A 72,089-nucleotide genomic window follows, 5' to 3' on the forward strand; every position below is an offset into this window, starting at 1 on the left:
ACAAGAAGGTGCTAAGAAGATGACACTTAGGAACCTATTTAGATAATATGTGACAAAAGGAAAATTAACATGGAAGGAAAAAGAAAAGAAAAAAACAACAGAAATATACCCAATTGAACTATACTAATTACTATATTAAATGTGATTGGATTAAAATTTATAATTAAAAACAGAGATTATCAGAATGAATAATAAAACTGAAGTGTATGTTGCCAATATGAATATACACTTCAAATAGAGAGTCACAAAGACTTTAAAAGTAAAAAAAAGAAAGAAAAAATATACCATCCAAACACAAATCATAAGAAAGCTAGTGTAATTGTACTTCTATCAGACAAAGTAGGCTTCAAACAAGAAATATTGTCCACAATAAAGAGAGATATTTTATAATGATAAAGTATTGAATGTATCAACTGACACGGCAATTCTGAACATAATACAGAGTTAATTCTGAACATAATAACCTAATAACACCTAACAAACTGACAAAACTAAATGGAGAAGGAGATAAATTCACAATCATCACTAGAAACTTTAACAGGCAACTCTTAGAAATGGATAGAACAAATACATTTTTAAAACTCAACAGCAAAATAAGATTTGAACAGCACTCTCAACCAGTGACCTAATAGACTTTTATAGAACACTACATCTGACAGCTGCAGAAAACACATTCTTTTCAAGCACACATGGAATGTTAAACAAAAATCCAGTATGCTAGTCTATTAAAAACCCTCAGTAAGTTTTAAAGGATTGAAATCCCAGAGTATTTTATCTGACCCCAACAGGATTATATGAGAAATCAATAATAAAAAAGATGAATAAATTCCTCCAAATATTTGGATATCAAACAATATATTTCTAAAGGACCAATTGGTCTAAGAAGAAATCACAAAAGAAGTTAGAAAATATTTTTAAATAGGACAATAAAAAACAGAAATATTGAAATTTGTAAAGTGTACCTAAGAGAGTGTCTAAAAGTAAATTTATAGCTTTAAATGCTTATATTAGAAAAACAATAGGATGGATGGTTGGGGAAACCAGGTGGTGGGTATTAGAGAGGGCACGGATTGCATGGAGCACTGGGTGTGGTGAAAAAACAATGAATACTGTTATGCTGAAAAGAAATAAAAAATTAAAAAAAAAACCAATAAAAGTCTAAAATTAATTGCACTTTAAAATTATAGAAGAAGGGGCACCTGGATGGCTCAGTCGATTAGGCATCCAACTCTTCACTTTGGCTCAGGGTTGTAAGATCGAGCCCCACCTAAGGCTCTGTCCTCAGTGGAGAATCTGCTTAGGAGTCTCTTTCTCCCTTGGCCTCCCCAATCCCCCACTTGCACTCTTTCTCTTTCTCTCAAAAAAAATTACAGCAAAAGAAAATGAAATTAAGACCCAAATAAGTGGAAAGAAGGAAATAATAAATATAAGAACAGAAAGCAATGAAGTAATCTTAAATAATAAGAATATTAACAACTTTGAAAGAATCAAAAGTTGTTTTTTCTAAAATATCAATAGGATTGATAAACCTCTATCAAAACTAATAAATTTTTTAAAAATGCCAAAATCAAGAGTGAAAGAGGGAGTATCACCACAGATCCTTAGAAAGAAAATAAGAAAATTCTATGAACAGCTCTATGCCAAGAATTTTGATAACATAGATGAAGTGGAAAAATCCTTTGAGAAATATTATTTCCAAAATGGATACAAGAAGATATATGATGTGAATAAAAGTATCTATGTTAAAGAAATTGAATTCGTAATTAAAAATTTCCTCAAAGAAAATTCCTCACTCAGACACCTGGCTCAGGTTAAATTCTATCAAATATTTAAAAGAAAAAAAAATTACACAAAACTTTTTTGAAAATAAGGGGGAAGGGATGCATCCCAATGTGGCCAGAATAAACTTATAACTGAAATTTGAAAATGACACTATAAGAAAAGAAATAGACCAATATTCCTCATGAACACACATACCTACACAAAACCTTAACAAAATTCAACAATATATTAAAAAGATAATACATTATAAGCAAATAGCATTCATCTGAGGAATACAATATTGGTTTAATATTTAAACATCTATCAACTGAAATCACTGTATTAAACTAAATGAAAAACTCACCCAATAATTTCAATAAGTATAGAAAAAGCATTTGACAAAACCCAGCAAACTCAGCAAACCAGAAACAGAAGAAAACTTCCTTAATATGATAAAGGACATTTATGAAAAACCTGGAGAATTAGTGAACAATTTCCACCAAGGCAAACCTCAAGCTAAGGATATTTCCTTTCACTAATCCTAGCCAACACTGTATTGATTCTAAGAAAAATTTAAACTGTCTTTATTTCAGACAACAGGATTTTGTATGAAGAGAATCCTATGGAATTTAGCAAAAAATGGAAACAACCCCTTAAGCCTAAACCAAAAATCTATTAAATGTAATAAATGATTATGTGATTTCAACAAGGTCACAAGATTTGAGATTGATACACACACACACACACACAAAACTACTTCTATATACTAGCGATAAATAGAAATAAACATTTCAAAATGTTGGCAAAAATATGTGACATACTTAGGAATATATTTAATTTAATATGTGCAAGATCCATACTTTAAAAAATACAAAATACTAATGAGAAAATTAAACACCAAAAAAAAGGAGAAGTGAGCTAGATTCCTGTGTCAGAAGACTGAATATTGCTAAGATCCCAATTCTTCCCATATTCATCTATAGATTCAATTCAGTTCCAATCACATACCCAGCAAGTCTTTTTTTTTTTAATAAGGTGGAACTAAAATTGATATTGAAAATATAAAGGGCCTTCAATAACTAAAACAACATTCAAAAAGAAGAATGAAATTGGAGAATTTTCACTATATGATAAAAAGTTCATACAAAGTTATAACTGAGAAAATGTGGTTTTCCTGTAAGGAGAGATAACAGATTTATGGAACGATACAGAGAGTACAGAAATAGATTATACATTTATGGTCAAAATGTTTTTTACAAAGATGTCAATGAAATTTAATAGTAAAATAATTTTCCCCAGTGAAAGGTGCTAGATACACTTGATATTCATATTTTTTTATACTATATACAAAAATTAACTGGGAAAGGATTATAGACCTAATGCTAAAATCAAAGCCTATAAAGAAAACAACTGGAGAGTATCTTTGTGAATTTAGGGAAAGAAAATATTTATAAGCGGAAGGCAAAAAGGGGAAAAAAAAAACCCTGATAAACGAAACTTAACAAAATTCAAAAAATACTGTTACAGAAATGAAAAAGTAAGCCACAGGCTGGATACAATTTTTTCAGTGCATACAGCTGACAAATCACTTACATAGGAGAGTATTTTTTTAAAACTACAAATCAATAAAGTAAAAAGATAATACTCAATAAAAATGGGCAAAAGTTTTGAACAGACACTTCAAAGAAGAGAACATATGAATTCCCAATAGATTTATGAAAATACAGGAACTACATAAGGGAAATGCAAATCAAAGCCACAAAAAGATATCATTATACATCCATTAGGGTGGCTAAAAGTAAAAGTACCAAATGTCAGGAAAAATGAAGGGCGGTGGAATTATAGAGAACTTGGCACTCAGAGAGGTTAAATATTTGCTCAAGATCACACAGCTAGTTAGTGTAATCAAAATAACTATACTCCCAACACCATGTGAAGCCATTATGTATAGATGCCTCTCATTGGTAAAATTACCCATGGTTTTCAAAGTAAAAGTGAGTAGACCACCAGTGCATATACTCCTCAGTAGAAACATCCTTTTGAGTTTCCCGCAATCCGTTTAAAGCTTCCTTCGAGAGATATTCGAACCAGATTTAGATCAGAGAGGAAAGAGTGAGTAACTAATGGTATTTACCTGAGCCCATAAGCCTCCAGGGCTGGCTCATGACTGAGAAAGGGTTTCATGGCAAGAACCCACATTTCAGTTTCTTACAGCAGCTTTTCTGTAGAGGTTTTAAGATCAGACAGGGGACTGCAAGGCATCATTGAATTGAACCTGGCTCTGTTCCGCAAAGTGAACACAACCGTTCATTTGCATTTAATTTAAAAAGTAATTGTATTGGGCTTTTTAAAACGATGTAAGGATCATTTATATTTTCAAGATGTAAGCAAAATGCTGCTCTTCAAACTGTAATTTTGTTTTTGTTAGGGTTTTTTCTTTGGTGTTTTTTGTTTGTTTGTTTGTTTGTTTGTTTTTACTCCTGTGAAATCTTAGAAAATCTAGAGATCATGCTTGCAGCCCAAATTTCCTTCAGAGATAGGGTTTGCAGTTGAACGTGTTGTTTATATTTTAATACAAACTGATTTTCCTCATAGTAGAGAAAGCCCTCAGGGACTTGCGTGTTGGGGGCAGGGAACAGTGGCTATCAGGGTCCTGGAATTACCCAGTTTGCCCCTCCTTTGACTTCTGTTACACTGGCACCCAGACATTTGGGGCTAGTACCAAAAGACATTGGCACAATTAGAATTGCTGCTCCTAAGGTCTTCTCTTCATTCACCTGGGACCGTCTGAGGGCCATCTGGTAAGTTCTACTGGCTTCAGCCAGTCTGAGGGACCTTAGGAAGTCTGACAGCCCACGGAGTGCCCTAGTGAGTGTGGTCCAGGGAGCTGCCCAGGCGCCTCGATGCTCTACTCTCCAACTCTTTTGACCTGACTTTCCAGCCCCTCTGACTGGGAAGAACAGGCCAGGTAACACGGGCCAGGTAGCTCTTGACAAGGCTGTTGAAAATGCAAACTGAGAACTCTGGGGAGAAATAAAACTAGGAGTTTATGTATGTGGAAAGCACCATTTGGGGAAAATTTCATAAGATGTATTAATTGGACAACAGCTAGTTAGCTTTTTGGGAAAATGAATCAAAATTGAATGACCTCCATTGTACATTAGAATAAAAAAGCCTCTCTTTAGAATGCTAACATTGGCCTTTCTAATTCCTGCTTTTTAATGAAAATAAAAACATTCATATTTACCTTATATTTTTTTCTTCCACATCATGCCAGGATTTCTGAAGTGTGTTATAGAATTTGGTTTCCAAGGTCTGTTTTCACTGCATATGAACTGGCGTAAATGCCCTGGTGCCAACATGTCAGCAGCCTTTAGTGACCCTGCATGACACGAAGCTAGACTTCTCTATGTGGACCAGATGACACGGGGGACTCCTAAGAGCAGTCATTTGACTCCATAGCATTACTGTGACAATATGAGAGCACCAGGAGGCATTTTCAGAGGCATGTGGAAGGCTATAAGCCAGAATAATGTGTACTGGCAGAAATCCTCAGTAAATATTTATTAAGATCAATGGCTATATGCAATGTGCTGATGGTAGCTTTTTGTTCGGAGTTAAAATTAAGATGAATTGTGTAATTGATGTATTAGGACCTCCTCTCTGCTTTTAAAGCACAGGACAGTTGCTCCCCCACTTTCCCTCCCACCGCCCGCGCCATATGACTTACACATCTTGTTAGTTACCAGACATTGCATCATAACGCTTACACATTCATTCAACGTATGGCCAGTCTGTCGTGCTTTGGTGACAATGATGTGACCTACAGAAAGGTGTTGGATAAGGGCCCGGATCAGATTGTGGTGAGTCATTTGACCTCTACTTAGGTGGCCTGTTTTAAGGTGCTAACAGTTAGTTCATAATCACAGTCAACAACACTCAGTAAGGGTCAGCATTATGAAAAGCAGTGCCCTTCAGAGAGGGTTCTTTGGAGGTTGGAGCAGAGAAGGAGGGTCTGAAGGACCCACATTACTAGAAGATGTTTATAGAAGACAAGAATGTTGTTGGTCAGGGATAAAAGAGTAATTTTCTTTTATATATATGCGTTCAAAAATCAGTGGTTGCAAGATCTTATCTCAACCTGCATTATCTTAGATATTCTTAAGTATTATTTTGAGAATTTCAGGTATATTTTCCAGAATGCCTTCTTCCCTTAAACAGGTGTCTTCAGAGGAAAGAATAAAATTTGGGGTTTTAATTTATAGCCAGATATAAAGAAAACTTAACTGGAAGGATCTCTTAGGGTTAAGAACATAAACTATTTTGAATAATTCATGGAAAGCAAAGAAAATAATTTTTCTCCCATTTCTGCAACAAAAAGGAAGAAAGAATTGATATTGTCATATATTCTATAGTCTTTAACAGGTAAGCCAAAAACTCATTGGTAAGGGCTACCCCTCCAGCAGAGAATATGTCTCTGTTCCAGTCAAATTGGTAGTGTCAAAAAAGACATGTTCCCCTTCCAAAATCTGGTTTAGAGCAGCAATTCTCAAATCCTAGGTCTGGAATCACTAGTGATCCATTATGAGCCTTGTTCGTGCATCACACGCCATTGCAGTTCTAAAATAACTCATCTAAGGTACTCAACTTTTAAATAAATATTATAGACCAACCTGGACATCTCTTTAGAGGCTTCTCATCAAAATAATAGCAATTTGACCTCTAATTCTGGATCTAGCATCCCAAGGACAATGGTGGACTTATTTCTTGGCTGGTGGGTTGGTTGGTTTTATTTATGAAAGTAATAGTCCCTCTGCCAGATCTTATGTCAAAAGCTACTGCTATAAAGTAATATCTACAGCTTAAGGGTAAATGCTTTGAAACCTACTGTTTTTGTCTTTGCCTAAGCTAATGAATCCTTTCAGTTCAACCTGGCCAATTATTTTGTTTCCTCAGGTTGAGCTCAGGAATAATAACATAGTGGTTACTGGGTGTTTTTGTTTTTAAGTTTTATCTAACAATTGCTGCCTTTTCTTTGAACAAACAGCAACTTCAACTAAATTTCCTTTTCTTTCTTTCTTTCGTGGTAGCATTTCATTATAAGGGACATGAATTTCCACAAAGGATTTTTTCCTGAAACTTGACAGGGCATTTCTGACTCCTTCTTTTAAGACTTGGTTTAAAATACCGAATACCACTTGACCATGCACAGACGAATAAGTAACTTGGCTCTGAAAGTCTCATCAAAGAGACAATGCAGTTCTGGCAACCTCTGAAAGATGGCCTCATTTGTGCTCAGTAATAATCTTTGCTTCTCTTTGACTACTCCTAGAATACTGAAAAGGGTGTATCTTTCGAACGTACTATATGTCTTTCAAAAATAACAAGTTACAAAGCACTGATTTTTTAAAAAGATTTTACTTATTTATTTGACAGACAGAGATCACAAGTAGGCAGAGAGGCAGGGAGAGAGAGGGGGAAGCAGGTTTCCCATTGAGCAGAAAGCGTGATGCAGGGCTCCATCCAGGACCCTGGGATCATGACCTGAGCTGAAGGCAGAGGCTTAACCCACTGAGCCTCCCAGGCACCCTAAAGCACTCATTTTTTGAAAATTTTTTCTTAGGGAAGTTCCTTAAATGTTTTTGTTTGTTTGTTTTGTATTGCACTGACAAACTGATATCAAGTATATATAGATGTTTAGTATATTAATCAATGAGTCTTATAATCCTGTATTAATCCTTTGTGTTGATCTTTTTGTTTCCTCTAGGAAATACTGAACTATAAAATAAAGAAATGCCATCAGAAATCAAAGATACTGAAGTTTGGAAGGAGACGTTGGGAAGGGTTATGGGTGCCCTATTAAATACAGAACCAAAATTATGTGGTCCTGGTCTCTGAAGAATGCACTTTCTTTGTCAAACAGAGAAAAGGATGATCCACTGGATGATCCACGCACACAGCTGTGTCATTTCCTGTGGCTAAAGGGTAAGAGCTAAGTCTACACAGCAGCAGCAGTAAACCATATTAGCAGTCAGGAGTAATGAGGAAAACAAGACCAAATTCTGCGACCCAACTGGAGTACCCTTACCAAAGAGACTACACAGCTTAATGGAATGCCCCTGACAGGGCAGTCAAGGAAATAAAGATAAAGATTGTCTTCCAAGAGAACAAATTCTTCCCAGGTAACAAGTTCAATCCATTGAATTTTATGAACCTTTCCTTCATTTCTCTGTCTTCAAAAAAAAAAAAAAAAAAAAAAAAAAAAAAAAAAAAAAAAAAAAACAGAAACAAACAAACACAAACCTCCCATTTTGTTGCTGTTATGTAAGGCCAGCTGAGTGACTCTCACGAGAAGAGACCACCTCAGAGCAGAGCGAGCCTCTGCCTTTATTTACACGGTGAACCTCATGTATTTGAAGCTCTTGCCTAGGCACCATCTTAATTAAATTCTCAAAGAGAATGCCCATGATTCATATCCCTAGTTTCTGACATGACGTCTATGACGTCACCCTGCACGTGTTCTGGTTTCTCTGACATCCCTCTGCCCTGCTGCTCATGCCCGTGAGAGACCCGTGCTTTCTCCTCACGGTGCACTTGCTCCTTCAAACGCTTCTGCTGGAGTCTGAAGAGAGGCAGCAACTGTGAATAAACAATGAGGAGTATGCCTTACAATAGTGCCCCGGGAGCTGAGAGCTTCGGAAATACAATGAACCTGGAAAGGGGGGATGTCTGTAGCGGGTTTCTGACTGTCTGAAAGCATGATTATGGAAGCAGCCTTATTTCACAATGTGGAGGAGACAGAGGTTACCATCCTCTTGCAAGGATGAACCTAAGGGAAATAATTCAGTCTGTGTTTGCCCAAGGCCAGACAGTGCATTCGTAGAACCTGGACCAAAATCCAAATCTGACTTACAGTCCAGAATAAACACAGAGCTGCTGTTGTCTAACTTCTGATGCGACCCCTGGATGGCTCTTCTCTCGCACTTAGCCTTCTCTCCAGGCCTGGCACCAACACTTTTTTTGTGTGTCAGACGAAATGTAGTTTGGGGGTGGGGGAGGGGGGGCTTCCCCTAATAAATAAAGGGTTAATCACAAAGGAAAGAATTCTCAAGCTCAAACCTCTTAGGGCAGCTGAATGCTGAATACACATGGTTTATTAGCCAAGCCGTTTTGAAATGTTTGCTATTTTTTCTCTCTCTTGAACTTAGGGGTTAAGGAGGAAGGATAGAGTAATAGGAAGGCCAACAGGGAGAATAAGAAAAAGAAGGGCATTAAGTAATGTATGATCCCTTGATGGGCTTTCACATCTTCCAAACGAATGTTTTTCTTAAGGGAAAAACTTGCCTTGCCGTCCAAAAGTCTAGTCTCTTCTAGGACTTTAGATATCATTTCGATCTGAAAATCTCATTGAAGATGAGAAGTTACACCAGAGTTTAACAGTTAGTGAAGTAACAAGGGCAGAACTAAACTCGGAACAATTCATTCATTCATTATTCTTTCATTCATTCTTTCGAGTAATCATGTTACTACCCAGCTTTAAGCACTCCTATGTCTGACTCCATATTACCCTTAGAATAAAGTCCAGGGCACCTCGGGTGGCTCCATTGGTTAAGCGTCCAAGTTCAGCTCAGGTCATGATCTTGGGGTCATGAAATCAAGTCCCACAATGGGCTCTGAGCTCAGCGTGGAGTCTGCTTGAGATTCTCTCCCTCCCTCTCTTCCTCTCTCCCCACTCATGCTCACTCTCTCACTTTCTTTCTCTAAAATAAATAAAGTTTTAAAAAATAATAATAAGGGGCACCTAGGTGGCTCAGTGGGTTAAGCCTCTGCCTTCAGCTCAGGTCATGGTCTCAGGGTCCTGGGATCGAGCCCCACATCAGGCTCTCTGCTCAGTAAGGAGCCTGCTTCCCCCTTTCCTCTCTCTCTGCCTGCCTCTGCCTACTTATGATCTCTCTCTCTGTCAAATAAATAAATAAAATCTTTAAAAAATAGTAATAATAAAATCCAAATTCTATGATCACATAGCCAAGGCCCAGTTATTTAGTTCCTACCTGTTCCCTTCTGCTCTGCTACCCATTTTCTCTCCCCGTTGGGAGGACCCAATCCCTCTGGCTCTCCTTCTGTTCCTCAGACCTGCCCAACTCTTCCCCTGCATGGGACCTTTCCACTCTCTGTTCCTTTCCTTTCAGGAGAGCTTCTCGTGGCTGATTTGCTCTCATCGCTCTCATTTGCTCATCATTGAAGACTCAGCCTCCTCAGAGAGGCATTGCCAAGCCACTGAGTCTAATCCCTACCTACTACGGGTTATCGTGCCACCCTTTTTTTTCTCCATAGTGCTTAGCACATTCATTCTTATTTATGTACCTACCTCCTTATTGTCTCTCTCTGTTTTGAAATATGCACTCTGTGAGAGCAGCAAACGGAGCTGGCTTGTTTACTGTGACATCTACCATTCCTAGAAATGGGCCTGACATGTAGCAGGTGCTTAATAAATTTCTGTTGAACTAAATACTAAGTGAATTTTTTAAAATATTGACGATCTATGAGACACTGAGCACTAGAGATCCAGAGAAGGAAAGGAAAGGATTCTTGCTCTAATGAGACTCAGAGACTGGTATTCAGGGGGTTGGTTTTCTACTCTATTACACAGCCATTAAATTTCACTCAGCAACTGGCAGATTCCTGGAGATTCAGGTCACCTGATTTCCAAAAATAGTCATCTACTATGATTTCAGATTATTCACTGGTAAAGTGATTATACCTCTCACTTTGCCTGGGACAGACCCTGTTTACGACTGCTGTCCTGACATAATCATTAGTAGTACCTTTTTTGCTCTCAAAAGTGCCCAGTTTATATGACAAATTACCTACCTATTCACCGTCCGTCAAATACTAATAATTCATAATTAAGGCTAGTTAGAGTGGCTTATCCACATAGACAATGTCAATTCAGTAATGTGTAAGGTCACATCCTATCTCTAGAAAAGGGCAACTTATAAGTTAAAAATCTGAGAGAAGCGAAAGGTAGATCTAGTCTCCCAGTTCCAATTAGTGAGTCCATTAATGAGGCCAGTATTTCCCAAGATATGTTCAATAATTCTAAGAAGTGTAAATAAGAGTTACATGCAAAATAAAAAATAGAGCAGAGATTTTTTATTGTACCACAAACTATTCTGCAAAGTTCACTTGCACCCCCTCATCATCACTATTATGATTCCCATTTTACAGATGATCAAGCTGAGGCTCAGAGAGGGTGAAGAACTCGTCCAGGGTCACACAGATCCACTTCTTGTTGATCTTGACCCCAGCCATTGTTCCCACTGCTCTTCGAATGAAAGAACAAATAATTGGATAAAAGCTTCCTGTGCTTAAATAGGGCATGCCGGGTCAAACTATGCTATGTAGGCTACTTTTCCTTAGAACTTTTTTTGTGTCTATAACCGGTGCATCTTGAAGGGGTGAAAAGGACACAGTGTCTCCATCATTCATGGGGACACAGGACAGTTTTTTCTGAGGAGGACTGAAGTTCTGCTGAGAAAACTTTGGCCAACTCTGCTTTGGGAACTTGATTAGGGCCAGCTATCCCTTTATCTGGGGGTCAGCCCTACATGTGTGTAAACACCCACCCACACACTGGGTCTGAGGCAGGGTCTTGCTTTGCCGTGGGGGTGGGGGTGCCTCCAGTTTTTCTCTGCTCTGAATGGGAGACAAGACCATCCTTGGATGCATGAGGCTTCATGGTCTTACCATCCAATACTTAACATCTCTGCCTTTAACCCCCTTTCAGTGTCTTTTCATTTCCCATACTGAACATTCTGGGCTTTCTTTCTTTCTTTCTTTTTTATTTTTGTTTATTTATTTGAGAGAGAGTGAGAAAGAACGCAAGCGGGGATGGGAGGGGCAGAGGGAGAGAGTGAGAAGCAGACTCCTGGCTGAACAGGGAGCCCAGTACTAGGTTCCATCCCAGGATGCTGGGATCATGACCTGAGCCATAGACAGATGCTTAATTGACTGAATCACTCAGGTGCCCTGCACGTTCTGAGTTTTTACCTCACCTTCTCATTTATGAGCCTAGAAGTCTCCACAGAGGTACCTATAATATTTTTGACCAATGTCCTAACTACAGTTTAATAGCTGAAACCTTTCCATTTGAAGCACAGGAGACAAAGATGAGAAAAGAAGGACTTCTGATAGAGAAAAGAGAACACGTGCATAGTCATTCTTGCTCCTCTTTCAGATTTTGGGGGTGGGTGGGTAGGGGGATGGGTGAGAAAAATGAGGGGTGGAGGGAGCAGAGTTGTACCCGCACTTTCCAACTAAGTACCTTTGTGTTTTCTGGATACATCTTTGATTCTAGGGAAGGGGAGGCTACAGATAGAGGAAATCAGGGCAGAATCAGATATCCTGTACCTGTTCTCCTCATTGCAGCCGGGGCAATGGCTGCCTTGCCTGTTTGGGCTCCTACTGCAATAGAGCTGATTTTACAATGGCTTTTGCACTGAGTTATAAGCATCTCCTGCTTCTCTTTTTTCTCTGTTCCCACCTCTTCTACCCACTCTTCAAAACCTTTCTGCCTCCTCCTGAGTGACTGAAACTGACAGGTTTCAGAAGCCAGTGTGTTGCGGTGACCTAGACAAGCCAGTTCCCGCATCTGAAATAGCCTGGCTTAGCTATTGTTCCATGCCCTATATACGTGATACAAACCATTTCTTTCTTAAAAAAAAAAAAAAAAAATACAACCACTTAACCCTTCCTAACCCAAGAGAGCTTGCTGTTTTTTAAATGATGGTTTTAACTTGGATGAGAAATGCTTTTGCTTTTACAAATGTTCATGAGGCTTATGTACATCAGCCCCTATTGAAACGTTTTTAAAGGAATCCTAATAAAAATCCCCATGCACAGACATTCCGTTTCCCCACCTCCTGCTGGACTCGCACAGTCCCATCCATCAGCAAAAGCATGGTTGGGGTCTTCAAGTTGTCCCAGAGGCTTAGTCTGGAAATAGATACCGCACGGTCCCCCTAGAGGGCGCACTGTTTACATTTTCAGGGAGTAACGAGAGGGCGCTTGCTCCCAGGCTCCATAAAAGGGGAGGAGGCGGATCGGTTTCCTTCTCTCATTGAGAAAGAGGATTGGAAGGCCGGGCGTATAAAGCCTTGCGGAGAGCGTGAAACAAAGCAGTCGGATCGGAATTGGACTTGGGAAGCGCGGTGTGGAGTCAGGCGTAAAACTTGTTGGAGGGGAGTAACGAGCCTGCTCCTCCAGCCCCCCGTCTGCGCGGCGCTTCCAGAGTTCCCACCAGCTTCGGGTTGTATTTTTTTATATCTGCTTTTTATAGACAGAGAAGTATCTATTTTTCCTCTGAAGAGAAAATTCCTGTTCCAAGAGAAAATAAGGCAAGATCAATGAAGGAGAGAAGAGCCAGCCAGAAATTATCTAGTAAATCTATCATGGATCCTAATCAGAACGTGAAATGCAAGATAGTAGTAGTGGGAGACAGTCAGTGTGGGAAAACCGCGCTGCTGCACGTCTTCGCCAAGGACTGCTTCCCCGAGGTGCGTGCGGCCGGCCGGCCGGGGCTCGGACGCGGGAGGGGTCCGCCGGTGGGGATCCCCCCCCCCGGTCTGGGGTTGGGCTTCCCCTCGCATTGCCCCCCCCTTCACCCCATTTTCTGTTCCTAAGCAGTCTTTCTTACTACTTTCCCCCTGGTGAGACTGCCGGGAAAGGGAAAGTGAGCCGGAACGTTTCGGGGACGCGTCTGCACATTCCGCTGTTAGCCTCTGAAACTTGTTCGGTCCTGGGTGCGGAAGCGGAACCCGGGCGGGGAGGTTTGGATCCTCACGTCTTGGGGAGCAGGGCGGTGCGGGTGACGAGGCTGGGGTTTCAGAAAGGGGCCGCGTGTCTGGCGGGTGGGATTTTTTTATTATTATTATTATTTTTTAATCGGGGAGTGAGGAAGCGATTTTCAGAGGGTGTTGTGCCGGTGTCGTGCTCTGTGGATAACCTCTTTGCCCTCTTTCCTGTCTCTGCCCATTTTGTTTGTCCAGAATTATGTCCCTACAGTGTTTGAGAATTACACGGCCAGTTTTGAAATCGACACACAAAGAATAGAGTTGAGCCTGTGGGACACTTCGGGTAAGAGAGTCCTCGGACCGCGTGGCGCTTGGGGCGGGTTTCCAGCGGCACTGGGTGCGTGGCGGGTCTCGGGACCCCGCGCGGCACGCTCCCAAGCGCCCGACCGCGCGCCAGCCGCGCACTCTGCGCCCCTGGGTTAACTCTGCCTCTTCCCAGGGATTCCCGCGGTCCCTGCTGGGTGAACGTTTTGTCCCTTCTGGGCGGGGTGGGGGACGACGAGGGCTAGGGGGGAATGGGAGTGGGGAGAGAAGGGCGCTGTGTGCCCGCCGGGTGACCCCGCGGTGGAAGCGCTGGTAGCCAGGTGGCCGGGGAGCGGCTGGCTCGGGGGGGAGGGGAGGTCGTTCCCCAGGCGCTATATGGGCGGCCAAGGTGGCCCGATGGGGGTGGGGGGAGAATGCGTGCGGGCCTCAGGACTACCGGGCTCGCGGCAGGCGCCCCTGCAGGAGCTAACCTGACGACTGTCGGAGGCGCGGGGAGCGCGGCGGGAGTGGTGGGAGGTGGGGGAGAATCCCCGAAGCGACGCAGTTACGTGTGTATTCAGCTTTGGGGTGGGGGGAGCAACGTGAGCGCAGGCAGCCGCGGCGCTCCTGACGCCTACAGCCAGGAATGCGCTGGTGGCGCGGGCAGCACCCGGCGGAGCGGTCGCCGGCCCTCGTCTCCCGCCGCCCGCGCAGTCTCGGTGCGGATCCCCAGATCCTACACCCCTCGCCAGCCCCAGTGATCACGCCGCAGCGCGCACCCCCACCCCGGCCCTCGCAGTTCTTTCCTATTTCATCACCCTCTGCCCGCCTGCAAGGCCGCGGGCAGTGCTCTTCGCCTTTGACCTTTCTGTCCAGTTGAATTACTGGCATCGTGGTGAATTATTTTCAAGGGTCCGGGGTTCAAGGCCGGGTTATCGCTTTCTGTGCGCCCACCCACCTACGTAGTGGGCGGTGGTAGGAAGGACGGGTACCCCTGGGGAGGTCCTCAGCACGCGGCTATTAGGGATCTGGCCTGGGCCTGGGTTGGTGGGGGCGGGAGGCGCCACCTGGAATCTCGGGCTGGTACCCGCCCCCCGCACCGCAGTGCTCGGAGGATCGGAGGGGGAGAGGAGGAATCCCGTTTCACACAAGGGTGTCGCCTCTGGAGGAGGGGCCACCGGGGGAGGCCGGTTAAGGCCCCAGCGCTTGGGTCTGGGAGCTTAGCAGGGAGTCGGGCTGCTGCAGGTGGACCGAGCCAAATCCCGGGTGAAACTAGCGAGGAGGAGCGCGCAAGTGCCAACATGCAGCCGTTGCTGTCAAGCAGGGAGGCCCCCGAGGTGGACCTGCGCCCAGCTGGGAGTGGCCTCGTGGAAGTGCTTCTGGACTCTGCGAGCTTCCCACAGCCCTGGGTTTTAACTTCTGGAGCCCCCGGGGCGGGGAGGGGACACAACGGGATTAGAGAGCAAATGGAAGGCACCAGACTGACAGGGTCGCCAGAGGCAGTCCCTGCACAAAGGCAAAGGAGAAGTCTCGGCACGAGCGCCTCTCCATGGCCGGTGCCAGATGCGCGTAGTGTTGCGGTGGGAGGCGCTGAATTTGTTTCCACCTGAGTCAGGCTCTTCCTCAAGCTTGGACAAGGGTAACAGAACCAGAACCTCACAGGGTTTTGTACTGAGCTGTGCACGCACCGTCTCGCGACTACAGGCACCGTGTGGATAGACAGAATGGAAGTGTATTAATTAATTAATTAATTAATTAATTAATTTTTATTTTCAGTAGTTCCTATTACCAGAATTGTAGCCTAGTACTTAATGCGCTCTGATTCCCAGACATACCGTGATATTTGTTATGCCTGGCGTGCAGGACAGCTGATACAATACTAATAATTAGCGTCAGTACTTAACCCTCCCCCAGCCTGTTTGGACCTAATGTATAATAAGAATTACTTAGGCATGGGGTCTGTAATTCTGATGCAGTGTTGATAAAAACCCGTGTTTAGATCTTAGCTACTGGTAACCAGGAATTTCTCTGTGCAAATCCCTACCTTCCTGAGTCTCATTTCCTCATCTTGAGAAAAAGATAAAGAGCTAGACAGTGTGCAGGATCTCTCTTAGCTCTATGCTTCTTGGCCTTAGTATACCAGACAGGCAAGTTCTTTTGTTGACCAGGACCTCCATGGGCTTCAGCTCTGAGTCCCAGTGCATCTGGCATCCATCCTGGGGTTTTTCACCACCTACACAGCAAGCCAGGTTCTGAACCGGGCCACCCCTTCCTGGTGGATTTAGGAAGGAAACTCACTTGGGTAGGGAGGGGGCATGCCTGGCTTTATAGGAATGTTGGTCTTGCCTTCTGTGTCCTGCTTCATGAATCACAGGACCACCAGTGGAGAATTTAGATCAGGCAACCAAAGGGCTAAATTGACATTTTTAGAAGAGAAAAGGCACATTGTTTTTTCAAAGGCTAGAAAACAAACAGAATGTGGTCACTTTACAGTTGGAGGCTATGCTACATGTGTGCAAGTAAAAGCACTTAGATATTCTCAAATATTTAATCCAGGCCTGAGAGTGTGTAGTCCCTGCACACCTAACATCATGCTTTTCACACAGTAGTCATGGGGTAAAATCTGTTAAATGAAAAAATGAATAATCATATGCATAGTTTCCAAGGAGATAAGATTCTCTGACATTTATTACCACTGAATTACCTGTGCACAAAGAATGGCAACTTTATAAACACTGCCTTTCATCAGATTAAGGATAATCACCTGAAATGAAGTCTGTAGTTGAAATAATCACTGGTATTTTTATTTAATGAAACAAAACCTATGCATGTTTAACTAAGATATAAAGGTTTCAAAAAACCATGATTAAGAAAACATCACACTGCAGAATTATCCAGTAATGAAATCTTAGTCAGAATTTAGATCTATACAAATGGGTGGGAAAAAGGCATAAGGGGATTATTTAGAATCCTATTACGCTGTTTGTGAGGTGAAATGTTAGTTAAGCACTGTCACCAAGCACTTGTTAAATTCTGAGACTGGATTGTTTCCACCAAAAATGGTTTATCATCTATGAGTGAAAAACGTCTAGCAAGAACCATTGTATCAGCTATGATGCAGATATGATAATCATATTAATTACCGAACATTTTTCTACTTCTTAAGGTTTTCATAACAAATTTCTGAACAGCATTATATTTTGACAAATATTTGACATTTTCTTTGCCCACTAAGACACTTGTTTAGTTCAGGTTGTGAAAATAATTGCATATGCCTGATGGCCTCTTGATAGATTTATTTTTTCCAGGTGCTATCAGTCTCTCTAGAGAGAACATTCCACCCAAATTTGTTCTTTAAAGTCCTAGATGTCAGATTTTCCTTCCCTTCTAGAACTCTGTGAAAGTTAACGATTAATTAGAAAAATGAGGTATGCCTCACTTCTCTTAGGTAGGAAGAGAGCATAAATCTTGTCCTTTACATGGTATTCACATCCTGCCTAGCCTCCTAGCAGAGGGGCAAACATTTAAGAGATGCAAGTAGTTGTCTTTTTGTGGCTTCTGTACTTGGACAGCTTCTCATCAGGGGTCTCCTTTTCCTCCCAGCAGTCATGCAATTATGCATAGGCAGAATTGCTACTTTGGGTTTAGGAAAGAACATCAAGTGGAATTAGGACATGTGGGGCCTCTTTGCACCAAGAGAAGAGAATTCACTCCCCACTTTTTGAGGCACAGATCTTAACACTTTACACGCACCTCCCATCTTTCCACACCTACTATGAACAAGGCCCTCTGCTAGGCCTTAGAGAGCAGTATTAATTTATAGTCGCGCCCCTAAGAGTCATACAGCCCTGGTGGGGCAGAGTGGGGAGAAAGAAGCTCTTCCTGCCTAGTGTAGCTGATAATCAACTTATGTTGAGCTCATTTTGTCTGGTTCTTGTACCCAAGGGCTCTGTCCCATCTGGTTGCATTGTATTTTCCCTAGTGGGTAGTCCTTAGTGCTGATGCCTCTTTTAGATCCTGCTCAGGTAGGAAACAGGTCCTCCTTCCCACCAATTAAAGCAACCACAAATGGCAGTTTGCCACTTGATTTCTTATAGCTTCTTGAAGTTAGTCCAGCTGTCCCCCAAAGTAAACAAAACCTTTTATATAATGTCACCATAAGTCCTCTAAAATGGGGATACTTAAAGGTAGTCTTTGGATGCAGATTTGTCATAGTCTGGGCTTTAATGAGAAATAGACTACCGTTTCAATCGACGAGGTGACCATTTCTATTACTGGTTGCAGAAATGCTGGTATTGACTTTCAGATACATTCAGTGAGTTCCTACAGAACAATGGGTAATGGTTTCAACATTTTGAAGTGATAAGTGAGACCAAAGTAGTTCTAATATCTTGTGTTTCAGAATGTGCCACATTTGCCAGGCATAAGCAATTTGTAGCATGAAGCCAAATGCCTACTAATAATAGGAACTTAGTCACTTAAGGATGACCATATCTTTTCCTAAGTGATTTGATTGCAGTGTAATTTCAGCAAACGTGATTTAAGGAGTAATAATCATTCATGCCAGCTTTTAACCTGTGCAAGTTAATGCACATTTATTTAAGGTATATTATTAGTTATCAAATACTCAATTCAGCTGCTAAAATCCCCCCACAATAACTATGCTCTTGCCTCATGAACACTCTTTTGCATCTTGTCATGATACAAGCTGCCTTTTAGTCCATGGGTGCTAAAGTTAGCACTTCCTGTGTCAGTTTTTAGCATAATTAACAGAGAATGTAGTATTCTTTAAAATTTACACTTGAAGGAAAAGGGAAAAAGAAAAATCTCAATTATCCTTGGCCTGACTTTGAGGACACACTCCCATAGAAACGAGTCAGTGCCTATTACATTTGTACCTTACCCACCACATTGGAAGAATGGTCTTCGTGACAAGCACTGAATTGAAAGATTTCTTAACAGGGATAGAAGTATTTCAGCAGTGTTGAGGATTAATATATAGTTAATCCAGAAAAGCAGCTTCAAAAGAGTTCACTGGTTCCCCCCCCCCTTTTTTTTTTAAAATTTAATATGTGAATTGACCTGTTGAGGCAAGACCTATAGAAATGATTACAAAACCAGTGCTTTTAAGGTACTCTTTGTGCAGGAATTCTGCTAGATGCTGTGGGAGCAGGGGTGGGGATGGGGCAAAGCAGTTCCTGGCCCTCGAGGTACTTACTGCCCCCCCCCACTCCCCCCACCTCCCCCACCCCCGTCCTTGGAACCTTAGTCCTTGTTTTTATAGGAGGGTGAGTCCAGAGAGTCTAAAGCCAGATTGATCTCACAGAAAGAAGATCCAAAGAATAGTTGAAGGCCACTGGGTCCGCCCAGGCCCCTGACTGGTGACTCATTCTCCTTGAAACCCACCACAATTCCTTCCTTATCTCTAGAAGTTGACTCAGTTCTTAAGAAGTCTTTAACATCTCTCCCACTTGAAAACATGCCTACATTTAATGGCTATCAGTGAAAACAAGATTCTGAAAGTTGAAGAATTCTCGCTTAATCTCATTAGAGAAAGGAAGAGGGCAAGAATTTCCAAAGGAGCCGGAGAAGCAGGAAGACTGTGACTCTCAAGGGCAAGGGCACATTGTGGGAAACCAGTTGGATTTTAAGGTGATAATGATCCCTAGCAGCTTTGAGTTTCAGAACCAGGCTCAATTCATTGTTCACCTTGAAACTCTGTAGGAGATGCAGATTAAAGCGAAAACAGCTCTGAATTTGTGTGGTGATTTTCAGTAAGCAATATATAAAACTATACTTGGAGATTTGTCCACCATGTATTTAAAAAAAAAAAAAGTATAGATTCCCTTTCTAATTCTTCATCTGTTTCTAGACCTTTTAAAAAATCTCCTTTAGTCATGTTTTCTCCCCTCCCAGTCTGGTTTCTTGCTAAATTGTACATTTCCATGAGGTGTCCAGCTTGAAATAACCAGATGTTTCTTCATTAATCCAATTCTTGCATGGAGATATGACACCAAAGACCAGTAGTTTTCTCCGATTAGCTCACGGTGCCTGGTGGGCTGTGCCAAATGAATTAGTTGTGCCTTTGCCATTTTCTGAGACCCTTGAAACATCGTCCGTCTCAGTTACGACATATTAGCAACTTCACTCAGAGACCCCCTTGACAAACAAATTTCATCGGCATGGAATGTAAGCTGCCTCAAGTTTCATCAGGTGTTGTGCACGTTGGTTTTGAAAACACAGCATGTGGCAAGGCGAATTCATGCATGGGACTCTCCTTCAAGGAGTTGGGTGCTTCAGTAATTCCATCAGAGAATCTTCCCTCTATTATGGAATGATAATGTAAGTTTGAAAATACCTGTCTACACTTAGACTCTGAAGTTCTGTGACCTACCATGGTTCTTCTACTTGAAGTAAAATATTTGGAGTCTTCTATTTTTTCAGGTATCTCAATAAGATTAGGAATTTAAAGCTAAAGCTTTATTCAGCGCTCAAAAACAGCAATCATTTCTGCCTCTTTGACTTTCCAACTGTGGACCTGCATTGCCCCCAGAAATTGAAAATATTGATTGTATTTTTATTACCATAAAATACAGGGTACACAGAAGTACCCTCAAATGTTCATAAAAATCTGTTCATAATTCTTACTAATCTGAACTTCTAAAGAAATAAAGGAAACAGCCTCCCTGGGAATGTCGGTTTGCATATTTATGAGCGTGGTGCTTAAAGTGCAGGCTACTTGGGGAAATCATTCTGCAGAATCTTCTGCTAAGTCAGACAAAAAAGTTCTGCCCAGGCTTGATTCACATTCATTCTTTTTTTTTTAGGATTTTATTTATTTATTTGACAGATAGAGAGAAGGAACACAAACAGGGGGAAGTGGGAGAGGGAGAAGCAGGCTCCTCACTGAGCAGGGAGCCTGATGTGGGGCTCCATCCCAGGACCCTGGGATCATGACCTGAGCTGAAAGCAGATGCTTAACAGACTGAGCCGTCCAGGTGCCCCTTGATTCACATTCGTTAGATGATTGCTGATTGGAAGCTTTCACTCTCAGTAGAGATGGCATGAGGAAATGGAATCTGGTAATAATTGGGCAGCTCCTGTAGGCTCATATGTTAGCTGCTGTTTGGTACAGATGTTCTCTTGCTGACCACTAAAAATACCAAAGGTTCATATATTTTCTCGGCCAAAATCATGCGGTATTCCCAGTTACATTGTTCTTGGTAGGCATTTCTTAGAGGAGATGGGGAAGTTTTTCAATTTCAGGTTCAAGGAAAGGGAGTGGCGTTTATGAAATAACTCAACGAGGAGGGTTTGCAGCTCTGAAACTCCTGTAAAGCCTCAGTGTTTGAACTGGTTTTGCAAAAGGTTCCATAAAGCCTCCCTTTGGGGCATGAATCTTCTTACATATACATTTAATTATGGACATATATGGCATGTTCTATCTTTGTGTGAGGATGACTGAAGCAAGCAGCTATGCGTCTCAGAATTAGTTTCTGGGTGAGGCACTTTGTGACTATTCTTGGGCTGGAAACACTGCTGTCACCCGGAATTAATGATCTTGAAGACAAAGATAATTAGACCTGAAGTTTCAAAAGTGTTTTAGAACTTTGCTGATGTTGGCCAAGCCTGAGGAACTCTGAGAGCCCCCAGTGCACCCTGATTCTGGTCTACCCAGAGCAAAGCTCTTTGACTGTATGGGGCGGGGGATGGACACACTTTGCATATGTGCTGTAGTTGTGTCTTGACAGTACAGAGTTTTCTGGCGTTTTCCCTTTGGAGGTCTGAGAGGTGAATTAGGAAGGACTTTGGAATAGCACTGTGTGTTTCGAGTTCCATGGAGTGGGGCCGAAATGCAGCATCTGGGAATTCCGTAGGCATGGAGCCTGGTGCACGCGCTGAGGGAGAGTTGTACTTGACAAGCAAAGCTCGGTACCTGGACTAACTGAACTAGGCCTTAGCACATTCCTGGGCAGTAGAGTACTGGCCCTAGGGTACTGCCCTTTCCAGTTTGGTACTTCCTTACTTACAGAACGTGGGGCGCCCTTCCTTGTGTTGGGTTCAGTCCTGCGTGTTTCCTGGAAGCTTTTTATGTGCATCTCCTGAATCTATGGTAAAGTTAACTGTTTTTTGCTCTTTGGCTTCATGGGATGTTTTAAGACTTTTCTGGAGGGATGTAGGAGTTCGAGGCAGACACAGTCCTTGTCCTCGGCTTGCTTTCGGCTCCTCCTTTTCGTGTCACTTTTCCTTCCCACATTGCTTGCCACTTCCCAGGGGCATTCCTGGAATTCCTCTTCTTTTTCCCTTGGCTGGTGAGTTACACCACGCATGCCAATGCTTACACCCCACCCTCTCCAGCTTTGCTTTTCTTACTTCTTTGTGCAGTAGCACGGGCTTTACGGGAAGAATTCAGAGTGTAAACAGAGTGGACACTGTCAAGTGACACAGGATTTTTTTCCTTTTTTTTTTTAAACTGAAGGCCCTGCTTAGCTGATGAATTGTTACGAGTTTTTCCTGGTAGAAGAGTTCTCTATAATTCTATATTGTCTTTTCTTTTTTTCTTTACTGTAAAACAGTAGAAACAGATTTTTTGATCTGAGAAGTTTTCACCTGAAGCCTATCAAAAAATAAAATTAACAAATGGCCTTTTTATTTTTAATGGCAAATTATTCTTATAGTTAGGGGTTAGACAAATTAGGCTTATTATTAATAAAGGTGGGGACTAACTACTTTTATTACCACCCTTGGACATTTGTTGATCTGAAAGTTTTGCCGTTCATTAGCAAAAGTAATAAGATCGGATCAAAGTGTCATTCCTAATTAGATCTTGTTAAAGCTCCTAAAAATTATACCTCTGTACCTCACCAAGCAAGGTAGTTTCCTTCTCAGGAACCTTCACATACAAATATATTTTCATTCAGAATACTAAGCCCAATAAAAATAAAAATAGAAACAGACCTCCATAGGAATTTGGTTTCAGTTGCAAACTCTGTTTTCGTTTTCAAGTCAGGCCAGTGTCTGCATTCTACAGATATATGGGTATACCTACTAAGCCAGAGGCCAGCTCACTTGATAGTAGTAAGCAGGGGTCTCCAGGCTTGTCTGAGGCCTGAAGACAAAGCTGGATCCTCTTTGTGGCCATATGCTGGGTGGGGGAGGGAAGCCCGGTCCACAAAAGGGAGAGAGGGTTATTCTCTGCAGCCCCATGGTGACTCGAGTGCTGAAACCATTCCTCTAGATTTTAAAGTAGTCCCAGTGTTAATTATCCTATTTTAGTACCTTGGTAATTCCCCAGATGTCTTTCCTAATTTTGTATTGGGCAAATATGGTCTCCATTGGTAGGTAGAGTACTCTTTGATTCAAGATCAGGGGGAGTACTCTTACCCAGTCCTCTATGTCTTCCTGTCTGGAAAGCACCTGGAGCTGCCTTGTTGAGGTCTGATTCAGGCTGGAAAGTAGCCGCCATGGGTTAGTTGCATTTTGTAATGTGAGTGATTACCTAGAAAGATCTCCGAGGCCTTGTTGGCCTCCTGACCACTGGTATTGAAGAGCTGTACTTTATGGATTTGGGGTCCTGTTCCATCTGGCCAACTTGGAAAAGAAGAGGAAGTCGCTGCGTACGTTTCTAGTATTTTGGATTTCCACTCTGCCATGTGGAATCTTCTGACTCTTGCGTTTGGCAAGAGACTTTCTGAATGTTTAGGGAAGAAACTGTTACAAAGTTGGACTTCGGACCGAGAAGCCAGAGAGGCTGTAATGGAACTTCACAGAACAAATACAGAAATAACCATAATACTCGGAAACAGTGATAAGCCACCTCATTCTGAGACCTATCAAAAATGTTTAAATTAGTGAGCTGTTTGTGAATTACTCTCTTGACCTCAGAATTCTTCAAGTGGCTGAAAAAGCAGTCACAACTTGTCAGAGACAGCTTCTTTCCAGTATGCATGTCTTAATATTTAAAATGACTTGATTTTCTTTTTCTTTTCTTTTTTTTTTTAAACTCTAAACCCTTTAAGCTTTTGGAAAATGTCCTTCAGTTGTCAGTCTCTGTTACACCAGAGCCCTGATTCCAGATGTGTGTAGGGAGCTACTGTAGCTTGTGAAAAATTCTGGCTTAGATTTCTTCCTGGTTCCTAGAACATTTGCGTCTTCCTTGTAGACACAGCCGGCTTGTGGTTGTCATGACCTTCCTGAAAAGCAGCCAGTGAAAAGGCCACAGTGCCCGTGGGGTCAGGTAGTGAGCTAGGGACCCAAGATAGAGTGTGGAGAGGGACAGTGCACCTTGACTCTAATAACTTGGAGATCTCCAGAGCAGCCTCCTGAAAAATGTTGATTTGATAGAATTGTAAAGGATTGTTTTAAAAGCCTCTTCAGTCGCTCTTCTCCTGACTTTGACTGTGGAGGTTTGATTTCTCAGACGACAACATGGCATGTTTTTCTGCTGGAAATGGAAGGTGTTGTCAAAATGAAATTGGGTTTCAAAACAACTTCAGTAGCTTAGATTTTCTTTCTCTCTTCTGGACTCAAATGTGTATGCATGTGAAACAATCTTCACATGATGGCTTGTGAAATGTCAGAACACACATTCAGTATACAGAATATGGTTGATGACTTCCTTCAAGAACAAGTAACATTGGCAAGCTGTGTTTAATTTTGTAGTCCCACCATTTTATAATAATTGACTTCATGTAATGGCCCATTCTTTGGGATTCTTAAAGGAATAGAAGAGATTTTTCTAAATGAGGAGATGGTTCTGGGGTTGTATTAATTGGGTGGTAACTTGAACCTTTCGGGTACCCTGGATTTAGCGTGGGCTGAGATCCTTCCCTCTCCAAGATGGAACTGTGTGAAAAAGGGACATCATCCAATATGACATTTATTACATTCTTTGGTTGTAACAGGAAGAGAGCCCATATAGGGTTTGGGGGTAAGCTTAAGTGAGCAAGCTCACAGATCAGTGGCTTCTCTAAACTTGTAATTTTGCGATAGGGTGGCTTTGTGTTTGCTGCACTTCTCCTTGCAGAGCTGGCCCTTTCTTCCCTCCCCCACTCAGCGCCATCCTGTTGTCAGAGAGATCCTGAGTTCTGGTCTCCTTCCCAAGAAGTAGCGCCATTTATGGCGCTTGCTACCACTCAGCTTGTAATATCAACAACACAACCATAACCGTATACCCATCCCCCACTAAGTGCCAGTCCCTGCCCGGGTTCATTTAATCCTGGGTCGGTACTGTTGTCATCTTCATTTTAGAATAGAGAATCAAGAGACACAAGAACCCTGAATCTCCCTTGCCCCTCCCGGCCTTCAGGGGCGGAGATAGATTTGTGCCCCAGGTCCCCTGACTACTGATGCTTCCACCCTGCACATCACCCATGTGCCGTTAGGGATGGGGGACTGTGCAGATTGCAACCTAAGGTCCTGGCTGCTCCCCTTGAATTTGAGACAGATGCCCATGAGGCTTCATTGTCTTCTGGTAGAAGTGGAATATATTACCCCTGGGCTTTCGCTGGTTTGCATTCTTTTCTAAGATGAGAAGAGGTGGGAATGGGGCCATGTGACAGTCAAGGGATCTAGCTCAGAAGGGTGGAGTTCATGTATGAGGGATACATGGAATTTTGATCTGAAAATGTGTGTATCTCTGTTCCTTCTCAGGTTCTCCTTACTATGACAACGTCCGGCCCCTCTCTTACCCGGATTCAGACGCTGTGCTCATTTGTTTTGACATCAGTAGGCCAGAGACTCTGGACAGCGTCCTAAAAAAGGCAAGTGCTGGGGACGAGGGCCCAGTTCAGTCTGGCCCATGTGTAAAACAGACACGGGAGGTTGGCTGGGGGGGTCCAACACTCTGCTTAATACTGCGCCTACGTATTTCGTAATTAGAAGATTGGAAAAAAAAAAAAAAAAAACCCATACCATACTGGTGTTTCCACACATACTTGTCACAAGTTTTTTTTTGTTTTTAAATATTTTATTTATTTATTTGAGAGACAGAGATCACAAGTAGGCAGAGAGGCAGGCAGAGAGAGAGAGAGGAGGAAGCAGGCTCCCCGCTGAGCAGAGATCCCGATGGAGGACTCGATCCCAGGACCCTGGGATCATGACCTGAGCCGAGGGCAGAGGCTTAACCCACTGAGCCACCCAGGTGCCCCTGCATGTCACAAGTTTTGATGATGAACCTGCGTAAGAGTTTCTTTCATTTTAAGAAACAAGATACCCTATAAAGAGTCTCTGTGTTTATCCTTTGGGCAGAAAGGTACAGCTAAAAATAATGATACTTGATTACTCTCAAGCACGTGTCATATTTTTCCGTCCTTCCTTTCCCCTATAGTTTGCGCCTTAGTTACATTGACCTCAGCTTAGTGAAATGAATGCAATAACTGCCCTTTTAATAAAGAAGCTGTGCTTCGATAATGATGTTATTTATTAGAAATAGAACTGTCATACAGGGGGAGGGGAGGTGTGTTTACAGACATTAGACAAAGTGAATTGTGATCAGAGAGCAATCATAGAGTAATAAAAACGGGGGTTGTAAACACCTGAAAGAGAACATAGCCGGTTTCTGAGGGTTCGTGAGGTTTAGTAGGCGGAAAAGGGCCCTGAGCAAGCTCAGGCTAGAAGCAGGAGGAAGGGGGCATGTTGCAGGCTGGGTCACAGATCTCTCCTACAGATCCTGGGGAGACCCGGAGGGAGGAAGAGTGTTTCTGGGGCCTCCACCAGCCTAGGACTGAATCTCCTGCTAGTCCCAGAAGGCATGTGTGTGTCCATGCATCAGCGTGGATTAGCCATTAGCTGTTTTCTCAGTCCTGGCCTGAGAGCTGGGAGGTTTCAGAACCAGACCCTTCTGTAACGCACCCCCCCCCCACCCCTTGCATTGAGGCTTAGGCAGAGAATGTGGTTGAGAGCAAGGTAGTGTTTTCATTATCTTATGTGTTTTTGTTACTTTACATTTCCCTGTTAGACTTGCTTGTCTCGGGTGTCATTAGGAAATTAGGATTTGGACGGTGATGCAGTCATTCCTCACCCCTGTCTGTTTACCAAACATGACAAACACAGTTAGCTTCGGGAAGGATGAATTTCTTGAAAGATCAAAGGCTCTTTTTAACTCTGTTCAGTTTTCAGTAATGTGTTTTCTAACGCAAATAATGCTAATGTTTGTCAGATTCAGGCAGGAATACACCTTTCCTGTCTTCAAGGCTTGTGAACAGTTGCTAGACATGCAGAGGGAGGCCAGAGGCATTACACAGCCGAGGAGCAGCGTAACGACGTGTCTACGGCTTGTCTGTAGATGAAAGAGATTGCTTATTTACTGGGGTGTTCACTTGATGTAGTATCAAGTTATGCATAATTTATGATGAAAAGCCTTGCTCTTGTTTTATTTTGCCTTCGTCTTCTGAGACCTAATGAATAGTGACTCTGGCCTTAGAGATATTAATGAATATGTTTTACATTTGTGTGAAGTTTAAGGCTCGTGATAACCCATGCTGTGCTTTGTCTTGATTAATTGGCTCTTTAAGTCCTTGAATATCAGAGAGTTTCGAGTGACATAAAGCAGGATAGATCTTTTTATTTATTTATTTATTTTCCAGTTCATCTACTTGTTGCCATCTAGCAAATGGTAGATGCTTCTAAATAACTCCGGAGGAAAGGAAGGGGGAGGTCGTTGATGGATCAATTAGGCTCTCGTGGAAAGTGCCTTTAGTCTGCCCTAAGTACACGTCTGGACCTGGAGATGTCCCCTCTAGTGGTCTTTTATTTTTATTTTTTTTAAGATTTTATTTATTTATTTGACAGAGAGAGATCACAAGTAGGCAGAGAGGCAGGCAGGGAGAGGGGGGAAGCAGGCTCCCTGCTGAGCAGAGAGCCCGATGCGGGGCTCGATCCCATAACCTTGAGACCATGACCTGAGCCGAAGGCAGAGACTTTAACCCACTGAGCCACCCAGGCGCCCCTCTAGAGGTCTTTTTTTAAGAGTCCCATAGGATGTCCTTCTGTTCTAGTATTACATTCATGGCTTTGTCACCCTTGCTCTTCTGTGAATTCCACAACAATGTCTTAATCTTTTTAATAACCACAGTACCTAGTAAAACACATGATGCATATTTATATGTGTGGTCTGGGAGAGCCAGCCTGGGTCCTGATATCCACCCTCCAGTCCCCCTTCTCCAGGAGCCAGAGCTCTCCTGGGAACACTCTGAACCCCTGACTCCCGTCCTGATGGTCATCTCAAGCTTGAGGAAATGAAACCACAAAAAGCTGTTCGCTCTTAAAAGATGACAATTGGAATTCCTTGTTAGGCATTTCTGGAGGTTCTAATAATTCTGGTTAGGTGACGCGACAACTAGCCAAGTTGGACTAAATTGAAACATTTAACAACTTAATGTAATTTAAAACTAACTTAAGGGCATAACAACCATAGGAGCAGATGCTTCTCTGAGAGCTCAAAAGATGGGCCTCTGTAAATGTCATGGTCTGTGTTGTTCTAGTCTCTTGAATGGAGGGTGTGGTTTTTTGTTGTTGTTGTTTTTTGAAGATTTTATTTATTTGACAGAGATAATGAGAGAGGAGGACAAGCAGGGGGAGTGGGAGAGGGAGAAGCAGGCTCTCCTCTAAGCAGGGAGCCTGATCAGTGCGGGGCTCAATCCCAGGACCCCGAGATGATGACCTGAGCCAAAGGCAGACACTTAACTACTGAGCCATCCAGGCGCCGTAGTGAAGTTATTAACATTGTCTCCTGTCCCTGATGCGTCACTAGAAATTTCAGCCCATGGTGGCTGTTCAGTCCTTCTTGACGGAATTTGTGGATGCATCCCGTGCTTGCGTTGACTCTGCCTTATTCCCAGGCTTCCATGCAGAGAAATTCCAGCTCAATGTTCTGAGGATCTAGTTGCTTGTTAGAATATATAATTATTCCTAAGGCACTTTTATCTTTCAGATACCCTAATAATTAAGAAATTAATGAAGCTACTACCCCCAGCACGTCTCTTGCAGTAGGGATGGATGATGAGTCACAGAGAGAACAGATAATGTACATAAGTGTTCCCTAATGGGTCCACTTTAAAAAGTAGTAAAACTTTGGGGCGCCTGGGTGGCTCATTTTGTTAAGCATCTGCCTTTGGCTCAGGTCATGACCCCAGGGTGCTGGGATGGGGCCCGACATCGGGCTCCCTGCTCAGCGGGGAGACTGCATCTCCTCCTCCCTCTGCCCTCCCCTCCACTTGTGCACACAGCGGGCATGCTCTCTCTTTCTCAAATAAATAAGGACAAAAGTTTTAGGAAGTAGTAAAACTTGGGATGCCCGGGTGGCTCAGTCAGTTAAGCACCTGCCTTGGGCTCAGGTCATGATAGCAAGTTCTTGGAACCCAGCTTTGCTTCGGGCTCCCTGCTCAGCAGGAAGCCTGCTTCTCCCTCTGCCTGTCACTCCCCCTGCTTGTGCACTCTGTCTCTCTCTGAAAAATAAATAAATCTTTTTAAAAAATCATGAAATTTAATATCTGAAAGATACTGAAAGATAAATGTGAATTTGCTTCTTCATTGGAAGTGACACTTTCTTTCAGATGTTCTTTTTGAGTCCCGTTCCAGTGTCTGCCGGTGGAAGAGTTGTTGACCAATATGTAGATGCCTTTGTTAATATATAGATGTACTTTGTTAATTTTCATCTTTCTCCTCTCTTCCTGCCCCCATAGTGGAAAGGTGAAATCCAGGAGTTTTGCCCCAACACCAAAATGCTCTTGGTTGGCTGCAAATCTGACCTTCGGACAGATGTCAGTACCTTAGTAGAGCTCTCAAATCACAGACAGACGCCAGTGTCCTATGATCAGGTATGTATGTTGTCAGGGTGCAGATGTGGCTTTCGAAGAGGGACACAGTATCATTCCTAAGAAAATAAAAGTAGCTGCTCTTCTAAAGGTTCAGCCAGGGGTCGACTCCAGGTTGAATAAAGGCTCTTGAGTAAGATACAGAGATACAAGATACAAAGGCTCTTGAGTAAGATCCCCCATGTTGGGATGGGGACATCTGGAGAAAAGGGCTGGTGATTTGGTGCCTCTGCCTTTACAGCGACCATCAGAGCCCCCCGTGACAGCCCATTGCTCAGATTGTGAAGACTGCAAAGTGATGTGGAGCAGACAGGGGCTTGGCTGAGGTTTTGATGGCACTGATGCCTGGCCCTCTCGAAAAACTTCTTGATATTTTTTTAGCAGTTTACTTTATATAAGGATTATATAAGGATAGATGTGTATGCATAAATTAAGACAAGTTTAGGGACCATCTTTCAAAATGTGAAATGCCCTGTCATTGAGTAGGGTAATCACATGATACTTGATTACTGAGTATATAAACGGTGGGTCATATTCAGCCCTTTGTCGGTCTCTGCAACTCTCACTGGGTTTAAAGTTAAATAGGTCTAAGAGATGATGTGGTCAGATTGGTAATACTCTTTGAGAGAGGTAATCTTACTTTACACTCAGCAGTACAATCAAATAGTTAAGGAGGACATGGCCAGTGAAGGTAGAACTTTCTATAAAACTGTCTTCTAGAGATGAATCATTTCTGTAGGTGTTTCCCCCAAGTGTCTAGAAGGGAGGCGGATCACTCTCAGACGTTCATTCTCCTACAACTTAAAACCAGAATTAAAGAGAGTTAAAGTTAACCAGCTAGAATTTTCCTTCGTATTCATCATTTTAAATACTGCAGTCATGTTTGTCTTATGTGTCTAATTAATAACAACCTAGTTCCTTCAGCAAGTCATTTTGGTCCACACATGCTTATTACTGTCTACACCTTGTCTGGTCTGTGTTTAGAATGTCCGTATGTTGTGTTTCCCACAGTTCTGGATGCCACAACAGGGTTACTCCTTTTGGCCATCCAATTCAAAAAGGGTTCTAAATACCCTTCCCTCCCCTTGTTTTTTATACAGCCTATTCACGAATCTTGAGCACCATTTACACTCGAGAAATCAGACTTTCGCACCTCTGGCAAGTCAAGCACTATCTATTGAGTGATGATAATTGAACATCTTAGGGGACTGAGTCTTGACCGCAGATATTTATGAAATGATTTATTATTAAAATTTAGTATGAATAATTAAAATTTTTAAACCGAGAGGATTTCTTTTGCAGTGACCCTTGGGAAAGACAGTTCGCATATTAGAAATTTTTTGCGCCGCACTGTTACTTTGTGGTTTCGGGAAGACCCTCTGTAACTTTCCCCCGCGATTTATTGCCGATTATGATGGCGTTCTTTTGCTTTTCAGGGGGCAAATATGGCCAAACAGATTGGAGCAGCCACGTACATCGAGTGCTCAGCTTTACAGTCAGAAAATAGCGTCAGAGACATTTTCCACGTTGCCACCTTGGCGTGTGTAAACAAGACAAATAAAAACGTGAAGCGGAACAAATCACAGAGGGCCACAAAGCGGATCTCACACATGCCCAGCAGACCAGAACTCTCTGCAGTTGCTACGGACTTACGAAAGGACAAAGCGAAGAGTTGCACTGTGATGTGAACCCCCAGCCCGTTCTCTTGAAGGGAGGACAAGGACGCCTCGTGTAAAGAACACAAACCGCAGACAGAAAGGTGACACCCGAGTGACGTGCACAGCCAGAGTCACATTCTGGAGGCTTAGGAGGTGTTGGAAAAGAGGCTCATCTTTTTGGAATCCTGTCCTTAGGTTCGGCATGTAGAACAGGTGGTGACGTGAACACATGGAAGGGTTTGAAAGTGTGACTTGAAAAATAGGCCAAAAAAGAGAGATTCACATGGGCTAGAGGTAGATAGGAGGAACACAAGGACCTCCCCGGAGAAGAATCACGCTCTGAATGGTGCTTGCGTTTTTGTTTTTCTTCGTTACGGTCTATTCATGGATCTCTACTTTGATTTGATTTTTAAATGTTTTAATCTCCTTTACAGAAAAGTATATATTAATATACCGTCCTCATTGGGGAACTGGCACTGTGACCTTAGCGTTTAGTTTTCTAGAGGATGTGATCTAATTTCCTCCTAGCTCATCATTAAAATGGAAATTGTATCAGGACCCATGGGATATCCAGAGGAAAAGTTGGGGAGGCTTTTTGAAATCTTGCCTTCCTGAAGATAGCTGAGCAAGGTGGTTCCAAAGAAAGGCTTTTGGAGTCTTGCAAGATACACAGACCAGCACTACAGAGATCAAAGAGATCAACTGGAAAAAAAGTTGTCCGTTTTTATTCAGTCTGATGGTTCTGTTCATCCTTGTGATTGTCATGAAAAAGTGGTAAATTGCTCAGTGTGATATTTTTGTGCGCTGTTTAGAAAAGAGGGTGTGTGATTTCTTTTGCCATCATTGATGAAAATGCAAAGTCAAAGAAGAGGTGTCTTGGTTTGACGTCCTAAAATGATCCAAGGGGGTAAAATAATGTTAGGTACTATTTTCGCCTGAAGAGTTGATGAAGGAATAGTAGCAGAAAGCACAGTTTGTGAGTAAAGCTGTCTGGAATTCAGTCACCAAAAGTGCAAAGCAAAAGGCCTGTTAATTTTGGGATGAAGCTCCAGAAGTTGACAGCATCTAATGATCTCTTGGTTTATTTCACTTTCCTTTAAAAGAACAGCTGTTAAGAGAAGGACCCTCTTACCTAAGCTTTAGAGAATCCTTAAGAGGAAAAGTCTGTGATGTCAGTCCCGATGCTGTACTCCAGCATTTCCAGAGAGGGATTGCTAATCATCACTTACCCAGACTCACCCAAGGCCCGTGTTCAATACTTGATTGCTGTTGTTAGATAAAATAATCAGCATTTAAAAGAGTTTACAGATATTTTTTGACCAGTTCCTTTTAGAGCTTCTTTCAGAGAAGAAACCAGATCTGACCTGTTTATTGTTGGCGCTTGTTGAAAACGAGCTTTCTTTCCAGTGATAAAGCTTCATTTTTGAAGTGTTGAAGCTGTGCTCCCATTAAATTGTGGCAGGAGAGGAGATTAAGGTAATTACAACACTCAGTTCTTTGTCTCACAAGCACTTTGTTTTGTCTCTGCAAGAAAATACCATTCTAGTCATTTCCCACGAAGTACAGACGTTTTACCAACAGAACATGCTTTGGTTGATGCCGCATTATGCTTTGGGCAGTGTTACAAGATAGCTGGCAAGTGCTTTCTGTATTTAAATATTGTAAAGAGAAAAATAAGTTATAACTGTTAAAAGCAGAACTTTCATTGCATTTTTTTAAATGTTGAAGTCACTTTGTATGTTTGTTTGCTCAATGTTTCCGCAGTATTTATTAAAACATAATTTTTTTTTCCTTCAAATAAAAAAGTAACCATGTCTTTGTCTAAATGTGATTCGTCTGTTATTATCTACTTCCTGATTTAACTGTTCGATTTTGTTTAGTAGAGATGATGTGGGCATCTGGCCTCACGTTTTATTGAACTAGTTGGCTTTGAAATTTTTTTACTCTAGCCAGTAGTGAAAGTTTCCTGGGGATAGGAAAATCTGCCTTGATGAGAGGTTTTCATGAAGGTTTCAAATCATAAGAAGAAAATGGGGTATTAGTGATATCATAGACAAAAAGAGCTAGGGTACTGCATAAGATTAAAAAAATAAGGGAAGGGGGGGTGCCTGGGTGGCTCAGTGGGTTGGGCTGCTGCCTTCGACTCGCATCATGACCTCAGGGTCCTGGGATCGAGTCCCCAGTCAGGCTCTCTGCTCAGCGGGAAGCCTGCTTCTCTCTCTCTCTGCCTGCTTATGATTGCTCTCTGTCAAATAAATAAATCTTTAAAAAAAAAAAAAAGGAAAGAATTTTAAAATTGTAAAAATAAGGAAATTCGAAATTCCTTGGACTCCTTAAGTAGTGAGAGTATGATGTGGTCTCAGGTCTGGTTTGTGTCCCTGCCTTTGATTCCCTTACCCATCCCCACCCCAGCCTCCGTCCCTAACCCAGCCAACACCTTGGGTTGCACGCTGTTCTTCACAGAGGCCAGGTGTGTAGCTGACCCAGGACCTAGCTATTAACAATTACAGGGAAGAAAAAAATGGCCATGTTGATGGTAGCAACATCTCTGAATAACATAGGGAGACCATATAAGCTGCTCCAGTGACCTGAGAGATGAAAGCACGGAATAACTTCGAAAAATCTTGGCACATGAGTTCCACAGAAATGTCCAAAGATACTCCGTGTAAGACTTCAAAACTCAGCTGTTCTTTCTGTATAGCTAAGTCACTTCCTATAAAAACTGTAGCCTTGTGGCTTTTTTAAAAAAATTTTTTTATATATTTTTAAAGATCTTACTTATTTGTCAGAGATCACAAGTAGGCAGAGAGGCAGGCAGAGAGAGGGAAGCAGTCTCCCCACTGAGCAGAGAGCCCGATGTGGGGCTTGATCACAGGACCCTGGGATCATGACCTGAGCTGAAAGCAGAGGCTTTAACCCACTGAGACACCCAGGCGCCCCATCCTTGTGGCTTTTTAAAAATGCCTCTAGCAATCTTTGAGGTATCGATACTTGCTTGGAAATGGAAATAATTCTCAGAAGCACAAAGGAGGGGAAAACCAGAGGAGCTGGCATCAGTGAACAAATTTAAAGAGCATTGACAGAATAGGATAGCCTTAAAAAAAATTGAGAAGGCATGACGAATTACCGAAAATGTAACTCATTCTTGTCAGTAAGAAATAAAGGAAATAAAAGTACTTTCCTAATTTTCGGTGTTGAGTAACTTCGAGGCTTAATATCTAAATCAGGCTTGCAAGAAATGTTTCTTAACAGTGACAGGCACAGAAACACACACACACACACAGCTGAGGTTCTGCCGACCTTGGCAGTATTTTATAGGTTGTACAGTAATGTTAACCCCCTAGTGCATTGTTCTTTTCCAGTGGCTTTAATTTGCTAAACCAAAAAGAAAAGTTTGTCTTCAGCCCCGGGCATGTATGCCTTCCTTTTCTTCTCTGACGTTTTGCTTCTGCAAACATTTATTCTAAGTGTTCTGTGAACATTCCTTTCTATTGATTAATGATCATGATTAATGCCTCTTTAAATACTAAAAGGTGATTTTCAAACTTGGAGTAAGACTTTAATTGTGTCTCTCTCACTTCTATTAATCTTTTCCAAGAATAGTTGCTTGGAAGATTCTGGCCTTTTAGAGAATGTGCCTTAAGTGCAAATTTAGGAGGAACCCAGGGAATTATTTTTTATTAAAAGGAATAAAAAAAAAAACCCACCTCATTCCCTTAAGGCTCCTGAAACTGAAAGCTTCATAGCCTCTTTTTGATAAAGATTATTTTGACATTAGCATTTTCTTTTGAATCACCCCGATTTTTATTTATGTCATTCTTAAATTGGCCACATATTTTTGGGTACTTACTATGTGCCTAGCATTTTCTAAACTTGAAACATAATCTCAACTAAAAAAATCTTTGTCCATAGAGGTTACAATCTAGTAGAGGGCGACAGGATGCACAATGTATGGGTGTGATTTCCATCAATATTAACTGAACCGAAAGTGCTGGGTTGGTGGTGAGCACTACGGTATGTAGCCAGGGACACCAATGCAAAGAGCTACCAATGTTCCACGATGTTTCTATATATAATAATGACGGTGCAAAAGGAATTTTCAAGTGATCCTAACAGCTGGAATCCATTTATGGTGATGAGGAAGAGCAATGTGAATGATAGTGTTCATCTTTCTTCAAACATCTCCTGTGGAAAGATGGTCAAAGGCAATCAGCCAATATGACTTTTATGGTCTTTTTAACATCTTCAGGCAGTCTGAGAAGATCTGGAATTTCTTAGTCATTTTGTGTGTCCAGATTTACTCCAGTCTGTGAGTGTAGACCTCTAGGTCTCCTTTTTTCTGAGACAGCAGGAACTCCAGGGTGTCTTGAAATGCCCTTGACTCTTAGCTCTGCAGGGGAGGGACTACCTTTCATGTACCAATGTATACTCATCATTTGCAACAGTAGATGGCAGGTTAAGTAGCTAATTGAGTCACAACCTGAACTACCAAATGAAAGGGTGCTCCTTGGGTTGCTAAAACCTGACTGGAATCATATCCAATAGTCTGGGTTAAGCAGAGTTCTCAGGATTGTCTCAGCCCCTGAGAAGCTGGCTGGGTCTGGAATTACCCTAATGGGAGGACAAGACTATGCAGGAAATCTTTGTGTACCTGTGGCCATCTGGAATGAACTCACCCCATTTTTATCCCAACTCTACATTTGCCCCCTTCTTCACTGCACACATCCCTACTGCCAGGAAAACATCAACCTATGAGAATATCACAGAACATTCTCATTTTATTTAGTTATAAAGCACAGTAATGTATTATGATAATATTGTAATATATATTTTATTACTTGAAAATCCTCCCAATTTTCTAGCTCTGTACATAAATAATCTGGAAGTGGGGTATGTGACAAATTGCTGAGGAGAGGGGACTCCTTCATTCTTTATGTCCCCCAGTGGCAGTTGACCACTTGTTAAAAACTTTGGGTTTTCTTCTACTCCAAACACATAGTTCTTTCCGTCTTTTCTTACTACTTGTTCATGCTTAGCCATATGAATTCCTTTTCTGCTTTTTCCTTCTCTGCACATCATATCCATGAACATGATTCTTTCTACAAAACTGTGGCATAAGAAGTAAATATAGGCAAACAAATACACCAGAGGCTGAAGAGCAGCTTCCCGGCGTGCCTGCTTCCTCACCCCACTAACTGCAAATGTTACCCTACATGGCCAAAAGCACTTTGCATATGTGGCCAAGAGAAAGATCTTAAGATGGAGAAACCATTCTAGATTATCCAGGTGGGCCCCAAGTAATCATAAATCTTTATCCGAGGGACATAGCAGCAATGTGAGGACAGAGGCTCTACGGAGGGACAGAGAGAGAGAGAAAGCGAAGTGGCTGGCTTTGAATAAGGAGGCAGAAGACCCATAGAAAAGGACATAGTTGACCTTTAGATGTTGGAAAGGTAAAGGAAAGGAATTCTCCCCTAGAACTTCCAGAAGGAATGCACCCCTGAAGAGCTAGACTTCTGACTTCAGGAACTATACTATAATAAATTTGTGTTGTTTTAAGCCACGAAGTCTGTGGCAATTTGTTAAAGGAGCCATAGGAAGCTAACACAGGCATGTTAAACAGAACGTTCCTCTTCCTTCATCCTTTACATTCGGCTCCTTTATGTTATGAGGTAATGGGCTTTGCTCATGGAGTTGCTACCAAAGACCCAGGACACTCCTTTCCTTCAATGTCTACCTGCCGTATGTGGTGAGTGTCTGGAACCTTCCCTCCAAAGCTCATAGGCTGCTGTCTCACCCCGCTGGCCTGCCATGTGGAGGGACAATCTTGGGGGTGCTATCTCCCCAGCTCTTTTTAGGGTTGATAATATTTATAGCCCTAATCCTAGAAGACAGACTATTTGAGGGAAAAGAGCCAGTGTTTTAGCATAAAACATGTACAAAAATTTTTGTGGGCCTTGGAGGAGTGAGAGGTTTAGTTCCACACTTATTAATGTAGATGGAGTTTAAGAGGATGTATACAGATATTTACAGCCTCATCAGAGGCAAAGTGGGCAATCAGAAGGAAAAAAAGTATGTGGCTGAGGAGGTTTTTGATGTTTTCTTAGAAATGTAGACATTTTATAAGAGAAAATGATATCAGAAGTTATCTATTCAGGATTTTCTTTACCTTTATTTTTTAAGTCATTTTTCTTAAAAAGAAAAAAAAATGACTTGATGATAAGTATAACCCCCCCACAAAAAATTCTATATGTGCATTTATCCATGTAACCATAACATTTTACACACAATTTCAGGAAGTTCCAGGGACATTTTGATACACACCCATATATCTATGCTCTCCAGGCTAGAAATTTCTCTGTCCAACTTCTCTTTGACACAAACAGGAGAATAGAGGCCCCATCACATTTGGGGACTTGCTGGAGGTCCCTAGAAGCAAGGTACTGTCAGAGAGGAAACCTAGGCCTTCGAATTCCTGAGTCACTGTTTTCCTGAACCTTGACCAATGAGCAGCCTACAGCATGAGGAGGCCCAGTCACTGTGCACGTGCCTTTTGATGGGGCTAGAATACATGGTTTCTTCCAAATCCAGATGTGGCACTGCAGGCAAATGCAACAGAACTTTTCTGAGAGTGAAAAATAACAGAACAGAAGTTATTGGTTGGGTGATGTCTTATGCTTTGGGGGACCTAGTCATTTCCATAGCCAACGTGGAAAAAACCAATGCTTTTTGAGTACTTCCTATATGTCAGACACTGTGTTCTATGCCAGGCACAGAGAGAGATGAATTTGACCCTGTCCTTGGCCTTATGGATGCCAGTCTAGTGTGAGAAAGACAAATAAAAATAAAACCAGAATTCAGAGCGATAAGTTAACATTGGGAAAGTATAAACAGTTCTCTCCTGTCGCTGTTACTATTATTGTTGATAATGTTTTCTGTTCCTGTCCTATATTCCAAAGACAGAGCCTTAGAAGAATTAGAAGACAAAAAATAAAATAAAATCAGATTACAGTTTACAAGTATTTTCCCCCACTTTGTAACAGTGTTGAGAACAAGGACTAATCCAATTCCGTCAATTAAAAAAAAAAGTGATCCTTTGTCTTCCAAATGCAAGCTCATACTTTTCTTGGGATTAAAGGAGAGAAGGCACAGGTGTTCTCCTGATCCCATGTACAGAAGCAGGAGGGTATTACTTTTCATAATCAATAACAAAAGAAGTGACATGATGTCTCAATGAAGACCCAAGCACCATAGCGTGAGTGTGTTGCTGGAGAAAAGAGAGCAAAGTAGCAGTCACAGCTGAGCTGTCCTAAGGAACAGAATTCAGCAATTCAAATCCCAAGCCTGAATTCCTTAACGAGGGACAACGTGAGTGGTGTCTTTTCCTCTCAGACCAAGCCATTTTTTAAATTTGTGAGACTTTCATACTGCTCACCCAGGATCTGTTAAACCCACCGTCAGCAGGAGTGACTCAACCTCTCTGCAGCTTTAGATAAAAGATGGTGGGAAATCCCCTTAATGCTGACTTAATTATAAAGAAATGGGTGTCTGGAGAAAAAGGAACAGATTGCTTCTATTTTTAAAGAGTCATCTAGATTTATGTAAACCTTCCAGCTGCAGAGGTCTGGGTGTGTTGGCAAAGCATGGTCCTGAAATGAAGCTGTCAGCCAAGAGAAACCCAGCCTCGTCCGGGTCCATAGCGTGGCTTCTTTTGTCACTCTCTGATGTCCTGCTGGGGTGGGAAGAAAATATCTTTCTAGATAGAGTGCTGCCAAATTCCTTGGCATCTCTCGACATCACTCAAGAGAAAAATTGGGTTGGATGTGCCGTTCGCGAATGACACACAAAAAGGGTTGAGGAGCGGTAGAGGAATGGTGAGAACTGGCAGGAGAACAGAGGCAGAAGAGTGAACGAGAAGCTTTTAGACAACAGACCCCAGATCTCTGCATTTTTTTCACACTGTTACTCCTTTAAGCACCGTCCACATGAGAGGGTGAGAACATGTTTTTGGTGATAATTTAAAACTGGGTTTTTATTCTTATCAAACCACCCTAGAAGGATCAATGGGGTTGTTTCTCATAAAACTGGGATTGGAGACAGTATCGTTTCAATTGATTTTTATTGCCGATATTTCTAGTTTAATGGAGAGCAAAGAAAGTTATAAGGAGAAGGGGTAATACAAGCCCTCCTACTTTTCCTTGTGAAACAACAAATTGGCTTAAAACTGGCTTCCCATTACTTTTATGGTCATATTCTATCATTTTTGCATGGTTTCTAAGGTACAGCCCCCTCTGTTGCATCTTTGGCCATTGAGACTCATCTCTTACCACATTTTCCCTCTTCACAGCCACTGGTTTCCTCCCCTCCTGTGGTCTACTCCAGCCTGGAAAAGCCTCTTTAAGTTCTTTTGAGTCTATAATTCTTACAGTCCATGGACGACTGGTCCCTGCCCCCATACATGTCATAATTTAATCCCAAAGTGTAGAGGTAACTGCTTATAAGGGAATTATTTATATAATACTATATGTAGGATGTAAGCTTTTTTCCCAGTCCCAACTAAAAGAATAAAATATTAATATATGTTCTACTAGGGCGCCTGCGTGGCTCAGTGGGTTAAGCCACTGCCTTCGGCTCAGGTCATGATCTCAGGGTCCTGGGATCGAGTCCCGCATCGGGCTTTCTGCTCAGCAGGGAGCCTGCTTCCCTCTCTCTCTCTCTCTCCGCCTGCCTCTCTGTCTATTATGATCTCTCTCTGTCAAATAAATAAACAAAATCTTAAAAAAAAAAAGGTTCTTCTGCATTCCTTAGTTTGCATGAAAACTAAGAAAAAGCCTACTGTCATTATATTCTCTGTCACATATGCTATTGTTTCTGTGAGAAATACTCTTTTCTCCTCCCATAGTTGGCCTTGGTTATCTGGCAAACTTGTTTTGGTCCTTCAAATCTCAACTCAGGTAACACTGATCTAGGTATGTTCCCACTGACCTTACAAGCTGGGTGAAATGTTCCTGTTTTCTGGATCTAAGGGACTTTCCATATAACAGGATGTATCCCAGTATGAGGAGACTTATCTGTCTTTTTCATTATTATAACCACACATCGGACCTTGTTTCCGGCCCACACGGGGCTCTCAATAAATATGTGTTTATTGAAGGAATGGCAAATTTAAAATTCTTCCTTCATTTTCGCTGCCAATACTAGCCCACTCCCACAGAAAGGAAAAAAAAGCAAATCAGGGCTCTGCTCATCTGAAGCCAGGAGACTGAAACTCATGTGCCAAGAACATGTGCCAAGTGGAGATGGGAAAGGGGGATGGAAGACCATAAAAATAGAAGACAAGACATACTGAACAACATTTGAGAATATAGGAAAAGGGCCTAAGATATTTTTAATTTGACTCCAAGTGAATATATGCGAAAGAGTAAGCAATTGTGTTTAAGAAAATGGATTCAGTCTCGGCATGAGGGGTAACAATGCAGAAGAAAGTCTTCAGGAAACCTGGGCCTAACCTTCCACTAAATTTTCAGAGGCAATCAGCGCATGCAGACTGTAACACTAGATTCAGGCCTCCAAAACGAAAGAGGGATTGGAAGGGTCCAGAATAGACTTCATTATAAAACAACCTTCAAAAAACGGAGAATATTCTAAATATGAAAAGTAATGTCGTTGTTGCTTTCAGGCAATCCATGTTATTTCAAGATCAGAAAATGAAGTCACGAGACTTGCTTTTCAAAGGTGGGTCATAGAATTTGGTTTTATTGCTTTGTTGTCATTATTCAACTGTGAGAGAGTATGGTCAACATTTTTCATTTTTACTTAGGAAATAAGAAATAGAAACTAATAGAAAATGCAATTAGAACACAATTTGCTCTAAAAAAGAACTGACCAATGAGAAACACTAAGTAAGAGAAAGGACACTGAAGCAAGCACTGAAGTCTTAGAACAGACCTCCAGCTGTCCGGAGGTAAGGTCGATGATGCCTTCCCAAAGCAAGATCCCTTCTGGTCCTAGCATCATGATTAACGGCATCATGAACTCCTTATAGGCACGTACCTCAATATGGTAGATAAGCATGGAGACACAGGTTCAAATCCTGACTCTTCCACTTCTCCATTGCTGGATTCTGAGAATTCATGCTTTCTCCTAAGAGACGGAATGATAATGAGGCTAATAATACCTACCACATAGGTTTGCTATGAACATCTTATTTTTCCTAGCTCCCTCCTCCCTATCCTTCCTCCCTTATTCTTTCAGAAATATCTGTCTCCTTCCCTCTCTTCTTTCCTTCCTTCCTCTCTTATTTTATTGTGAAAATAACATCAGATCCATCTTCTTTTTTTTTCAAGATTTTATTTATTTATCAGAGAAAGAGGGCATGAGAGAGAGAGAATGAGAATGAGCAGGGGAAGTGGCAGAGGGAGAGGGAAAAGCAGATTCCCCAGTGAGCAAGGAGACCAATGCAGGACTCCATCCCAGGACCCTGGGATCATGAACCTGGGCCGAAAGCAGATGCTTTAATCGACTGAGCCCCCCATACGCTCTCAGATCTACATTCTCAACTGGCAACAACTACCTTTTAAGTGTCGTATGTAATATTTTGACTATGGTTTCTACAATGTTGTACAGTAGATCTCAGAAGTTCATTCATCTACTTCTTCTAGATCTTAGCATGATTCCAGGGAAACTCTTCTTACCCCATCTAATGGTGTCACTTTCCTCATCAGACAGTCTCATAGCATTGTGTGCCTCTCCTTCTTAGTACTATCACAACCGTAATCTGATACTTAGCTCTGATTCTTTGATTAATGTGTGTCTCTGGTACCTAGTCTCACATCTGGAACATAGTAGGTGCTGAATAAATTTAGACTTAAATTTAGATTTAAATTCATTTAAAAAATGAAGATACACATGAATAAAGATTAAGATTAATAAAAAGATTAAGAGACATAAAATGGCATATCCTTAGCTCAGTACCTTGCCACTTGGGCAATACCATACCCTTCACTAGCAAAATTTCCCATTGTTCTCACGGGAAAATATCATCAGGACTTTTCCAGGTAATTTCTTTATTTGCTTGCTTTTTCAGAAATGCATGTAACTTATATAGCTACCAACAAGCTAATGCAGGAGATATTTGGGAATGTTCAGGAGAAGGTTCCATGGTTCAGTTCCTTCTGTGTTTGCTCCCCAACAAGATTTATCTTTGTTTGTCCTCCAATCCCTGCCTATAACTCCCCAACCCTGCAGACAAACATGCCTCCAACAAGTCTACCCGAAACCACAGGGACCACATCCTTAAGCAATAGATAATTACACAGTAGTAGACTTTTCTTCTGGCTCGCTTATCTATAATTTTTCATCCTCCCTGCTTTTTTTCTCACTGTCTCATGATTCTTGTTCTTTTAACCCAGTGGAGCTGCTTATGTTACTATGTATAACCCGCTGTAGTTTTACTTCTCCTGATAATATCCTTGGAGGATCTTAGTGTGCTGCTGAGGCCAAATGAAGATCACGGATACCTTTTGACAAAGTTAAAGAAATTTTTAAAAAATTTTTAAAGAAAAGTGGAACCCAATCCTTGTGAATGTAGTTCTTTAAATCTTTGTAAGTCCTCTGCAAATCTGTCCTGCGTATTGCTGTGATAAAGATCACTACACTATAAGATCTATGAGTCTCGGAATTCTATCCCAGCATCTAACACAGTATCTAGTGCATAGTGATTATCCAATGAGTATTTTTAAAATAAACAATGAAAAATTATTATGCACTGAAAGTATAGGTCTTCTTTTTATAAGGTATATGATAGCAATGAAATACACTTGGATAGAATTAAAAATGGAACTACTTATGCCCTATATGAATTAGGATCATCAAATTATATTGTACTATAGTGTAGTACAGTATTTCGGAGATGAAAGGGAATTCTGAATCTCCTTGTGTTGACTAAGTAAAGAGTAGTGCAGAAAGACAAAAAAAATACACTTCTCTCAGGAATATAAACAACATATATAACAACTTGCAGGGGTTTTAAATTATTATTAAAATTATTAAAGCCATTACAAAAATTAAAGCCTAGAGAGAGTACTGATTGATATCTCCTGATGAGTTATGACTGAGTCAAATTCTTTTTATCCTTCCTTGGCTTCTTTCATACATGCTCACTAAATATTGGTTTCCTGGTTGCTCAAACAAATAATGTACAGGAATTTCCCTGAATTGATTTACCTCCTGTTTTTTGTTCTACCTTCTTGATCCTTCCACTTTTATAAGCAGCATTATTTGGTGAAAACCATTAGCTGACATTTCCCCTGTCACGGTTCCATATGGGCTAGTTATAGTTCCATATGGTTTCGTTATAGCCAAATCGTCCATAGTGTTGATGTTTGCACACCCGTTAACATAAAATACCACTGGGAAAAAAGTCCTTTTTCTTCTTTTCGGGGGTCCAGAGCTCTGTACAAAACTAGACAGTGAAATTAGCTAATATGTCTTATTTGCCTGAAACTTAGGCTCTTTTCTCTGTATCAAGCTGGTAGAACAGTAGCGTTTTTGGTAATTCTAAGAATTCCTTTGTGTTAACAACAAACCATTTATTTAAGTCTTCCCTTTACAGAAGAGTTGACCAAAATAGCATCTGTTTTAAAAACTAAACTTAGTATTACGCTAAGCGAAATAAGTCAATCAGAGAAAGAAAATTATCGCATGATCTCACTGATATAAGAAATTTGAGAAACAAGACAGAGGATCATGGGGAGGAGGGAGGGAAAAATGAAACAAGACAAAACTAGAGAGGGAGACCAACCATAAGAGACTCTGAGGGTTGCAGGAGGGAAGGAGTGGCTGGGGATGGACACTGGGGAAGGAGCATGCTATGCGGAGTGCTGTGAATTGTGTAAGACTGAGGAATCACAGGACCGTACCCCTGAAACAAATAATACATTCTATGTTAAAAAAAAAATTAAAACTAACCTTAGATTAGGTTTTTTACTAAGCGGCATTCAGTTTTAGAAAATCTCGTTATACATCTATATAAGATACTTCAGGTGAACATCGTTTTGAAACTTGATGATAATCACTTTAAGATTGAAAGGACCTAAGGGCTTTGGAAAAAATAAGTTTTGGGCTCTCCCTAGATTGCTGCTTATGTAGTGATTGTGATATAGGTGAACTTTTAAGATGCAGAAATCCCAGCCAGAGGGCTAGCTCAGTAGGCAGCTACTCTCAAAATGAATTAACTACATAATGTAATCCACGAATGTATTCTTGTTTTCGGAAAACAAGACAAAGAAAACAAAATCCTCTATAACACCAACTCCATAAAACACCCCTCCTTTCTTCCACTCAACCTCGCCTTAGCTTTGCTTTTCTCCCCATTTTAGTTTGCTCATTCACTGGTCTTAATATCCATATCCTTCACTTTTTATTACTTTTATTTACCCATTAAATTTTGGCACTTGGCAGTGAATCAGCAACCAGGTGACAGAACCATTTACAGTTAGTACAAAGGTCCTGTAGGAAATATCCACACAATTATCCTCTAAGCCTTCTTCATCACCACCACCACCACCATCATCGAGATACGATGACTTAACTATTTCTCTAACTTCATCTTCATGCATCCTATTTAGGTCCCCTTTCTGTTTTCTTTTCCGCTGAAGAGCTTCTCTTAATTTTTCCATGATACAGAGAAGAAAGTTGAAATTTAAAAAAACAGGAGAAGAATAATGGAACTAGATTTAATGAAAGTTCATTCCCTAAATCTAAATTGTTTTCTGAAGACTTTTAAAATAATATTGGTTTATTCATTTATATCTTGCCATATTCCAAGAAGGATTAGAGGTGACTTGTAAGACATATACGGAACAAGATAATAAAATAAATACACAAAAATAAGGAAAGAAAAATAATTTGAATCAAGACCTGTGTTACATATATCTGCAATTGCTTTAAAATTGAATCATGTTTTTGGCTTTGATTTTTCATAGGAAATCAAAGAGGAAATCCTTCAAATAGTGAGAGACCACAGGTCATTAAAAAAAATACAGTTTTTAGTGCAGTCCTACTTTCAGTAGAAAGATTTTGGATAAATATCTCTATAATCAAGAGAAAAGAAAAAAAAAAGAAATAGCAACAATTGAAATGTCCATAGACATTTTGTTTCAAGATACATAAATCCTCCCAAATCCCTTCTCCCTAAGAAAGATCTTTTAAAATGAACAAAATTGCATTGAACATATGATTATTTGTCATCTAGTCAACCTTCAGGGAGTCATACTATGTGTCCTGAGCCGCGTGTCCTTTAAGCTATACTTTCTTTCCTCTACAATACCTCTGTTTAATTGGGAAAACAAGTGAGTACACATAATTCCAGCAGAGCCAGAATGCCCTAAGAGGTGGAAGTTCAAGGTCTTTCAGTGTGGTGGATACATGGTGGATTGTAAAAATTGTAGACAGGGGTTCAAATCTGGGCTCAGCCACTTTTCTATTGCTAGATCTATCTGAGACTATTCTCCTTAGCTGAGATCATTCTCCCATTGTTACTGTGAGGAAACATCGTATCAACAGACCTTCATCTCTGAATCTAGAAATTCACTCACTAAAAACTTTGAAAAAGGTTATGGGTGTAATTTAAACTAATTGTTGTTCCCTTCCATATCTTATAATACTAAAATTGTTAAGAGATTCATCTTGCCTCCCACTGGTCAAGAAAGGAACTTGGTACTAGGGTTAGATAATCAAATCAGAAAAGCCTTTAGGGGTGTCTGGGTGACTCAGTTGGTTGGGCCGCTGACTCTTGATTTTGGCTCAGGTCATGATCTCAGGGTCCTGGGATCAAGCCCTGTGTGGAGCCCCATGTCAGGTTCTGTGCTCAATGGGGAGTGTGCTTGAGGATTTCTCTCCCTCTTTCTCAGCCCCCTCTCCCTGCTCATGTGAACTTTCTCTTTCTCTCTCTCTAAAATAAATAAATAAATCTTAAGGGAAAAGAAAAGAAAAGAAAAGCTTTAAAAAAATTATACCTTGAATCATAGTTAATGTTTACTATTTATTCCAAAATCTCAGTTATGGTAGTGAGGTGAGCTTTTTTCTTGTTTTAACACAGTAATGTATTAATTGACCTGTTTATTCCCCAAGTGTTGAATAAATGGCATAAATACGAATACCTATTTGGTTAAAGCAGTTTTAATTTTGTGATGATAGAGGAAATATCCAAGTGCGTAAGACAAAATTCTCTTCATTCTTGGCACTTGTAGATTATTATTTTCTAATATCTGGTTTAACCTGTAAGCTTAATGAGTACAGGAACTTTGATTTTTTTTTTTTTTAATTCCTTGATCCTAAAACAGTGCCTGGCATAGTATATGTTTAGTGAAACAATATAAAGGAAGGATTGGGTAAATGAAAACAGATGTAAGAACTTAAGCAATATTCTCTTACATCCTAAAAGAAAGCTTATCTGACCAATAGAATCTTAACATTGCCCATTTATTTTTTGAAAATCAGCAGCTTCTGTCACTAGACTGAATTTTGGAAGCTATTAAAAGTGGGTTGTTACCTTGCTTCAATATCATCCAAACAAAAGACCACCAGGAACCCAGCTATAGTAGATAAAATTGGATTGAATTTATTTCATTGCCATGAGAGAATCATAGAGAAAAAGGAATGAGTTATTGTAGGATCTGATCTTGTCTTAGGTGATTTGGGGAAGAGTTCAAGGAAGAGAAAATTCACAGTGGATTGAGTGCTGTTGGCAAATGGAGTTAGTGCTATAGTTGAGTAGCTTAATGAACTGTAAGTAGAGAAAGAAGAAGAATAGAGGGACACTATAGCTGTCATTGGTAAATATGCAACAGTGATTCATATTATCTGGACAGAGGGGTGTTTGGCATGTTGTGACAGGGACAATGTTCATGTTTTGTTCTGTTCAGACGTTATTACAGAGTAGTCTCGTTTTTGCCTTGATCTGTCGTGATCCCAGAGTACCCTCATCTGGTGTTGATGTTCTGTGAGACTGCTCTGTTTAGCAGAACACCGAGCCCTTTCTGTGATTGCCAGCCAGCTCCTGCTAGTCAGAGGCTGCTTTTCTCTTTCTCACTGGGAAAGTGACATAGAAACAAAAAAACAAAACCCCACAAAACCCTGTTACCACCCATTTGATTTAGGTTAAATAATTTTTCCTAGTTTTCTAGCAAAGCCTACTAAGTAAGAAATTAGTCAAAGATTGTTGTTTTCACAGGGAAAGAAGGGGGGGATATATTTTGAACCAGAAAGGCAGAAAGGAATATATTATTAGAACAAAGTCAGGAAGTTGGGGTGTTTAAAGACACAGGAAACATGAGATGGAAAATTGATCATAAATTTTACCTTTTTCATGTTTTTCGTTGTTGAGACTGAGTTTTAGAAATAAGATTTTACGAAATAATGACAGAGAATGTCAGAAATTGTTTTTTACTAAATTTACAAAGAAATAGGATTTTTATAAAACTATGGCACAGAGAAAGTTAGAATTTGTGGCTTTACAAAAGTTACGCAACACCACTGCTACAATATATGTAAATGACAACATGGGACTCCATTTTGTACACAAAATGCTCCGATCAGTTTGAGATCCATACCTAGAATTTGTCACTTTTATTTAAAAACAGCACTTTAGAGGCACCTGGGTGGCTCGGTTAAGCATCTGCCTTGGGCTCAGGTGATGATCCTGGAGCCCTGGGATCGAGCCCATCGGGCTCCCTGCTCAGGGGGAGCCTGCTTCTCCCTCGGCCCATCACCCTGCTCATGCTCACTCTCTCTCTCTCAAATAAAACAAATAAAATCTCAAAACAAAACAAAACAAAAACGCTTTAAAGATAATTACATTTTTGAGTGCTTCATATTGTTCTCTTATCTGGTAAAATCAGAGACCAACATGAAAATAGCACCGAAAACAGAACTTTATTCTCAGATTAAATACTTGAGTTTTTATATATTTAAGTGTATTTCAAAGCTTTATGAAGGATCAATCAAGTAACGCAAAGATTATATCTCTATTCTTCACATATACTTTTTTTTTAAATCATCCATTATATCCCGTCAGTGACATTAGCCATTGTTGGCTAGTTCCCAGGATCTTTTACAGGCTTTCATCTTCAAAAACTCAATTGCTTCCTGTACGGGTAAACTCCGGAACAGAAAACCTGCCCCTCCACTGATTTGTAGGCGAAACTTGCAGCACAGCTTATGCTTGCCTTTTGGCTGGAGACATGATTATTCTGTAGCTTCTTACGCATGAAAATTCCTAACTCCCCCAACATCTTCATCAAAGCACATACTGCCAGAAAGAGCTCTAAGTCCACAATTAATTCTGTTTTAGTCTCTGAAGTTTCTTTCATTCACATGTGTGGTCCTCTCCTTTCCACAACTTAATACAATATTTATATTTTTCATTTGAGGAAAAATGCACACATGTATACCCACGTTTTGTGTACGCTACTGAAGCGGATTCTTTGCAAAGACTCAAGAAGCATACCATTAAAAACGAAACACTGCTCAGAGAGGTCCCTGAGCTTTCATCCACACAGCCATAATCAAGCAGAGATTTGTTACTTTTCTGGTTAATCAAAACTTCTCATTTTGATTCTCTGTATTAGGTTACAATCAGTAAACAATGGGCAAATCCTTACTACCACTATGTGGTAGGTAGGACTGTCAGGTTCAGTCCACTACGGCTTCTTACATTTCTTCTATCATCGATTTGTTTTGGAAGAACACTAAGCATCCCCGGTTTACAGTGAAGATAATTATCACATAATTTAAATAAAATGCTACTGTAGAAACAATTTTTTCCCTGTTATTTTTGGGAACTGTATCATTCATATTCAATTACTTCTCTGGCTCATTTACATTGTTGACCCTATTTATAATACAACCATACTGATAGTATAAGATATTAGTTAGGTAAAGACTAACTGAAGATTTCAATAGTTTCTTTGATAGTAATTTTTCATAGCTCCAGGTAATTTGAATCATAAGTCACCTTACAAAGCTGTACCTCTACAAAGGACACGAAATTTAAAAGTTGGGCTCAAAAAGTCAGGCAAACATGGATGTGGATACCGACAATTATTATTTATTGAACTGCTTCAGACTTTAATATTGCCCCCAATTGCTTCCCATTTTTTATTACATAACTACTGTCTTTTTGTGGGAACTTCAAATGGGCCAAAACAATGTTAGAAACTCCACAATAAAAACATGGATTGAAAGCATGGATAATATTCATAGTTGAAGTTAGAGGCCATTTTTTCATCTGTTTTCCTTTTATTTCTATCATTCTGCATAAGCCTGTGCAAATTGAAGGGGATAAAAGGGGGAAAGAATTCTTATTTCTTCAAGCATTTCCAAAGCAAGTATAATCTTTGCCTTTATAATTTCCGCTGGGAAGTGCGGGACTCATTTAAGCAGTATTAAACAGAAGGAGACAGCTCAGGTAGGGCTTGAAGCTTGGCTTCAGACTCTCTAGAGATGTGTTCCACCAAAGCACATCTTGGAAGTGACCCTTCCTCTGATAATGCACTATATATTTCCTACCAGATACTTCGTTGTTCCTCAGGATAAAACATCTCCAAAATTCTAAATTGCATCACTGACTTTTATAATTTAGGTATTTCAACCTCAATCTAAAAAGGCTAGCAAGTTATTCCAAAGCTCATTTTAATGAAAGCAGTTATGCACTGTCCAGAAATGATGGCTCAGAATCCCATCTTATTGTGGTCCAGCGTATTCCAAGGAGGTCAGAAAATCATTCCCAAAGTTCTCACTGCCTTTTCCATAAAGTACCTGGGAAGACAGAGAAGAAACCAAAAACTTGCAACATCAGAAACCATAACTGACAACTGACTCACAACTGAGATCTTAGATAACTGACACTAATTACAAAGGAGTCAGATTGAGGGAAAACCTCCGCAGGCTGCAACTCACAGTAATAATGGCAAACAGTTATGTGATATTTACTGTATTCCTGGCGTTGTTCTGAGACTTCACTTGTTCTCATCACCATGTCATCTTCACAACAAACCTATGAGTTCAGTTACTATTATTTTTTCTGTTTTCGAGTTGAGGAAAAAACAGAAGCACAGGGAAGTGAAGGACTCACATAAAGCTAGTAAATGGTGCTGTTGACAGTTAAGCCTAGAACATTCTAAGTCATTATAACACACTGCTTCTTGGTATATCATAGTTTTGTCTCATGAAAAAAAGGAGTCACCTGAAAAAAGTAGGCAAATCCTTCACAACTGTTCTAATATATCTTCATTACTTTACACTGAGACCTGTAAGAGCAAAGAGCTGGGCAACCATCACACTCTGTCCCCAGGTGCTTTTCCAGTGTCCATCCCCACGGCCCCCACAATGCCCAGCCTCTTTCTGCATGTATGTAAATAACATACAGCCCAGGAAATAATTGGAAGAAATGGGGGAAAGATCTCAGCTGGGTCAAGCATGACTAAAGCTTTCACCTCAGTCCAGGATACTTACAGGAAAACAAAACTGGATCCTGAAGCGAGACGGGGAAAGCTACTGTAATCAGAAGGGAATGGGAACAAGAAGATCCAGAACAAGATCTTGTCTTTGAAAATGGTCTATAGCCTTAGGGAAAAATTTCAGTCAACACTTGGCAACCTAGCAAAATAGCAAGGAAAAACATGTCTCCTACAAAGCAAGAACTGACAATTATTAAAAGAAAAAAGATTGAGATAAAAAGACATCTGAGTGAAGTGAAAAGGAAACTGGGTAAGTAAGTGATGCAAGTGTACTATCTATATCTACATATAGGTAGTATATCTACACACACACACACACACACACACAGTAGAATTAATACCTCAACTGAAGACATCAAAGCATCAAAGAACCATCACAGACAGAACTAAGAAACTTTCACAGAACAAAGAAGACAACCAACATATGACGAAAATTAGAGAGAAAAAAGGTTATGTTAGTAAACAAAAAAACATTCTTGCAGGAAATTAAGTAGAATAATTGAGGGCAAATGAAAGAACTATGCAATAACATGGGTAGGGCTAAGTGAAACTAGTAAAGATTGATGAAGCATCTAGAACTAGTAATAATGTAGACCTGATACTACCCGCAGGCTCAGAAGGGCTGAGCAAGCAGCAAGTAATGGAACCTAGACAAGGCAGTAGAAGAAGTTCTGTGGAAGCTGTGGCTGAGGCACAGCCCAGCCTTGACCCAGCAGGGATGGAACTGAGGGAATAAACACCCAACTTTCTTGCCTATCCGTATTCTGGAAACGTCTCTTTTTGCCTGGAGACAATTGGAAGGCAGAAAGCCAGGAAAACCAGTTATACAGTCACAAAGGTCAGACTCCCAGAGCATAGAACATAGTGGGAAAGGATGGAGAATGGATCTGCCGGACAAATAGAGAATATCCAACCCAGTGACTTATACAGGAGGGGAAGGACAGAAAACTCACTGATGTGTAACTGTGTGGCAAAAACAAAACAAAAACAAGAAACAAACAAAAAAAACCCACACAAATTGCAGAAGAAAAACAATGAAGAATAGCCTAGAAGAAAATGTTCCTTAGGAGGCTGCACGTTGAAGGAGATCACCATGCTGTAGGCAACACTAGTGAAAAAGACTTATGCCTAAATATATCTTGGCTAAAGTATAAAGCAAAACCATACAGGGTTCAAGGAAGACAGTTTACTTATAAATGAAACAAAAAATAGTCTCCACATGCATAATAGAATGCCAAAGCAACAACAACAACAACACTAATAGAAATAGAGTTAAATCCACAAGGTTTTGAAAGGAAATAATTTTAGGTTAAGAATTCCATACTCAGTCAACTTGGTTTTTATGTGTAAAGAAATCAGAAATGCATACACAGAACATATAACACCTATATATCTTCCTTGAAAAACAGTTCTTAAATTATATACTATGAAAAAGAAAATAAAATGGGCGGCTGAGAGATTGTGTTATAAAATAGTGCCTCTTGTCCACATTAAAGCATTCTAAACACACAAGTATAGCTGTAGGCTTAGCTACAAAACAAAATACAAGTGTCTAAATATTTTCAAAGTATGTGAAGGAATTGTAAGATAAAGATTAAAACCATAAGAACACTGATATAGATTGCAAATTTAATAACACTATTTTTGATTCTAAATCTAAGCTTCTATAAACAAAGAAGAAAAGAAGATAGGAATAATGTATTAAAGTTCTTACCTTCTATATGGAAATATATTCTTCACTCTGACATTAAGAAGTAACAGTAGTAGTAGTGATACCATCATACTATATTGAATACTAACTATATGCCAGGAACTGCTCTGAATAATTTACATGAATTTATTAATTTCAAACTTAAAACAGCTCCATTACATCGATTTTATTATTATATTCATTTTACAGATGAGACCATTGAAGTTAGATAATTTGCCCAAAGTGAACCAGCCAGTTTTTGAGTTGGTCTTTATAATCACTATTTTATACTTACTGTAATTGTTTGATGGTAGGAAATCGATTAAATAAATCATGGTATATCTAAAAAATAGGGTATTCTCCTCCAAAATGTAAAAGCACATTTGTTGATATATAACGATATCTATTTTCAATCACATGTGAAAATAGGTACCTGTATTACATAGTGGACATCTGTTTTTGCCTTCACGTAAACAAGCATACCCTGGAGATATTGTGAGTTCAATTCCAGACCACTGCAATAAAGTCAAGTGAATTTTTTGTTTTCCCAGTGCATACAAAAGTTATGTTTACACTAGACTGTGGTCTATATGTGTGTAACAGCATGATGTCTAAAAAATACATACATACCTTAGTTTAAAAATACTTTATTGTTAAAAAATACTAACCACCATCTGAGCTTTTAGAGAGTCATAATCTTTTTGCTGGTGGAAGGTCTTGGCCTTGATGATGACAGTTTCTGACTGATCAGGGTGGAGCTTTCTGAAGGCCGAGGGGGCTGTGGCCATTTCTTAAAATAAGACAATGACGTTTACTGCACTAATTGGCTCTTCCTTTCACAAACGATTTCTCTGTAGCATGTGACCATTTGATAGCCATTTACCTATAGCAGAACTTTTTTCAAAATTAGAGTCAATCCTCTCAAATCCTGCCACTGATTTATCAACTAAGTGGATGTCACATTCTAAGTCCTTTGTTGTCATTCTCACAGTCTTCATAGTATCTTCATTAGGAGTAGATTCCATCTCAGAAACAAAATAAAACAAGAATAAAAGCAAAACAAACACTTCCTTTGTTTATCCACAAGAAGCAACTTCTCATTTTGTTAACGTTTTTATCATGAGGTCGCAGCAATTTAGTCACGTCTTCAGGTTCCACTTCTACTTCTGGTTCTCTTACTATTTCTACCACACCTGCAGTTTCTTCCCTCACTGAAGTCTCAAATCCCTCAAGGTCATCTGTGAGGGTTGAAATCTACTTCTTCCAAAATCCTATTCATGTTGATATTTTGACCTCTTCCCATGAATCATAAATGTTCTTAATGGCATCTAAGATGGTGAATTCTTTCCAGAAAGTTTTCAATTTACTTTTCCCAGTTCCACCAGAGGAATGACTATGGCGGCTATAGCCTTACAAAATAAATTTTGTGAATAATGAGACTCGAAAGTAGAAATTACCCTTCGATCCATGTGCTGCAGAATGTAAGTTATGTTAGCAGTCTTGAAAACAATATTAATCATGTTGTGCATGTCCATTAGCACTTGTAGGTGACCATTCTCAATAAGCAGTAATAGTTTGAAAGGAATATTTTGAACAGAAGATCTCAACAGTGGCTTTAAAATATTCAGGAAACCATATTATAAACAGATGTGCTCTCATCTTGGTTTTATTCTTACAATTTTAGAGCACAGGCAAGATTTAGTATAAGTCTCAGGGGCCCTAGATTTTCAGAATGGTCAGTGAGCACTGGCTTCAACTTAAAATCACCAGCTGCATTAGTTCCTACCAAGAGTCAGCCCGATCTTTGAAGCCAGGCACTGACTTCTCCTCTCTAGCTATGAAAGTCCTAGATGGCATCTTCTCCCAGCATAAGGTTGTTTCATCTACACTGAAAACCTGTTGTTTATTGTGGCCATGTTCTTTAATGATCTTAGCTAGATCTTCTGGGTATAGCTATAGCTATAGCTTTTATATCAACACTTATTGCTTCACCTTGAACTTTTATGCTGTCAAGTTTGCTGCCTTCCTTAAACCTCATGAACCAATCTCAACTAGCTTCAAAATTTCTTCTGCAGCTTCCTCACCTCACCTCAGCCTTCCTAGAACTGAAGAGAGTTGGGGTCTTGTTCTGGATTAGGCTTCAGCTTAAGGGAATGTAGCGACTCTTTTGATTTTCTATCCAGACCACTAAAACTTTCTTCATATCAGGAATAGGCTGTTTCCCTTTCTTATCATTAGTGTGTTCACTGGAGTAGCACTTCTATAATTTCCTCCAAGAACTTTTCCTTTGCAATCATAACTTGGCTTATTGGCATAAGAGGTCTAGCTTTCAGCCTGTCTTGTCTTTCAACATGTCTTCCTCATTAAGCTTAATCATCTTTTGCTTTTGATTTAATGTGAAAGACACATAACCCTCCCTTTCACTTGAAAAGTGAAAGGGGCCATTGTGGGGTTATTAATCAGCCTAATTTCAATACCATTGTGTCTCAGGGAATAGGACCCACAGAGAGGGAGAGAGCTGGGGGAATGACCAGTCAGTGGAGCAGTCAGAATACACATATTTATCGATTACTGTCTTATATGGGCATGGCTCATGGGGGACCCAAACAATTACAATAGTAAGTCCAAGATCTTTATCACATATCACCATAAAAATATAATAATAGTGAAAAATCTTGAAATATTGTGAAAAATATTGTGAAATATTGGGAAAATAGTGAAAAATTTTTGAAATATTGTGAGAATTATCAAAATGTGACACAAAGACATAAAATTAGCAAATATTGTTGGAAAAATGGCACTGACAGACTTGCATGATGGAAGGTTACCACAATCTGTAAAAAACACAGTATCTGCAAAGTGGAATAAAGGAAAGCTCACTAAAACCAGGTATGCCTGTATGCCTCACAGAGTTGTCTAAAGTGTCAAATGATTACACTAGATTATGTCATGTCTCAATCTATCAACTTTTCAGTGTAAGAGCCAATAAATTTCCTCTTTTAAGTCACATGGCATTTAGTATCCTGTCATTTGTGACTGAAGGAGTCTTAATGATTCATATTTCTTAAGGAAAATGAATTTCCAAACTATATGATATCATTTAAAAAACCAATACATATATACATATATACTTACTGACTAAAATCAATGGTTGTTATTAATCCTTATTAATAGTAGTTAAATTTGGACCGTAGGATGAACAACTTTAAAATTTTCTTTTTCTAATGTGTCCTTCAACAAATGTTTTTGTTGTGCAATGGAAGAAAAATAAATATGAATTCTGAAACAACAGTGAGATAATTACCCTTAGACACCACCTCTCTCAAGTTTTTTATGCTACTTGTATTTTAGGCAATTTGGGGGCTCTTTTCTCTCATAAAAGTACAAATATTTATTGAATGAATGCATACAAGCACTTATGAATAAAGGAATGAGAATCTGAAGGTATCTGGATAGATAATGACCTATCTCCTAATAAAGACATAGAAGGAGAACCTGCAGTTAAGACTAGACTTTTTCTGAAGACGCAGGTCTTACTAGTTTTAGCACATGAATGAAGAATAATTTCTTCAAATTCTATAACATAGAGTCACAGATTATTTTATTAGAAAGAATTATTTAAACCAGTCATTACCAATCACCTGAGATGGCCTTAGGAAAAAAATGTACTGATGCTTTAATTTAATGCCTAGGTTAACCAACCAAATGGTCATCTGGCCAACTACGTTCACAAGAAAATGAAAGGGATTTCTATTCTTTTGTTATTGGAAAATATTTATTGTTTTGATCTTTCATGGTACTCTAAAAAGCAAACATGTTAGAAATAACAATTATTGTACATATGGGCCAAGTGCTTTATATACATTATTTCAACCCTTTAAACTACATTTCAGAAGGAGAAACTCAAAGAGGAAAGACCGATGGGGAGGCTCAAAGAAGAGAAATACCTTGTACAACGTTTTTCAGCTAATGTGTTATGAACTTGGTATTTGAACTCAAACCCACTGGATTGCTGAGCATTTTCAAGACTACATTATCCTGCCTTTTCTCAGGCCATGTGAGCTTATGCTCTGCATTTAAAAATGGTAGAATGCACAGGTGTGAGGGAATGAGAAATGCATAAGAAAGTTACTGAACTGATTTTTACAATTACTTACCCTAAACCAGAGCTCAAACTCCCTTGCCATTAGCAGGGATCACAGGCAGAGAACTGTAGGTCAAATATTCTTAGCTTTGGTGAGGCAGGTGTCTGAGGTTCTGAGACTGAGATCAGGCTGACTTCCTGAGTTTCACTCTGTCCTCTGCCAATGACTGCAAAATATGAGAGGCACCAGTAGAGATACTGGCGAAGAACTTCACTAATGTAACATGAATAGTCGTTATTTTTGTTCTATAAATAGTAAAATGAGAGAATGCTGATTTGTAATTAGATCTTTATTTCCTATTATGTGCTAGAAAATGAGAAAATAGGGTATTTCCTCTCTCATATTAAGGTAATCCTATTTTCTCTCATCTTAAATTATGTTTAAATACTATAAGGGCATAGTTAAACTTACTCTAATTATAATTGTAAATTGGTTCTAGCATATAAAAAATAAATACTAAAATTTATAAGGAAACCAATAAATGTCATATTCACACTAAATTCTAAATTGGGGCAAAGTAGTTATTTTAGGATGATGAGAGAGGCATGGCCATGGACATGTTTTACTTACAAAAGGAGAACCAAGAAGAGATGGGTCAGACCACCATTCTCAACTGTATTATTTTAAAACTATGCCATAATTAAAGTTAGGAAGGAGAGTCTGGAATCTAAAGTAATTCCCTATATTTAAAAAACAAACCAACCAACCCCAAACAGTAAGACTATACCAGAGGCTAAAGGGATAGATGATACTGTTTTCTTATTTTTGCTTTTTTAAAAAAAGGTTTTGCCTTCCCTGTAAAGGGATTATTTCATTTGGATGCTGGGATTTCTGAAGAGTCAAATTTCTCTTTCCAGATGGTTTCTCCTCCTTTAACTCAAAAACAAAAAAAAAAATTGCCTTTATGGCTATTGATTTTGATGAATGGATACTGTCATGGGAAACTGTTTTCTTTTTCTTGAGGAGAGCACAGACCCCTGTGATAGGGAAAAAGTTTAGCTTTAAAACCTTCATCTATCATTAACCCATTGGATCGAAAAGGACCATGCCTAGGAGTTCTTTCCACGGTTTGAGAAGATCAAACCTCCACAGTAGAATCTTAATTATAAAAACCTTTTGATTTCTTTTCCATTCTGCAGCTAGAATACAATGGCTGGTGAAGAGAAAGCTTATAACTCAAGACCTAATTTCGATTCAGAAATATAATTAATGTTCCCAGGGTCAGGCTCTTGCCTGGTGGATGCCCCATGGGCTTCCAATGGCTGAGCAGAGGGAACTAAGCAGGGGGAAATCATCTCTGCAAGCCAGCTGGGCTTCCCCTGTTACCCCTCTCCGGCTTGGCTAACCCCACTGCATCCCCGACCCTGCTGGTATCTGCTATCAAGCAGAGCCAGAGGAAATTGATGGAGACAGTGCCAATATCAGTGCCCCTGAGGGTTTCCCCTTTGCCAACATTAGCTGTAAAGAAGCTGGTCTCATTCACTGTTAAAGCTATTGATTTTTTCCCTCCCTCAGGCCAGCCCTGCATTATGTTCCTTCCAGGTTCTGAAGGGCTGTGTCTTGCACCAGTATGTTTCTTTTAGAACATTCATTTACAGAATCAAAGAAGATCTCCCCTGGGTATTCTGTTATCTTGCCAGTCCTGACCTGAAATACAGCTGGAAAACGCAGGCAGCTTTGTAAATAACAAATCTGACCTTCATCTCTTAGCACTTCTTGGCATGCTTCTTGTTCAAAAAGACTCTGAGAAAATCTGGAGATTGTGTTCATTCACTGACTGCTTCTTCTCTGGGTGAGTGTGTTTAAATCGCCTCCTGGTTGTGTGAAAATGATATTAATGGTTTCTATTTTCTCTTTGGTGGATCTACTTTGAAATTCGTGGTATCTGTCTTAAATAGTCTGTTCATAGTCTGTTCATGTAACCCATATTTGCTTAATCAGGCAATTCACTCATTCACGCATTCAATGTTTAACTTACTATCTACTTACCAACTTCATGCCAGGCGTTGTGTTAGATGATGAAGCTTTTGTATGGAACAAAACAGACCTGGCCCCCGTCCTCCTGATGCTAACAGAGTAGTGAAGCAGATAGTAAAGGAAGAAGTGTGTTATGTGATACCAGAAAAAACTGAGAGTGTTTTAAAACATTACAGCAATTTAGATAGGGGAATCCGCGAAAGTGACGTCGAAGGCGACGCAGCCAGGGATTGGAGGCTTGATCTCCACATGTCTTCTCTGGGAGGACCGATTGGAGGGAATAAAGGGCACTGCGCTCCGGGAGGAGATGAATTAGCAGGTTAATGCTCAAATGCAGGGGAGAAATGATTGCTCACCTAATGACACAGGAAGGACTTCTGGCAGTAACGATGACGTTCTCCTTGTCTCCTGTCATCCGCATAAAATAACATAAATGGCATATTTTTTTATTTGAAAGAGTGGCACATTCTTTTATTTCAAAAGAATTGAAGTTTCTGCTTGATCTTTATAAACAAAATACAGAATAGGCTATCAAGGGAAATATAAATGAAAAAGAGATAATCTCCTATTTACCCACAAACTCCTTCCTCATCAGTCTCCTATTAGCAGGGACGGTTAGTCCTTCTTCCTCACTTGTTTCTGTGTGTGTGTGTGTATGTGTGTGTGTTGATATAGTCACACATACATTACATAAATGGAGTTAATACTGTTTATATTACCAGAAAATTATTTTTTAATTAATATAGATGTCTTTCCATATTAGCACACATAGATAAGCCTTATTTTTTATGCTTCCATAATAGTGTATAAAATGTAAATGAAAGTACAATCATATTTTAATAATTCTACATTATTTCTATTGCTTTTTTATAGTTTTGGTGTTTTGCACTTATTTTTTTTTAAGTCATCCAATATTATCTTTGTGTATTATTTGAAGTGAGATTTATTTATGTATTTACCATTTATTTTCCCTCCAAAGCATTCTGTTCTCCCAGCCTTATTTATTGAATACTTCAACTTTTCCTTACCATCATTATATACAAATGCTCTCAGAAACATTAATGTCCTTTTGGAAACTACTTTCTATTCCACTGATGTATTTATCTGTTATTATGGCTGCACCAGACTCTTATTAAAGTTGTTTAGTGCTTTGACATTTTATAACCAAAAGAACTCAAGAGTGGTGGTTAGGACTGTGATCACTGGTGCCAGGCCAAATATGGCCCCAAACTCTGGAGCATGGTAACGTATTTACTCTCAATGCTGTTTGTGATTGGTGCATTCTTACACAAGTATGGTACAATCATCAGTATACTGTAGTTCAGATGATGCTTAAAAATTGATTTGGTGTTACTCACAGTGATAGATGGCTAGTAAACTATTTTTAAGAGAAAAATATTGGAATTCTTTAAAGCACCATTCCTTCAAGAATTATCTACTTTCTTACAAATAATTGACTTGGACACAATGGTGACTTTAATAAGGTTGCAAATAAAGATGGCTTTGATAATTTGGTGACTGCCCCTGTTGGGAAGAGCTCTACTGCTCAAGTGCTTGGGTATAAAATGCAAATATCTTGAGTTGTGTTTTCTAGGTAACAGCACAAACTGTGGGCAGCTCTTGAAAATAGGGAGCAGGAGCAGGAACAAAGCTTAATTTTTGACTCCAATAAGAATAATAATACCCACTACAGCCCAAAGTTGCTGGACTGAAGACGGAGTAGAGAAAGTAGGGTACACCTGCAAAAATTTCAGCTGGCCCTGGGGATGCTCAGAAGCCATCAGCTGGAAAAACACCATGAGCAAAACCTCTTTAATAAACTGAAAGAAAACATTCCCAAATATTAGTATTGTGTTGCTGGAAATATGTTGGAAGGCAAAATATGGCAACATTTGAGGTATTGACTCTGATCAAGGGGCTGTCTGTGTGGAATGGGAGGTGGCAGGGTTGGGGATATCTGGAGGTATAATTTGACCTGGTAAGATAGGATTGTTGACAGCAAATAACCAAAGAGCCAAATATAGTGACTGTTTGGGGGCAACTTGAACTGAGAAGCCCAAGACAAGGATTTTTAAGAGTAAAGCACTGAAATCAGGGAATGGTCCTGGGGTGCCTGGGTGGCTCAGTTGGTTGTCTTTGGCTCAGGTGGTGATCTCAGGTTTCTGGGATTGGGCCTCATATGGGGAGCCTGCTTTCTCCCTCTCCCTTCCTTCCTCTCCCCTTCTCATGCACTCTCTCTCTCGCACACACACAATCACAAATAAATAAATAAAATCTCTTAAAAAAGAAAGTAAATGGTCCTAGTAGTTCAGCAATATACTATTTAACTGGAAAATTATCCATTTATACTAAAAATAGTAGGCAGTCATCAACATAACACTATACAATTTATTGGGCACGGAATATCTTTAAATAGTAGCTACAGCCAAGTTAATTTATATAGCTGGATGCAAAAAAAAAAAATAAAGTTTTATAAGCGCATCCACAGATATCCATTCTCCTCCTCTCTTTCTGTCTCCCTTTCCCTCTCTTTCTCCCCCTTTTCTCTCTCTCTTTCTCTCTCTCTCTTGCTCTCTCTCACACACACACATACACACACCACTGAGAAATTGCTATCAATGGTGACAGTATTAACTAGAGAAATAAGGAGGCACAGACCTGGTTACTCTCCCTTTCTCCTTTTCTTCAGTCACCCAGCCAAACCTATTACAATTTTCCCCTGTCAACTTTCCCCCAGCTGTTTTCCTCCCATTGCTGCTGTCGCCATCTTTGTTGCCTTGATGATGGCAATAGTGGACTAATGACTTTCTATCAGCCTTTCTTCTTCCAATCCATCAACTTCTCCATGAACACATTTATCTTTTTACATTGCACTCATCATTCTGTCTTCAAAACCTTTAATAGTTTCTCATTTTCTACAGAACAAAGGCCAAATTCTTTATCTTGGCTTCCCACAATTGGTTTCCAAACCACCACTCCAAGGTTGTGTCAGTGATTACTATTCTACAAACCACCTAGTGAAGCAAGCTGCTCTACTCACTTTTCCGCACGTACTCCCTGTCCACTTTTGCCTCTGTGTTTGCATGTGTGTGATTCCACAAAATCCACCCCCCCTCAATGCTTTTAAAAGTCTAACTCCTTTCCACAAGATCCAATTCATATTCCGTATCTTTCCTGCTGTCTTCCATAACTTCTCCAATGTCAACAACCACTCCTTCCTCTGAACTGTTTTAACAACCATTAGTCAAGTTGCTGTATTATACTAATTCTTGAATTTTTTTTTAAATGTTGAGAAGTGGAAAGGGGCAGCAAATATGGTCTTTCAAATTGCAAGCTGCTTTCTGTCTCTGTAAGGTAAAGACTCCAACTCACTTTTGTGGAAGATAGTTTTTGGATGTGGCAAACATTAGTTTTAATCAAATATTTCCAGATCTGCCTTCTGGGCATATGGTGGGACTGCACATCTCTGCTTCCTTGAAGTTAGGTGTGGGTGCATGCTTTGCTTTGGCCCATGAATTGTGAATTTAAGTGACATGTTACACTTGCCTTTAGGCATTGAATCAATGTGTGATTTTCCAAATTCTTTCTCTCTACCTTAGCAACCAGCATTATACTCCATAGTTGTTGCAACTTCAACCTGATTCTAGAAGCTATTATAGAAAAGAGCCCCTCAAGTCACCAAATTCTCTCTCCTTGGTGAACCAGAGCTTGTTAACTCTAAAAGCCCATTAATATAAAGTTAACCTGTGATTAAAAGATACCATGAGCACGATATTAATCTTTGATTTTTTTAAGCTACTAAGATTTAGAGATTGTTTGTTAGTCCTGCAGAACTGCTACCCTATCCTGAGTGATACACTTGTTTAAGAAAATCTTCAAAATACACCTTTAATTCCACAAATGAAGTGGTTGCTCATTCATTATTTGGGGGGAAACTATAAAGCATTATATACTTAAATGCAGGTGTTAAGCTACTGATAGTTGAGCTGAACTGTTTCACTGAGAGTTTATACTGTCATGAGTGGAGAATCTGAGTGTCAACTTTCAAAAGGCATTTCAGGACTCTGGTTTTATACAAAGATGCTCTGAAGATCCACTAAACAGATGTGACATATTTTTCAGAAGGGGAGGCATCTTTCCTCACTTTCATAGCAATTAAAACTACTATGGCTCCTGAAGGAGGGACTTCTGGAGCATCAGTAACACTGCCATCTCCTGAAGACACTTGGCAGTAAGCTAATGAAGAGGGTCTCTTGCACACTTTAGAGAATAATGACATTAGCAGAGGCAACTGTGGCCACAGAAGAAAATCATAGCAGTTATTTATTGACTGAAGGCAAAGACTAATTCCAGTAGACAAACTCTTTTGTGAGCAAAAAGAAGTAACACTTGGGGAGTCTCAGAAATAATTGCAGGATATTATAGAATTAGGAGTTTGAGTCAATGTCATTTGGACAATACAGTAAAGTCAATCTCATTTATTAGCAGATGAACCACATAAAGTTATTAACATGATTATTATTTGTAATGTTTATTGATTATTTTTAGTAGTTGGTTTATAATTATAGTTCTTCACTCAAGAAAAAAAATCTCATCTTCACAAATTTATTACTAGCTCCTTGAAAGCAAGGACAATGTTCAGCATACAATGGGTACTTAATAGGTAATTATTAATTATGATGATGAAGTTGTTGTGGAAGGAATTTATTCTGAGGAAAAATATTATTTTATCATCATTTTGGGTAGAATTCAGTGTATCTCTAGTAAATCAAGAATCTGAATTTGGGTAGAACTTAATGTACTTCTCAATAATAGGAAAAAATTTAGAGATAATTTTGTCCAGTGGTTTCAAAATGTGCTTGTAAAGCCTCTGCTGTAATTTCAACAAGATGTCAGGTGCCTTATATATTTCCATGCAAGCAACTCACTTTTGTCTGCTGCTAGTGGGTTCTACAGTTGAATTCATTTGAAGAATGAGCCTGCTGTAATGTAAGATGGACATACACCTGTGACTAGATTTATATAGCTTACCTCCCTTATTTTATACATGCTGAAATAGGTCAAAAGACATTAAATGGAGTTTTCCAAGGACACATAGCTGATGAATATAAAAGCCAAGGAAGCATGTCTCTTGCAACTACAGTTACCTCCCACAGTTGTTCTTGCTGATTTTTATTCTTTATTTTTAATATGCATTACTTATTTACTTTGTAGGTCCATTTTACATATTTCCGCTTTAACCAGACATTTTTTAAAAAAAAGTCTTTCAGAGGTGGATGAAATATAGAACTGAGGAAGAAATGATCCTGGCGTGGCTGTAAAAGTCCCTAGATTTCTACCTTAGATTTGGAAGTCGCTTGATTTGTCCTTCATACAATGGGTGAATTCCCTTCATAGGACCTCTACTGAGGGAAAATCTTGCCTGTGATGGGTGACTGGGAAAACCAACATTCTGTCTTGAGCAAATGAGACTGTTCTCTGTTTTTGTCTTTCACTGAGCTTAATTTAATATCAGTGTCACAGTCTAACCATCTTCCTGAGAATAGAACTACATATGCCAGTGGCCATACCTACGTTTAGCTTGACCTTGATGGAGTTTAAGTGTTTTTTTAAAGTAGTTCCTATCATTCACAAATCAAATGTGGTATTGAATAGAAGCTGCCCTCTTTCTACAGGAAATAAGCTCTTTAGTTTTTCACAGACCTACCCCTCCCTTACAACTCAGGTAAAAATAACCTTCCTGAACACAAGACCTTGAAGATGGGCTCTATGTGCTACACCAGAAACACACCATGTTACTGTGTTTGCCATTGAAACTCCATGGATTTGAGCACATGTTCACACTTTTAAGGTCTTCAGTGAGTACATGAAGTTCCTGAAGAATGGCACCTGCCAGTTTCAGATTCCAGTTTTGTGCTTTATTAGGAATGAAAGGAAGAAAATGGGTCTAGTGAAATATAAAAAGAGGAAGAAGTGTGTGAATAGTGAGGCTCAGGAGCAGTATGGACAAAAGAGTCCCACAGAAATGTATGTAGAAAGGAAGCAACCCAACATGGCAGTCATGTCTGTAGTGGGGAGGGAGCTATTTACATTTTCTGAGAGGCAGAGTCAGATGCAGTCATCTCCATGAAAGCGAAGGACAGTCGCTGTGTGGTCTGGAAAAAGAATGTCCTGCTCTTGAGCCATGTCCAGATACGGAGGAGCTCTGGTCCGTCGGCGGTGGCAGCTTCTCCAAGTGCAGATGGACGCCGCCTCTGTCAAGCCAGCTCTCTCACCTTATGGCAGCTCTCTGGGATGCAGTCTGGAAACACCATATGGGATATAGCCTTTCCCACATAATCCCATGAAAACTGTTTTACAGTAACACATTATGAATATTTCATTTTTTTTCACAGATCCACTTCCAAGGTGTGGAATATTCCTTTTCTTTTCATTTTTTTCTCTGCTTTCTTGGACCTTGGTTTCAATGGATTTCACTTAGCTAAATGAATGCTTCCTTATCAAATTTAAGATGTTCATAGAGGGGTTTAAATTAATTCACTGTGGTGATAGTAAATAAGAGGATGCTGGCCTTTCTTACTATTCATCTACACCACAAAACCACTAAGCAGACACTTACACATAAGACAATTGATTTGATATACTTTCTTTCCTTCTTTTTTTTTTTTTTTTTTGCCAGAATTGGTATATTTTTTAAAGTAATGTTGGTTAAATTAATTTGGTGTTCTGGTTTCCTGGAAACGTGGCCTCTCTCTGACCTAGCTTAAAGGGACAATCTTCAAAGCTTCTTTCCCATTCTCCAACTTCATTTGTAAAATATTAAGATCAGTCATTTAAGTTTATATATTGTTTTAAAATCCAGCTTTGTGGCTCTTGCTTTGTCCCACACTGTTACAGGAATCGCTCTATCCTCCTCCAGTGAGTGATAGCAGCTGGTTGACAGGAGAGGGCTTGCTGCAGACTGCACCCTAAAAGGGAGGGGAAACACCATATCTAATTAAAGCAGCAGGGAACGTTTTTAGCAAGGCAAATTGTAATCCTTTATTTGGAAACCGGCCAGGGCATTAGGGTTAACAACCCGGTTTGTGAAAAATAATAATAAAAAATATATACCCACCATGGTTTTATGGGTCACAGTGTCTGGGATGTCCAGGTTTACATCTCATTGAAAAAGCTTTCTTACATTCAATATCCCAAACACCTGCCGAACAGCATGGCAACAGTTTGGCAGCTTTGGAAAGAGTGTTTCAAAACTAGTCATGTACCTTATTTGTCCTAGATTTTTAAACAAGAATTCTAACTATAATCTCGGGGAGGGGGGGGAATCAATTGTACTTTTAAAGTAACACAACACATATTGCATGGAGCCCTGGATGGGATACTTAAACAATGAATTCTGGAATACAAAAAAGAAATTTAAAAAAATAAATAAAAATTTTAAAAAATAAAGTAACATGGCATAAAACGATTAAAAACAAGTTTCTTTTAAGTGGACCTTTTCTTACCAGGTTGGAAGTCACAAGAATCAGTTTCAGCTTCACCACTTCTGGCTGTGTGACGTCCCATGAGCCACTTGGCCCATCTCAGGCTCTGTTTCTCTGTTTGTAAAATAAGGGTAGTAGTATTCATCTACTATCTCCTTTGAATAATAGTGGGGATCATAGCCAGTGCCATCAAGCTTGTGAACGCCTGTGACAAACTGAAAGCCACTTACTAATGCAAACCATTGTTGTTATTAGGTTATTTGTTTACACAGTTGCCATTTGTGAGGTAACCTTGGCAAGCATTGGTTGGAAGAGCTTGGCCCATGAATGGGCAGGAAATTTTCTCAAGAACAGGTTTAATCAGTGAACCAAAACCTTCAATTTCATTTAGTCCATCTGAAAAAATACTCTGGACATAGCCTCTAGGTGATTTATTGGTTACACATTGAATTGAATCTATTTCAAAGGGGGAGTCATATGGGAGAGTTGGGAACTCAAACAGTTTGGGACAACTGTTTATGGGACAGACCGCATAGAATCACAGGTGAAAATTTGGGGAGAGGAAGTCAAAAGTCATGCACTTAGAGTGTTTTGAGCTTCAGCTAAGGGTTGAGTAAGCATGTTCAAATTGGAGCCTCTAAAATTCAGGCAAAATTACAAAAATGAAGTGTGGGCTATAATTTTTGTGTTTAAAAATGCCTAATATGCTGCTATTTCAAACTGTGTCATAGTTGCCATAAGCTTCATCTCAGAATTACTGCCTTATTTCTAGGGAGGTAAATGTCTACAGGACACTTCTCAAAATAAGAGAGATTCTGAGGTTAGTGGTAAAAACACTGTTTATATCTATACTTACACTATTTCTGACTATATTAAATAAGAATAAATAGGAATAAATAAGAATACCTACCAAATGTAAAAAATACTTATTTGCTATTCGGAGTCTTTATATTTTGGAATTCTTTAGATACTGATTTTGAGTTTTAGACAAAATACTTCTTTATTTTATTTTTTAAAGATTTTATTTATTTATTTGACAGACAGAGATCACAAGTAGGCAGAGAGGCAGGCAGAGAGAGAGGAGGAAGCAGGCTCCCTGCTGAGCAGAAAGCCGGATGGAGCTCCATCCCAGGACCCTGAGATCATGACCTGAGCTGAAGGCAGAGGCTTAACCCACTGAGCCACCCAGGTGCCCCTCAAGAACTTCTTTAATTTAGAGTTTATTTATAACTGCAAAGATTTTGATACAAAAACCTAGCTGTTATTTAGAAGCAAACATCTACACAATAGTTAGGATAGAAACAATGTTGGATCTATTCTGGTGGTATTGTTGCCATTGTTAAATTAATGTGTAAAAAAAAAAAAAAAAAAACCAACAACCAGAAAGTCCGGAATAACATGCTGGCCAGCCAGTTGCATCAAGGTGGTTTCTCAAGAGGAGGTGCTTTTCCTTAGTGATTAGGTGGTGACCTGTGGCCCCAGGAAATCTTTTCATTTAACCCAAATCACAGTCCAGATGTGGGAACATGGCAAGGACCTGGGCTAAGGGGACCTGCCAGATACAGCACAGAGTTTGCATGTCTTTCTTTTCCCCGCTCTCCCACTAGCCTACAGCATGGCTTTTTTGATTCTGAATTGTCCTTCACAAGTACACCTGGAAAGCTCTGATCTTCTTCAGGGTCAGCGTCATTGACCGTTTCCAGCAAACTCTGGGGCAGAAGGCTCCTCTGGTATCAGTGGCATTCATGTGCAAAGTAAAAACTGAACTGAACACATTATCTGTGAGCTGAAATTGGTCTCTCCAATAGTACCAGCCTCTTTACGGGGTGGCGTGCACTTGAAGGTTGGTTATTAGTTCCAAATGCTGCAGAAGCATCTGCTCTCGACTAGCTAGAAATCATGTTTAATAACAAGAAAATCTACTCCAGCCAAATCCCTGTTGGGAGGGCTCTCGCATGAACAAAAGGCCCCCACTTCCCCTGATTTCCATAACAGATGTAGTATCTGATGCATGACAGCTCAGCGCAGCCCCGCGCCATTATTCTCCGACATATCCATCTGCAAGAAACTGTGCTTTCATTTTATTAATTGCTCTGGTGGGCTACACGTTATTTTTTTGTTGCCCAGAGAGTATTCTGTTTGTGCTTCATGCTACACTGGTCACAATAATAGTTATTTTTCTTAATGTTAAAGGTTATTAGCTTTCTTCCCTTACTTTGCTATGCATCTCCCATACCCAATAAACTATTAATGCCTCCCTGGGGGGTTGACAGTTTCACTTAAGTTGGTGTGGTCTGGTCCTCCCATCCCTGGTGCTGCTGCTTTGTTTTCTTATTGAACATTCTTGGGCCAAGCCAGTTATGGGGGGAAGTCATTAGCAGGATCCTAAAGAGAGAATGCAATTCCTAATGACTTGAAAAAAGCAAGAGCTTTCATTTTGACATTTGTAAATCAGTAGCCACTTTAAAATCACCTTCCACACACTAATAATTGTAGATAAAAGTATTTGCTACTTTGGAAAGATAAAGGCTCTTAATTTATAATGAGTCCCAAGTCAGTTTTCTCCTTTTGATAGAGCTCTAGGTAAAGAGTGAGGTTTGCTGCCTGAGGCCACCAGCTGGCCGGCTGTAACCCAGGCTGGTCATCATCCCACGTCACTTGGTCACAGACCCGCTTGGAAGGAGTTGTGGAACTGATGGAGTGCAGGGAAGGAGGGGGAGTTGATCAGGGGCTTAGAGATGAAAAGGATAAAGAAAAGATAGAGTAAAAAGAAGAGAGGTCGTTATAAGTGTAAAACTGTAAGAATATATAATCTCCACATTTTCCTTTTTGGTAGAAAGTTGGTTGACTTATTTTTTTTAAACAAAGTTTTAATTGTTTAAAATGAAGCTTAGAATTTAAAACATCATAACTTAAAAGAAATATTGAATTTGGTACTGAATCCAAAACAGCACAAGAGCAGCTTCTGCTCACAAGGTTATAAAAGGTATAGGTACAACTACAGCTGACCAAGGGCAAAAGCCACCCCAGCAAGTATATATGAAATTGCCAAGGTCCAGCACATTTACATATAATTTGCATGTTTATGTTAGCTGGTCCTATGGAACTTAGATGAGGAACAGCAGGGTAAATCAACTGTCTCTATTAGCAGAATCTCTTGCATGGACTGACAAAACATCAGAGCAAGACTGAAATATCCCAAATGGTATTTTATAGCATAAGTGAAAGACATACAGAGAAAAATAATGTACATTCATATTAATCAATTTCTTTTATGGTGCTGAATGTTCTTACCCACTGACTCTAAAACATAAAAGGGGAAAAAATCAATCAAAATCAAAGATAGCAGCAAAAGCAATAATGTATTTACTTATAAATACCATATCACTGAAAATTTTTCAAAATCTTTATTTCTTTTTGGACCTGGTACATGCTATACACCCATGTATAAACCCACAGATGAATCTTTTTTTTTAAAAAAAAAAATCATCATCATCATCATCACCCTTCTACCCTCCCATGTTCTAGGCGAATGCTTTTATGTTAGACATTTAGTTATGCGTAGGTTTCCGTTTTGAAGAACCTGGCTTGAAACAAGTCTGCACAACTAAAATCAGTGGAATGTGAAAGCATGCTCTAAACTACATACACGATAGTTCACTTCTTGCTGGGGACCTTCCAGAGGGGCCCCCCAAAAGCTAATACCAAGAGAGGACATATTTACTGTATTTTGCCAAATATTATCTCATAAAAACAAACACAATAAATACACATTCTACAGGAGACTTCCTTGGGTATTGCATTGGATAACCTCAAGAGGAGGAAAGAAATGATTTATAGCGGTAAGGAGAAGATTCAGTGCTCCACGTTCTGTCCCTGATTCACCCCAGTACATTTCTCAACTCAGCTTCTTAATGAGGAGGGCAATTTATCCCTCAGCCCTGGTCACTATAGCCGGAGTCGCAGCTGGCAACCAAGAAGCACTAATCAAAATAGCCCTTTGTGGGATTTTGCGTCTTGAGGTCTATGATGGTTACATCGACTCTATTGCTTTCCTTCAGCTTCCCAGTCCGACTTCACCTGCTCCACACAATAGGGCTAATCCTCGGTGATCATTCTAGTCCGAAAAGAAACATTAGAGACTCTCACTCACTTCCTATGTTTCACAGATAAGGAGAAAGAGTGTCAGAGCCTTCATTACATAAATTGCTTAAGGACAGTGTAAGTCCAGATTCTGTTTCTGGGTTAGAAAAAAAAGCTTATGGGGATCTAATTGGCAAAATAATAAATATGTTACCATATACGTGGGAGCTTCTTAAAAGCACTCAAACACACTCACATGGAGTCTGCTTAATATTCTTATCACTGCAAACTCTCAAAGAAGCTTGGTAGACATCATTATCTCAATTGGCCACAATAAAGATAGAGGAAATGTTCTGGGAAAATTAGCACGAATTCAGGCAAAATGCAAGGGTGAGAAAGAGGTGGCGAGAAGTCTATTTAAACGTACTCTGGAAAGCACTTACTTGCTCCTCCCTACGTGCCAGACTCCAGGGCTCTAAAGATGAAAGACATAGTTCACATTCTTCAGGAGCTGGTGGGCTAACTGGGCAGTGGGCTGTGAAAGGCAATACTCATACAGCAGGGCTATCTAGGCTGCACTGGGAGCAGAGAGAATGGAAATATATGCCTGTGAAAAACAGCATGTTGGAGAGAGCAGGATGATTTCTCGCTGGGCCCTGAAGGGTGGGCTGGAGTTTGGGTTCACCAGCTAGACGGGGAGAAATGCTTTTTTTCCTTAGGAGCCTCACATACCAAAGTGCACGCTGGGGCTCAGGAGGTGATCCCCTGAAGGGTTTCATGGGGGTGTTTCTGACAGTGCCTTCGACGGCTCTCTGTTCTGCTCTTTGTGTTCTTTTTCATCATAAACAGTGGCCAGTTACAAAGAAATGCTCAGAACACATATGTTAGAGGAAGTGTGGTGAGAACACAGCAGTAAAGAGTGTCAGTAAGTTGGAGGAAATAGAAGAACGGAAACAGGGCAGTAACATGAAGAACGGGGTCATTTGTACCAAGCCCTTGCCGGTGGCAATGGTGCAGGTGTACCCGATGAAGAAGGGTGGCCCATTATACAGATACCATTTCCTTAATCCTGACTTAGTTTATGCCACGCTCCCAAATTTACCCCCCCTTCTCCTCTAACACAAGAAGTGTCTAAACTTGTGGCTAATGATGATCTATGTCTTGTTCCAAAAGACTTGAACAAGTGGCTGGCTTTGGAGCCAGCAGCAGTCCTTTGCTCATGAGGGACAAGAGGTGAATAAAAAGAGAATCGGCAGCCTGCTGAAAAGGCTGAAGAAAAAGAATGAGTTTGCAATATTCAGATGCACCAGGAAAACGTTTCCCCCACTTGGCGAAGGGATATGAGCCCCTCCTTAGCCACGTGCGTTCCCCCCCCCCCCAACTGGAAAATCCTGGCTGGCTAGGGCTCTGCCCCCTCTCAAAGGCAGTATAAGACTAGTTCCCTTCTCTCAGGTTCCCCCAAACTCACAAAGATCTTTGGAGTGAAAATGAAAAGCGCATCTCATTAAGCGGGTCTAAGGCATTCACGCAGCGTCAGAGGGAGGAAACTGGGACAGGCACTACATAAATTAATATTATGAAAGGAGGAAATTTCCCTATTCCGCTGCTAAACAGCATTCTGGATTTGCATAGAAAATCCAGTGTTGAAGCCTTTTAAGTTTTAGCAGCACTGTTCCTTCTCTCCACCATTGTCTTCATACTAGAAAAGGAGGCGAGAAAAACCTGAGGAGGCCATTTTGGGGGTGCCTAGAGGTGGGGTGTGCTTGAAAAGGAAACGTAAAAGGGCTTAAGTCCATTCATTTCACCCTTTCATTTTGCTCTAAATGGAAGCACGGCGTTAATGCCAGTGCCCGGGCCGGGG

The 72,089-nt window shown here is 40.2% G+C and overlaps 1 protein-coding gene across 1 annotated transcript; it reads left to right on the plus strand.

Annotated features, from left to right (window-relative positions):
* Positions 1-12,893: 12,893 nt before the first annotated feature.
* On the plus strand, positions 12,894-33,143 carry RND3 (Rho family GTPase 3). Its single transcript, XM_004743824.3, has 5 exons — positions 12,894-13,316; positions 13,809-13,896; positions 25,509-25,618; positions 29,540-29,674; positions 31,108-33,143. The coding sequence occupies exons 1-5, from the start codon at positions 13,167-13,169 to the stop codon at positions 31,357-31,359; spliced, it is 735 nt and encodes a 244-aa protein (XP_004743881.1). The 5' UTR covers positions 12,894-13,166; the 3' UTR covers positions 31,360-33,143.
* The last annotated feature ends 38,946 nt before the right edge of the window (positions 33,144-72,089 follow it).

This window comes from Mustela putorius, unplaced genomic scaffold, assembly GCF_011764305.1.
Source record: "Mustela putorius furo isolate JIRA1106 unplaced genomic scaffold, ASM1176430v1.1 tig00003869_pilon_pilon_pilon, whole genome shotgun sequence".
Classification (NCBI taxonomy): Eukaryota; Metazoa; Chordata; class Mammalia; order Carnivora; family Mustelidae; genus Mustela; species Mustela putorius.

What these genes read in the sequence shown, in the direction of transcription:
- RND3 (XM_004743824.3), top strand. Translation starts at nt 13,167, where the DNA reads ATGAAGGAGAGAAGAGCCAGCCAGAAATTATCTAGTAAATCTATCATG. An exon ending in TGGACAGCGTCCTAAAAAAG is followed by an intron (nt 25,619 to 29,539) that starts GCAAGTGCTGGG and finishes CTGCCCCCATAG; the next exon opens with TGGAAAGGTGAAATCCAGGA. An exon ending in CGCCAGTGTCCTATGATCAG is followed by an intron (nt 29,675 to 31,107) that starts GTATGTATGTTG and finishes TTTGCTTTTCAG; the next exon opens with GGGGCAAATATGGCCAAACA.